Source organism: Rutidosis leptorrhynchoides, chromosome 2 (assembly GCF_046630445.1).
Source record: "Rutidosis leptorrhynchoides isolate AG116_Rl617_1_P2 chromosome 2, CSIRO_AGI_Rlap_v1, whole genome shotgun sequence".
NCBI classification, from domain to species: Eukaryota; Viridiplantae; Streptophyta; class Magnoliopsida; order Asterales; family Asteraceae; genus Rutidosis; species Rutidosis leptorrhynchoides.
This window is the reverse complement of record NC_092334.1, coordinates 634,621,609-634,693,697: the sequence shown is the minus strand read 5'-3', so window position 1 is coordinate 634,693,697 and position 72,089 is coordinate 634,621,609. Positions and strand designations below refer to the sequence as shown.

At 34.9% G+C, this 72,089-nt stretch overlaps 3 protein-coding genes across 3 annotated transcripts; all 3 read left to right on the top strand.

Annotated features, from left to right (window-relative positions):
• Positions 1 to 4,457: 4,457 nt before the first annotated feature.
• LOC139890107 (uncharacterized) lies at positions 4,458 to 5,420 on the top strand. The gene is made up of 2 exons (XM_071873009.1): positions 4,458 to 4,873; positions 5,015 to 5,420. The coding sequence occupies exons 1-2, from the start codon at positions 4,458 to 4,460 to the stop codon at positions 5,418 to 5,420; spliced, it is 822 nt and encodes a 273-aa protein (XP_071729110.1).
• A 447-nt stretch (positions 5,421 to 5,867) lies between these two features.
• LOC139890106 (uncharacterized) lies at positions 5,868 to 7,734 on the top strand. The gene is made up of 2 exons (XM_071873008.1): positions 5,868 to 6,622; positions 7,062 to 7,734. The coding sequence occupies exons 1-2, from the start codon at positions 5,868 to 5,870 to the stop codon at positions 7,732 to 7,734; spliced, it is 1,428 nt and encodes a 475-aa protein (XP_071729109.1).
• A 39,579-nt stretch (positions 7,735 to 47,313) lies between these two features.
• On the top strand, positions 47,314 to 53,834 carry LOC139890105 (uncharacterized). Its single transcript, XM_071873007.1, has 3 exons — positions 47,314 to 48,433; positions 48,547 to 49,101; positions 53,824 to 53,834. Exons 1-3 carry the CDS (start codon positions 47,314 to 47,316, stop codon positions 53,832 to 53,834), a joined length of 1,686 nt encoding a protein of 561 aa, XP_071729108.1.
• Positions 53,835 to 72,089: the final 18,255 nt, after the last annotated feature.

Below are 72,089 nucleotides of genomic sequence, written 5' to 3'. Positions count from 1 at the left end.
TAAAGATAACCCTATAGCAAGTAAGGTGTTTTTAATATACTACGAATAGATATACAACAAGTAAGATAAGTGACAGGTAAAGTAAAGGGTTGAATGTAATATTTAGGACTGTAGGGAGACTACCTATAGAGTTCTACTTCCTAGAATGAGCACTAGACCTTAATCAAGAGGAGGTCATTTAATTGATTTGTCACTAAGAGACTAGGCTTTGAAGATTCTGGTGCGTACAGCATATCCTACTCCCAACGCTAATTTAAAAGATTGAAGCGACCTATCTTGGATGGAGTCCTAGGTTCATGAACAGAGTGATATACCTAAGAAAGGTTCTGACTTTTCTTAATCCTAGTTGGTATTACTGCTATACGAAATTAAACCTCTAAATCGTGGGTAATATTAACAACAGCCACGTGGGTAATTGGAAAGGGTGGTCCGTAAATTAAATCTCTAAACCGTCAAGGTTTCAGCATAACAACAGCATAAGTTACAGATAAATATTAACATACAGGGCAATTATAACGGATAGACAAATGCATACATTAATTTAAGATAACCAAATATATCATTAAATTAAGGAAAGTGTTCACCATATACAAATGACTTGGACCGTTACAAATGCTTGACAGCTCCGACTCTAGACAGCTTCTTAGTACAATTTTCGGTGTTCGCCTCCGGGTACTTAATTTCCCGCTCGGAGGTGAGAAGGCGTCGAAAGACTATTCTCGAACTAGACTAGAAAACTAACTAAATTTGAGAGTGAAATTGAAGAGTGGAGAGTGGAGTGTGTTTTCAAATGGACACAAATGAACCTTATTTATACTAGAACTTGGCCTGGCAGGCTGTCATAATCATGGCTGGCCGTCTAATTTGTGGTGATCCGTTTAATTAGCCCATGTAATCGGTTGTTGGGCCGTCTAAATTGGAGGTGACCCGTTTAATTAGCCTGTATGATAGACAGGCCGTTTTCAATAAGGCTGGTCATCCACATACAGTGGCAGGCCGTCTAATTTGTGCTTTGGCAGGCCGTTTTTCTTGGGGTTTTCCAGGTTTCTGCTGTTTTCGCTCTAGTTCCTTCGTTTTAAGCCCGTTTTCGTTGATTCATCTTGCGTTGTCTTCATAATCACTTGATCTATCAAACAAGACAAATAAATGCTCAATTTTCTAGAAAAAGTTAATTAACTCGTGCTTTTAGGTCTGAATATCGGGAGTAAAAATGTGACTTTTTGGCCGATATCAAATATCCCACACTTAGACATTACTTGTCCTCAAGCAATCTATTGAACTTTCAAACTCTTGGGTGTTCCGTTCTACATGATCAAGTGTTATTGCTTATTGTGACGCAAGGATAGAAACGTAATCTGATGACTTTTACTACTAAAGAACCCGTTCTGCAAGCATGAGAGAAGGTTACATGACTATAGCTGCCTCACTCCGGTCACTCAATTCACTAAGTGTATCGGGTTTTCTAAGTTCTAAATTTGAAATATAATGCTCAACAGCCTGTCATGCAGCAATCTTCGTCATAGGCTTGATCACGACTCAAATCCTCTCAGTATTAAGTAGAAATTGTACCCTATGATAATTTGTGAATAACTTTGGAGGGGTGAGGGAATGAAAGGGTTGGAGGTTTATTTGGATAGACAGGAGTTCATTTTATTCTTTTTGGTTGAAGCATGATCAGGTAGTCTTATTTCGGAGTTTCTTTTGAGCATTTCTTCTTGACTGCTTTTCTCGGAGCTTCTTTTTATAGATTATGCTCCCTTTCTCAGAATCTTGAATGAGACTTTGTTCTTCTTTTTGAGTTTTATCTTTCTTCTATTTTGACAATCATTTCTGCTTTCATCCTAGAGATTCTTCTTTGATAGCAGTTTCTTTTAGATTTTTGCTAAGATGCTCGTGATTTTCATGTTTTTTTTTCTCCTATCCGATCAATCTTTGATTTTCCCTTTATTTTGAGATGGGGTGAGGTGAACATGGATGAAGGTGAATATTTATTTGGTTTTTGAGTGAATATTTGGGGTGAAAGGAATGGAAATGGAAATGGAGGTTTTGAGAAGTTTTTATTTCACGAAAAATCAAGGTTTTTAAACGCTTTCTGCTTATGCTTAATCGGATATGTAGATCGAGAGCAAATTCTGATTCAGAGTTGCTGACATTGACACGCTCAACGGAAGTATCATGAAGCACTAAGAATGAGTGATGTGGCCTTATTTGGGTGCCTCGCATAATTATAATGGGTTAAATATGCTATGTCATGCAATGCCCTTTTGAATAGGTTTTATTTTTGTATAAATGTTTGATTTTGTTTAAACCTTTTGTTTGATTTAGCAAAAACATTGACTTTCGAGAGTAATAGCCCTAAGCGTTTTTGGTTCATAAGATATAAATTTTTGAAAAATTTAGCGTTTTGCGGCACTTGAGGACTAACAAGAATCGTATGTACAATACTGCTATCCCACAATTAAAAGTAACATTGTCCTCAATGTTAAGGATACGGAGTATTCCACACTTTAATTTTTATTAATTTATTTGTTCCCTTTTAAGTTTTAATGTTGGTGGGATGAAAATTCCACACTTAGAATTTAAAGTAGTGCAGTTTGTTACTAAAAATCTAATGCGCAGCGAGAAACGTAGTACTCCCCTTTTTGTCACAAGGTGCGTATATGGATGTGCCGCTTTAAGGTATCTTCTAATTAGGTACTCGGCATCATCTCTTTGCGAAGATCGTCCTTGCTTCTAGGCTTCCAAGTCATTTGTCTCGATGCAACCGTTAGTTGTACGGTTTTTATTCAACTTATTATATAATATATTAAACATGCATAAACAGGAAATAAAGTGCATCAGTGTAATAGGCCCTCACCGGGCATACAAACCAAAATATAAATGTATGATATGGCAGATAATATAATAATGTATCATGATAATCAAAAGGCTATGAGATCACTCATCCTGAGGGTGCGTCATCACGGGTCCGGGGAATGTTATATATAACGGTAGTGCATGGCTTTCTGAGAATAGTCTGGGATGACTGAGCCTCGCTAGTGCCAAACTGCTGCTCAGTCTGATGGCTGTCAATGGTGAACCGGTCTGCAATATCTCCAGTAGGCATCCGGGAGGATGATGGGACATGAGCACTGAACTGTCTTGAACTAGGGATTCAATCTCTAGCTTTGATGAACTAAAAAGACAATTTAAATCGAAGTTCAGTCAACAAAAATGCCATAAGAAAAATCATGTGGCTGCCCACAGCAGCAGACAAAAAGATGGCGAAGAAACTAGAGTGTTTCTCGAGAGATACATTGACGAAACTCAACAGATCCCCGGGCTGCCAGAAACTCAAAGGATCTCAGGACTCTTGTATGGGTGTAAAGCACAGGCCCTGGTGGAGCACCTCACTCAAGATCTACCTGACAGCTATGAAGCTTTGATCGATAAAGCTTACGTTTGGTTGGACATGAAGGAAACTGCAGGAACCTTCGCATATGACGATCAACCAACGGTTAAATGAAGAGAAAGAGTAAGTCATCAGGAAGAAAAACATGGAAGGAGGAATGACAAAGGAAGATATGCTCCTTACCAAAGAGAATCTCATGCTGGGATCTTGGGAACACTCATTAAAACGCCCAAAGAGATCCTTTCCACGGAAAAGGCAGCTCAAGGATTTAAACCTCCACCAAAGTTGTTAAATAAAGGGAAACAAAAAGACACGAGCAAATTTTGTGACTTTCATAACGATTATGGGCATGAGACCGATGAATGCATTCAGCTAAGAATAGCAATCGAAGAAGCCATACGATCTGGAAAGTTATCCCATTTGGTCAAGGGGATATGAAACCCGAAAACACCTAAGGTCGCAGAACCCATTATAGAAGATAAGAAGCCGAACCTGGGCAAGGCAATCTTAGCTGTTGACAGCTGCTTCGCTGTAGAATCACAAAGATGCTACAAGAGGGAGAGACCTCACCAAGTCGTCGAATGGGAGGAGATATCCTTCCCCGCATTAGATACCATTACCCCATCAGACTTACCCGTCACTATCAATGGGTTAATCTTCAACAGAGAAGTGCATAGGGTCTATCTCGACAGCAGAAGCTCTTGTGACATAATATATGAGCATTGCTTTGAACAACTTAGCCCCGGAATCAAAGCTCATTTGATGCCACCAAGGGTTCCATTAGTAGGTTTCTCTAGAGAAAGGTGCTGGACTATTGGAGAGATTGACCTCAATTTCACCATTGGCTCCCCACCAATGACAAGAACGGAGACACTAGACTTCGTTGTATCATCCTAAAATAATATTCTTTTGGAAGAATTGCAATGATGAAAATGGGAATCATCGTATCAACGGTACATCAACTGGTTAAATTCCACATGGTCGAAAGGATAGCAACTTTAATTTCAACATACGACTGAAGAAAAGTAGCCATGGTGATCAGAGATATAATAGATAGTCCTGGAGAATGTATACTTGCAAACAAAGAGTTATCTCAGGAGGAGAAGGTATCGATCAATCCACTGTTCCCCGAGCAGCAAATCACCGTTGGGAAAAACAATTGTCTCCGGAATTAAAAACCAAGCTCCGAAAGCTCCTTCAAGCCAACTTAGATATCTTCGCCTGGGAATATGGAGATATAACGGGGATACCAAGGGTTCTCAACATCCAAGGGAAGGACATAGTCACAGAGCATCGGTTCAATGGATACAAGCACCTAGAGCCAATTCACCAAAAGAAAAGGAATTTAGCCTCGAACAGAGACGAAGCGTCCTGCAAAGAAGTAGATGAGTTGTTCAAGGCGGGAATTATTCGGGAAGCAAAATATCCCACAAGGGTAGCGAATCCTATCACGGTAAAGAAATCGGACGGAGGATGGCGAAAGTGTGTTGCTTCACCAACATCAACAAAGCTTGTCCGAAGGATTGTTACCCACTTCCGGAGATTGATTGGAAAGTTGAATCTCTAAATGGGTACAAGATGAAGTGTTTCTTATATGCTTACAAAGGGTATCACCAAATTCAGATGGCCGAGGAAGATGAAAAGAAGACATCTCTACACCAGTAAGGGAATTTTCTGCTATCGAAAAATGCCCTTTGGTTTGAAAAACGTTGGAGCCACATACCAAAGGCTCGTAGACAAGGCCTTCCACAAACAGTTTGGGAGAAACCTAGAAGCATACGTTGATGATATGGTAATTAAAAGTGTCAAAAAAACCAATCTTTTAGCAGATATCCAAGAAACATTGGATACCCTACGAGCTATCAACATGAAACTGAATCCTAAGAAATGTTCCTTTGGTGTGGAAGAGGAAAAGTTCCTCGGATATTACATCACGAAAAAGGGGATTCAAGCAAATCCGGAGAAGGTCGACAAAATCAAGGAACTCAAAGCTCCAACGACATTGAAAGAAATTCAAAGCTTGAATTGAAAGTTGGCATCGCTCAGTCGCTTCTTGTCAAAAGGAGCAGAAAGGCAGTTACCCTTTTTCAAAATTCTGAAGGAGTGCTTGGTAAAGAAAAAGATCACATGGACAGCAAAGGCCGATCAAGCTTTCAACAAAATGAAGGCACATATCTCCAGCCTCCCAACTCTCACCTCTCCTGTACGGGGGAAGACTTTGTATGTATACCTAGCATCTTCCAAAGCATCAGCTCTGTGTTGGTAGCAGAAAGAACGAGTAGTCAGAATCCAATATACTTCGTCAATAGAACATTACAGGGGGGCCGAAATCAACTATCCGGAGCTCGAAAAGCTCACACTAGCACTAGTGCACACAACCCCCAAACTCCGAAGATATTTCCAAGCACATCTGATCATCATTTTGACGGATAAACAAATCAAGCAAGTGCTCATGAAACCCGAGATATCAGGGAGAATGGCTAAGTGGGCTATCGAGCTAGGGGAACATGAAATCGAGTTCCAAGTAAGACACTCAATCAAGGGGCAGGTGTTGGCTGACTTCATAGCTGAAACAACAGGCGAAGAAACAGAAACAACTTCGATTCAGGTTATTACTCCAACAACTGAACTAGAAGAGTGGAAGTTATTCACCGACGGAGCTTCTTGCTCCGAAGGATCAGGGGTCGGCCTTCTGTTGGTAAGTCCCAAAGGGAAAGAATACACCTACGCATTACGTTTCGAATTCAACACTACCAACAACGAAGCAGAATACGAAGCATTGCTTGCAGGATTAAGACTCGCCAGAGAAATGAACATTAGTTACCTAAAGGCCTACGTCGACTCATACCTCGTTGCCAATCAAGTATCTGGAACCTTCGAAGCAAGACATCCAACAATACAGCTGTATTTATCAAGGGTAAAAGAACTAGCAGAACAGTTTAAAAGCTACGTGATCGGACACGTGAGAAGAAGCCAAAACAAGAAAGCTGATGCTTTGAGTAAACTTGCTTCCATAACCTTCGAACACCTCGCCAAGGAAGTCCTGGTGGAAACTTTGGGACAAAGTTCAATCGAAGAAAAAGAAGTGAATGACCTCATCCCAGATGAAGACAACACATGGATGAAACCATTGAAAGAATATCTGAGATCTGGTTTCCTACCTACAGACAAAAAAGAAGCAAGGAAGATCAGAATCAAAGCACCCTGTTATAAACTGCTGAACGATAGGCTGTATAGGAAGTCTTTTCTAACACCTTGGCTACGATGTGTAGGACCAAGCCAAGCTTTTATCATCATCCAAGAAATGCACGAAGGGGTATGCGGTGTTCATGCTGGACCTAGATCCATTGTGGCCAAGATAATGAGGCTGGGATATTATTGGCCAACTTTGCACCAAGATACAGTCGTCGCTCTCCATGCTTGTGAATCTTGCCAAATACATGCAAACATCCCCAAGCAGCCCAAGCAAGATCTAATTTCAGTACTCTTGGCGTGGCCCTTTGCCAAATGGGGAATAGATATTGTCGGACCACTAACCGCAACCCCCCGGAGGAGTTTTGTTCCTAGTGGTCGCACTAAATTACTTCACCAAATGGGTTGAAGCAAAACCGCTGAAGAAAACCACAGGAAAAGATATCGAAAAATTTGTCTAGGAACACATAATCTGCAGATTTGGAATTCCTCAGGAAATTGTTTCAGATAACAGAAAGCAGTTTACAGGAGGAATCTACCCAGGTTTCTGCAAAAGGATGAAAATTAAGCAAACCTTCACTTCAGTCTATCATCCCCAAGGAAATGGACAGGTTGAAGTAACCAACAAAGAAATAATAAAGGGGATTGAAAAGCGATTGGGAAAAAGTCATGAAGGATGGGTAGAAGAATTACCTTTGGTGCTATGGGCTCACAGGACTACTTCGAAGAAAAGTAACGGAGAAACACCGTACAGTTTGGTGTATGGTATGAAAGTTGTGCTTCCTGCAGAAATCCAAGTATTAAGCAGCCGAACAGCCACAGAGAACAACGAAGGAAATCTTCACTTATATTGGGATCTGGCAGAAGAAAGAAGAGAAGCAGCCCTAATCCGAGAAGCTTCGTACAAGAAGTCCATAGAAAGGTACTACAACAAAAGAGTCAAACGATCAACGTTCAAATTTGGAGATCATGTCCTCGGGCTCAATAGTACTAGCAAAGTCGAGTACGAAGGGAAATTGGGAAGGTCCCTATATCGTATCTCAAGCTTTCAGAAACGGGTCATACAAGCTGGAAACCATCTCGGGCAAAGAAATTCCAAGGACATGCAACGGAGCAAACCTCCGAAGATTCTATTTTTAAGTCTTTTTTAAATTAAACTATATGTAGCGGATATATGTAATGGGTAGTCGAAGTTCATACACTTCCTACCATAGAATATCAATGAAATCCACTACTTATTTTGATAAACCATGTGTAATCACCACCCTAAAAGGGAAAATATTTGGTACCTTACGAAAACTACAGCTATAAGTTCTTCTAACAAGAACATGCCAAGATCATAAGTAAATATATGTATTGGGACACCAAAATATAAAATATATTTACAAAAATCCCTATTAAGGGGACACAAATAATATGTATTCGCTAGGATACATAACCAACTGTGAAATGGGTCCTTTACGAAGAAAAAGGACACCATAATTCAAAATTGTATTCATGAAATGCACAACAACAATATGTATTCGCTAGGATACATAACCAACTATAAAATGGGTCCTTTACGAAGAAAAAGGACACCATAATACAAAATTGCATTCATGAAATGCACAACTACAATATGTATTCGCTAGGATACATAACCAACTGTAAGATGGGTCCTTTACGAAGAAAAAGGACACCATAATACAAAATTTCATTCATGAAATGCACAACTACAATATGTATCGCTAGGATACATAACCAACTGTAAAATGGGTCCTTTATGAAGAAAAAGGACACCATAATACAAAATGGCATTCATGAAATGTACAACTATAATATGTGTTCGCTATGATACATAACCAACTGTAAAATTAGTCCTTTATGAAGAAAAAGGACACCATAATACAAAATGGCATTCATGAAATGCATAACTATAATATGTATTTGATAGGATACACGACCAATTTTAAAATGGATCCTGATATCGGCTAAAAAGTCACGTTTTCACCCCGGTATTAAAGGCTAAAAACAAGAAAGATTCGAACTTTGTCGGCAAAATGCCCACTTCACCCCGTTAGAATTGAAGAACAAGTAAACACGAAGACGGTGCAAAGACAAGAAATCAAGTTACGATCTAGGAATTTCAGCTGACCAGGCAAGCCAAACGGCCTGCCAAACGGCTTGCCTGGCTCACAAATGGCCTGCCAAACAGCTCGCCTGGCTCAAAAACGACCTACCAAATGGGTCAGACAAACGACCCTTGCAAACGGCTTGGCTTGGCAAACGGCCTGCCAGACGTTTGCAAGGAAAATTTAGGCTTATTTAAAGGGTCTTTGTCATTCATTCTAACACACATTTCAATTCACTTCTTTCTCTCTCTTATACAATATTAGTTATACTTTCAAGGTCTTCGACTCCGTGCAGGAAACCTAGTACCCGGAGAAGAACGCCGAAGATTGTATTAGGAGCGGTCTGGAGTCTTGAAGTTGTCACTTTTGTATTCGGAACTCATTTAATCTACTGGTACTTCTATCCTTTATCTTTATATAATGTCTTCTATCATTATGTTCTGTGATATTGTTGCCATGATTAGCGAGTAGTTATCTTTAGTGTATGCTATGATGTAAGCAGTTATAATGCCGTAATAATGTTATGGTTTGTGTATGTTGTTGAAATGCTTTCCGATTATGCTTTAAACTCAATCGCTTTTCCAACTAGTAGAACGTAGTTATTGGCTCTGTTATTGGGAAATCGTGAACCCCAATTCAGAGTACACTATCTGTGTCACCCCTTGGTAAGAGAAGTCTATCGAATACAATGTAAGATCGAATAAGGCACACCGGTTGTAGTAAGTCTATCAAGCTTTGGATTCCGACTGAGGACTCTTTCGTAGTGAAACATCTGACTAGACCCTTAGTATATTGTTAGTCCCAGACCATGCTAGTGTAGTCACCAAGCATATAAACTTCGTACGTGCATGCTGAAGCACAGTGATTATTGTAAGTTGTACCTCTGCTAAGTAAGGCCATGGAACCCTATCAGTGTTTATTAGTACACTGCATCATAACGCGGTCTCAAGCATTGCACCCCGCTTGAGGGATTCTTAGTTAATTAAGGAACTGTTTATTTAGACACATAAAGGATTGGACTGAAATGTCCCGTTCATATTGATTATAAACGTTCCATATTAATTGATTTCGTTGCGAGGTTTTGACCTCTATATGAGACGTTTTTCAAAGACTGCATTCATTTTTTAAAACAACCATAACCTTTATTTTATCAATAAAGGTTTCAAAAGCATTACGTAGATTATCAAATAATGATAATCTAAAATATACTGTTTACACACGACCATTATATAATGGTTTACAATAGAAATATATTACATCGACATATGTTTCTTGAATGCAGTTTTTACATAATATCATACAAACATGGACTCCAAATCTTGTCCTTATTTTAGTATGCAACAGCGGAAGCTCTTAATATACACCTGAGAATAAAAATGCTTTAAACGTCAACAAAAATGTTGGTGAGTTATAGGTTTAACCTATATATATCAAATCGTAACAATAGACCACAAGATTTCATATTTCAATATACATCCCATACATAGAGATAAAAATCATTCATATGGTGAACACCTGGTAACCGACATTAACAAGATGCATATATAAGAATATCCCATCATTCTGGGACACCCTTCGGATATGATATAAATTTCAAAGTACTAAAGCATCCGGTACTTTGGATGGGGTTTGTTAGGCCCAATAGATCTATCTTTAGGATTCGCGTCAATTAGGGTGTCTGTTCCCTAATTCTTAGATTACCAGACTTAATAAAAAGAGGCATATTCGATTTCGATAATTCAACCATAGAATGTAATTTTTGATTACTTGTGTCTATATCGTAAAACATTTATAAAAGCAGCGCATGTATTCTCAGTCCCAAAAATATATATAAAAAGGGAGTAATGAAAACTCACTTTCACATATTTTTTTACTTCGTCAGGAAGTAAGACTTGGCCACTGGTCGATTCACGAACCTATAACAAATATGTACATATATATCAAAGTATGTTCAAAATATATTTACAACACTTTTAATACATTTTGATGTTTTAAGTTTATTAAGTCAGATGTCCTCGTTAGTAACCTACAACTAGTTGTCCACAGTTAGATGTACAGAAATAAATCGATAAATATTATCTTGAATCAATCCACGACCCAGTGTATACGTATCTCAGTATTGATCACAACTCAAACTATATATATTTTGGAATCAACCTCAACCCTGTATAGCTAACTCCAACATTCACATATAGAGTGTCTATGGTTGTTCCGAAATATATATAGATGTTTCGACATGATAGGTCGAAACATTGTATACGTGTCTATAGTATCTCAAGATTACATAATATACAATACAAGTTGATTAAGTTATGGTTGGAATAGATTTGTTACCAATTTTCACGTAGCTAAAATGAGAAAAATTATCCAATCTTGTTTTACCCATAACTTCTTCATTTTAAATCCGTTTTGAGTGAATCAAATTGCTATGGTTTCATATTGAACTCTTTTTTATGAATCTAAACAGAAAAAGTATAAGTTTATAGTCGGAAAAATAAGTTACAAGTCATTTTTGTAAAGGTAGTCATTTCAGTCGAAAGAACGACGTCTAGATGACCATTTTAGAAAACATACTTCCACTTTGAGTTTAACCATAATTTTTGGATATAGTTTCATGTTCATAATAAAAATCATTTTCCTAGAATAACAACTTTTAAATCAAATTTTATCATAGTTTTTAATTAACTAACCCAAAACAGCCCGCGGTGTTACTACGACGGCGTAAATCCGGTTTTACGGTGTTTTTCGTGTTTCCAGGTTTTAAATCATTAAGTTAGCATATCATATAGATATAGAACATGTGTTTAGTTGACTTTAAAAGTCAAGTTAGAAGGATTAACTTTTATTTGCGAACAAGTTTAGAATTAACTAAACTATGTTCTAGTGATTACAAGTTTAAACCTTCGAATAAGATAGCTTTATATGTATGAATCGAATGATGTTATGAACATCATTACTACCTCAAGTTCCTTGGATAAACCTACTGGAAATGAGAAAAATAGATCTAGCTTCAAAGGATCCTTGGATGGCTTGAAAGTTCTTGAAGCAGAATCATGACACGAAAACAATTTCAAGTAAGATTTCCACTCGAAATAAGATTGTTATAGTTATAGAAATTGAATTAAAGTTTGAATATGATTATTACCTTGTATTAGAAAGATAACCTACTGTAAGTTACAAAGGTTTCTTGATCTTGGATGATTACTTGGAATGGATTTAGAAACTTGGAAGTAAACTTGCAATCTTGGAAGTATTCTTGATTTTATGAAACTAGAACTTTTGGAATTTATGAAGAACACTTAGAACTTGAAGATAGAACTTGAGAGAGATCAATTAGATGAAGAAAATTGAAGAATGAAAGTGTTTGTAGGTGTTTTTGGTCGTTGGTGTATGGATTAGATATAAAGGATATGTAATTTTGTTTTCATGTAAATAAGTCATGAATGATTACTCATATTTTTGTAATTTTATGAGATATTTCATGCTAGTTGCCAAATGATGGTTCCCACATGTGTTAGGTGACTCACATGGGCTGCTAAGAGCTGATCATTGGAGTGTATATACCAATAGTACATACATCTAAAAGCTGTGTATTATACGAGTACGAATACGGGTGCATACGAGTAGAATTGTTGATGAAACTGAACGAGGATGTAATTGTAAGCATTTTTGTTAAGTAGAAGTATTTTGATAAGTGTCTTGAAGTCTTTCAAAAGTGTATGAATACATATTAAAACACTACATGTATATACATTTTAACTGAGTCGTTAAGTCATCGTTAGTCGTTACATGTAAGTGTTGTTTTGAAACCTTTAGGTTAACGATCTTGTTGAATGTTGTTAACCCATTATTTATTATAACAAATGAGATGTTAAATTGTTATATTATCATGATATTATGATATATAATATATCTTAGTATGATATATATATACAGTTAAATGTCGTTACAACGATAATCGTTACATATATGTCTCGTTTCGAAATCATTAAGTTAGTAGTCTTATTTTTACATATGTATTTCATTGTTAATACACTTAATAATATATTTACTTATCATTTAACATAATTAACCAAGTGTATCAATATCTTAATATGATTCATATGTACCTAGTAAGACGTTGTTATAACGATAATCGTTATATATATCGTTTTTGAGTTTCTTAAATTAATAGACTCATTTTTATGTATATAACTCATTGTTAAAATACCTAATGAGATACATACTTATAATAAAATCATGTTAACTATATATAAAACCATATATATGTCATCGTATAGTTTTTACAAGTTTTAACGTTCGTGAATCACCGGTCAACTTGGGTGGTCAATTGTCTATATGAAACCTATTTCAATTAATCAAGTCTTAACAAGTTTGATTGCTTAACATGTTGGAAACACTTAATCATGTAAATAACAATTTCATTTAATATATATATAAACATGGAAAAGTTCGGGTCACTACATGGACAGTTAGGATAACTGAACGTGTTCATGGAAGTCAGCTTGACTTGGCCATGGTGTTCTTTATGGTTGAACTCTTTTTATGGGCCTAACTATCTGTTAAAACCAATCATTAACGAAAGCATTGAAACACAACACGTCTCTTGGATATGGTAAACCATGTATTCTATTATGCTTAAGAAAGTTTAGACCTTTGTGGAATGTTAATACGTCACCCAACCGAGTCACTCAATTGGATGAGCCGTCTGAACGTGTATGCCTTTAGTCAGACTGCACGGGCGTCGAGGGTAAGGGTCGTTGCTGTCTATTCAAAATCTTCAAGCCTAGAGCATTACCAGTGACATGTCTTACTACAGGGGCGTTTAGGGCCAGTGTAATGAATACAAGGCCTCTGCCTATTCATGAGCCAGCATTCCATAATCTCGGCAGAATACTGATGAAATCATAGTATGCACTTACTTTAACCTTATCTTAATTACACATTTTATCGCATTTACTTTATCTGTTTTATAAATTAGAAAATCCCAAAATTAAGTATCACTACTCCTTCATAACTATCTTAGGCTTAAATATAGGTTCGATTCTACTGATATCTCAAAAATACGACTCTAGGTCATACTTTACTTACTCATACTAAGGAGTAGTACGATTTAGGCCCCACTAAATATAAATTTAAAATAGTACCCCCCCTCTTGGTGGTTGATTCTGACGTGTTGCGACCTAACGACACCGCACAAATAAAACCGTCCGTTTCGGCCATATCAAGAGGGAATCTAGTTTTTGGCTCCACTACCGGGGAACTGGTATCAGACAATACTGCTCTCTATCAAACTTATTCACAAGCATTTAGTGGTGTCTAAGAAAGACAATTATACACGGACTTCGTTGTTGGATTTTCCGAACAGTCTCCAATTATATTGGGACCAAAAGGATCCTGCCTCTCCGTAGTCGGCCTGGCCACTTGGTTTGTTGAATAGTTCGTGCGGAGCTCTGTTATCAAAATACCAGGGAATCAGTAGCCAGAACCAAAAACATATTCAACCTTAGGATAGTTAGTTAAATTAGATTACTTTAAACTATACTACTTTAGATTAGACTACCTTAGATTAAGACTACCTTAGATTAGCTTAGATTATCTTAGACTACTTTAGAAATATAGTTTATCTGCTTAAAATTAAAAACAAAAAGGCATACCCAGTGTATGACCCAAACCCGATCTAGACCAGGGCCGTTGTTATTCGTACCTGATCCAGACGCAATAATCTCTAAAGCACGCAAGGAAGCACGAATCAGAAATCGAATGGCGTTACGCGTTACTTTAGCAAAAAATACCAAACCCTCAATTGAAGGTCGAGGAGGACCGATCATATTTCCAGAGATTCAAGGACACTCGTTCGAGTTAAAACATCACATCATCCAGCTCATCCAGAATAGCTGTCAGTTTCATGGATTACCGAATGACGATCCTAATTCTCACCTTGATAAATTCATATCTCTTTCGAACTCTTACAAACAGCCAGGGATAGGACAAGATATAGTCCAGCTATACTTGTTTCCCTATTCTCTCACTCATCATGCTCAAACCTGGTTCGAAGGACTCGAAAAAGATTCCATCACGTCATGGACGGAGATGGCTACTAAATTCCTAACCAAATATTTCCTCCTTCAAAACAAACCAAACTAAAGAATGACATCATTAACTTCAAACAAAGTTAAGATGAATCTCTTTACACTGCATGGGAGTAATTCAAAACCCTGCTGAAGAAATGTCCTAATCACCAGCTAGAACGGTCAGCCCAAATCTGTACCTTCTACAATGGTCATACGGTAAATCATAGGACAACGATCGATGCAGCAGCTCAAGGGAATCTGATGAACCAAACCACAGACGAAGCATGGGAGTTGCTCGATATCACACCCCCAAAATGGGACCGGGGGTAAATGTGACCAATTATATCATAACACAGCTGTATAAATGAGAACGAATCTATATGAGAGGTTTTAAATAAACCTTTATTAATAAAATAGCGGAAGCGTATTAAATGTTTACATCATTAAATGAACATGAATAAATGTTTATGAAATATAATAAAATATACGATGTGGACTCCATGCAAGCATCAAATCTATCATCACATAGTGGAAATCATCTAGCTCATTCATCACCTGAGACAAAACATGCTTAAAGTGTCAACCAAAAAGGTTGAGTGAAATTTACAGGTTTATAAATAATATCCAAAGTTTTAGACCACAAGGTTTCGTTTAAAGCTGATCAATATAGATATATCAATCTAAAAGAGTTAATGCAATTTGTAATATCGCTACTAAACAAAATTTACCCTGTGACACCTTGTACTATCAATGTCGTGGAATCATTATTATGTAACCAAAGACCAACGGTCAAATGGTTAGAGACGTTACTCTCAATAGGCCTACTCACAATAATTAAGTTTGCATTTATACATAGTAATTAACGATATTACGGTAGGGATTTAGTATGAATCAAAGCAAGACAGCATAGTTAACAGTTGAGTACTTGTGTCTAAGCGTAAAACAGTTTAAAAGCAAGCATGCGTCTCACCCCAAAGTTGTAAAACAGTTATGAAATAGTAAAAATTGGGCTATGAAGTTCACCTTAGTAGCAAGTAAGTTATTCCACGCAAGGAAGTATGAACGGTGTATGTAATCAGGGATCTCAACCTAGAGATATAACGTTTGATTTGTTAATGTCTAACAGACATAAAGTTTGTTTATTAATGTAGCAGCTATATTAACAGTGACGGTTTTCAAGAAAAGTTCCTATTTCTCAAAAGTTTCTAATTTCGAAAACCTACTATTTATGGAAAGCTTCCACTTATAGTATGTTTCTAGTTTAGGAAGTTCGGGTTATAATCCTTCACAAAGAGTTGTACAACTTTGCCCAAACCTCGTTGCTATCAAGTAAGTCACTCTGATGATCTGTTGTTGCCGGGCGCCCAGGACTCTTGACCAGAATCTAAGTCTTGGCATTTGAGATCCACAAGCGGTTCCCATAAGGCAACAAGGGCCACCCTAGGCCATAAGTAGCGATGAGGTTCGTATAAAGTGCACGTTATCTTTTAATTATAACCTTCACGTTATAGGTGTATACACACAACGAATTATTAATGTACTTAATAATTATATATGTGATAATATAACCTAAGTATTATTTAATATTTAGTTATTATATCTTAGTATATCTTATATATATTAAATATAATTACCTTTAAATAAATACCTAAATTACTTCAAAATAATAGTGTTTTATTAATCAAACATTATCCAAAAATGTCTAAATAATTAATTAAATAGCTAAAAATTATATACATAATTTTTATAGTCTTAGTTAATCATATAGATCAGTAGAAAAATTTAAGAAAACGTTTTTATTATATTTTTGTATTTATTTTTGTTTTTACCCTTAATTTATTCATAAAACAATTTTAATTCTACATAATTATTAAATTTACCTAAACAATTATTTTTATAATTTTTATAAGATTATATCAGTCTAATAACCTGTAGAAAAATATTTAAATTTTTTTATTATTTTATATTTATTCTTAATTTACCTTCGAATTACATAATAATTACCAATTTCACCTAAGTAATTATTTTTATAATTTTTACTGATCTATATAAGTTTTATAAACTCAGAAAAAATTATATATTTTTTATTTTTGGTTAAAAATATTTATTACGAATTTTACATTGTTTTTACATTTAAATAGTATATAATTCGTATTTAATTATAAATAATATTCCATAATTTATCAAAATTATTTTTATACATCATAATACTTATAATACTAATTATAACATATAAACATAATTTATATATATAAATTTTGAATTTATAAAGAATATACAAAAAAAAGCAATTCTATATAAATAAAAAATATATAGAAAATACCTCAAGTAGTTTTCCAAGTTTTTGAGAGAGTTTTTTCAAATATTTGATACAAGTTTTTATGAAATGGAAGTGGGTATTTATAAAAAAAAATGGTTGGTGAAAAGAAAAAAATATAAATAAAATAAAGGTGCCAATTTTGATATAAAAAAAAAAAAACATGTTAAAAATGTTTTTAATATGTTTTTGTCTTTGAAAATATTTAGTCAAAATTCATGGGCTCATTATTTAATTTATAAAAAAAAAATCTTATTTCTCTTTTTTTATATAAGCCTAAAATATAAATAATGATTAAAATAATTTATCATTTAATTAATAATTATGTTACATATAGTTATATATATAATACGCATTAATATTAATATTATCTAAAGTTATTTTATATAATTAGTATAAACTTTAGTGAACAAAACGTGTCGACTAAAAATAAATATTTGATCAACGTCGAATTTAATTATATATATTACGTACGGATAACAACCCTAAGGGAAAATTAATCAATTCAAGTATGGAAATGTGAGGGTTGTTATAGTACCTCCCCGTTAAAGAAAACTTTGTCCTGAAGTTTCAAGTAGACTTCTCGGATGCATCGGTGGTTGAGAAGAGATGGGGAGATTTCCGTTTCATTTGGTCTTCACGTTTCCACGTATACTCGGGGCCACGTCGTGAATTCCAACGGATCTTTACAATGGGAATGTTGCTTTGTTTCAAGGGTTTAATCTCACGATCCATAACTTCTATAGGTTCTTCGATGAAGTGCATTTTATCATCAATGCGAATACCACCACTCCTAACTCTAAGTAACGTGTGGTATAGTTCTTCTCATGTTTCTTCAGTTGTCTAGATGCGTAAGCAATAACATTGTTATGTTGCATCAAAACACATCCGAAACCTTGATTCGAGGGATCACAATAGATTATGACATCGTCGGTGCCATCTGGTAATGATAGTATCGGGGTTGTGGTCAATTTATCCTTTAGAACCTTAAATGCAGATTCATATTCTTCGGACCACTCAAACTGCTTCCCCTTGTGAGTTAATTTGGTTAGAGGTTTGACTAGAATTAAAAAGTCTTTGATAAACCTTCGGTGGTAAACAGCAAGTCCCGAAAATTGGCGAATATGCTTTCTTGTGCCAAAAAGATATTAAATCATACAATTGATGTTTACGAGGGTGTTTTGCTTTAGCCGTGAAATATCGGAAGAAAAATCTTCTCAGACGAGCTTTGTGGAATCTTTATCCGTGATGCCAGTGTAAGAACAGTTAGGATTGATACCAATCTGAAATACAGTTTGAGGTTGAATTCCCACATAGTGCCTCCCTTAAGAATAGGTGTGACCATTGTGCGTATCTCAGACACTGATTTCACAGCCCGCATTTATGCCACAGTCAACCCTAAAAAGAATAGTTGATGAGCGCAAGAGGTATGTTTTGTTGTTGCACAAAGGATAGGAGGAACTGTGATCCAATCATAGTATAAAGTAATAAAAATTTTCTGGTAGAAAAATGCGTCAAACAAATTTTGAAAAAGTTTGAGTCGTTTTAATGTTACAGTAATAATGGAACGAAGTTCTTAGTAAAACTTGTACTATTTTAAGTAAAACAATTTTGAGCTAGTTAAACCACCCATAAAAGAATTTGATTTATAGGAAAAAGATATTTACTAATCAAAAATAAGTAAAGGTAATTTTATTTACTTTATTATATAAATATATACAGATTTATAAAATTTGCACGAGTGGCAGGAAATAAATTTATTTATTAAATTTTCAAGAGGATCGCACAGTAAAATAGTGTGTATAAAATTTTGATAAATAGAATATTCATATTTTGGGTGGTTACGAGTTGGAGAAAGATCGGGAAAAATCGAGTGAAGGACCTTGAAAATTTCAGGTGATATTTGAGCAACAATGTTACGAGGTAATGAAAACTATTGAATTTAAATGTGGTCGATGACTATTATTAAGGCATAAGTTCTTGGAATTCAAAATGTTCATGTGTGAAGTTGTTGCTGATAAGTGAGATATGAATGGTAGAGTATGAGAACGTGAAGTTAATCCTCTGTTGACTTTGAAATGCCAACTGGTCATGACAAGTATTGGAGTTGGAAGACTGACAGTACGTGCCCTTATTATATATACGCATGGATTGCTTGATTTCGACGGTCACAAAGATTTCATAATAACTTGAGCATGAATAATCCGATGTTCGCATAGACAAGTACGAAGACACGCTAATGCAGTGGCTTTCAACTATGTGATGATTATCAATTTATCAAGTTCTCGCTAAATATGTGATTATTGCTGGGATGGTATGGCTTTCCCCAATGAGTAAGGGCGATGTAAGGACGTGGTGTCACTTGTCTATTATTATAACCAATAATATATAATCATTTAATGATACAACTAACATGCTTTTAACACCGAGGCGAAATCGTAAGATTTTTCAGAAAAATGGTTAACGATTCAGAGGTCGCGACTTATTGTTTAGGTACAACAAATCACGCGATGTTTGACCTTAAGTAACGTAATGATAATCATATCAATGCTACCTTTGATCATATGGAGTGCGTGAGGGATCACGTGCTTTTCAATATGGTGATGGAAATATATACTTCAGCCTTGACTGGCCCAAGTGTGGATACGCTAGAGTATGATGGAATTTTTTTTTAATTGCTATGGTAGTTTTCAGAGGTGATTAGGGTGAGTTTAGCTCAAGCCGCTGCCCGCGAGAAAATTGAAAAACTTCACGTGGTGTATCTAACCCTAGATTTTGAATTGACAGTGATCGATTATTATTTGGGTATGACATTATTACTCGCATGGTGCCAAGTAATGAGCACGAAAAGTTTTTTCTTCGCTACAGTAATCAAAAGATACTTGTTGGAAGGTCCTATTCTTCATGAGATTATGCTCGTGAGATATTGGTCGTCTTGGCACATAGAACGTAATAGTGAATGTGGTGTTAAATGAAATCCTTGCGAGTGGTTGTCGCTTATCTTCTACGGGTTTCCTAATGGGTTTACCAGGAGTGTAATTACAGATAACAAGAGGTATGCTTCGAAGAAATTTCGGGGGTGTCACTTCAGGTCACTTAAGAAAATGTATCCTTCCTTCTAGCGAGGATATGATGGTAATTTAGCTTGATAATTAAGCATCAAAGATAGAGAGATTGGTTGTTTAATAAAGAAAGAATGCAAAGTTTTACAACCTTTATGGTATATGAGGTATTGTTAATCTAATAATGAGTATGAGATAGTTAGTTTGGTTGAAATGAGCTCTTCGTATACCTATAAATCAGATGATGATTACCCTTCATGTAATAACATTGAGATTTTTGAATGAATGGCTTGGGAGTTTTTGTTCGATTCACTCTCTAATCCATATGTCATGATATTGGAATTTCTATATGAATTACCGTAATATAATTACGTTGGCCAGACGTCATTATATTTCACTAATTCACATTTCCACTTCAATATCACCCCATAAGGTCAGGATACATGATCAAACTTTGACGTTGGAATGTTGAGTTATGAGTGACATCCCTCGGTTTGCATGAGTCAAAGAATACTTTATATTACAATGGCGAGTCAGATAATTAAGATATGTATGGATATGATAACAATCACATAATAACTTATCCTTTAGAGTTGGGATCATGCAATATCATGAGGTTTTGGCTTGACATCCTTAGGAAAGGATACAAAATATCAGAAGAGGTAAAAGCAGGAAGTAAGATGAAATGACAGTATAAAGATTAAGGAAAAGCGCTTAAAACTAAGGCGGGAAAGGTTATAGTCCTAAAGATTGCTAAGGGACCCTAGCTAGCACATAAGGCACACATAATATGCAATCCTGGTTCTCTATCACAACTCTGCTCTGATACCAATCTGTCACACCCCCAAAATGGGACCGGGGGTAAATGTGACCAATTATATCATAACACAGCGCTATAAATGAGAACGACTCTATATGAGACATTTTAAATAAACCTTTATTAATAAAATAGTGAAAGCGTATTAAATATTTACATCATTAAATGAACATGAATAAATGTTTATGAAATATAATAAAATATACGATGTGGACTCCATGCAAGCATCAAATCTATCATCACATAGTGGCAATCATCTAGCTCATTCATCACCTGAGACAAAACATACTTAAATTGTCAACCAAAAAGGTTGAGTGAAATTTACAGGTTTATAAATAATATCCAAAGTTTTAGACCACAAAGTTTGGTTTAAAGCTGATCAATATAGATATATCAATCTAAAAGAGTTGCTGCAATTTGTAATATCGCTACTAAACAAAATTTACCCTGTGACACCTTGTACTGTCAGTGTCGTGGAATCATTATTATGTAACCAAAGACCAACGATCGAATGGTTAGAGACGTTACTCTCAATAGGCCTACTCACAATAATTAAGTTTGCATTTATACGTAGCAATTAACGATATTACGGTAGGGATTTAGCATGAATCAAAGCAAGACAGCATAGTTAACAGTTGAGTACTTGTGTCTAAGCGTAAATCAGTTTAAAAGCAAGCATGTGTCTCACCTCAAAGTTGAAAAACATTTATGAAATAGTAAAAACGGGGCTATGAAGTTCACCTTAGTAGCAAGTAAGTTATTCCACGCAAGGAAGTATGAACAGTCTATGTAATCGGGGATCTCAACCTAGAGATATAACGTTTGATTTATTAATGTCTAACAGACATAAAGTTTGTTTATTAATATAGCAACTATATTAACAGTGACGATTTTCGAGAAAAGTTCATATTTCTCAAAATTTTCTAATTTCGGAAACCTACTTTTTATGGAAAGCTTCCACTTATAGTATGTTTCTAGTTTAGGAAGTTCGGGTTATAATCCTTCACAAAGAGTTGTACAACTTTGCCCAAAACCTCGTTGATATCAAGTAAGTCACTCTGATGATCTGTTGTTGTCGGACGCGCAGGATTCTTGACCAGAATCTAAGTCTTGGCATTCGAGATCCACAAGCAGTTCCCATAAGGCAACAAGGACCACCCTAGGCCATAAGTAGCGGTGAGGTTTGTATAAAGTGCATGTTATCTTTTAATTATAACCTTCACGTTATATGTGTATACACACAACGAATTATTAATGTACTTAATAATTATATATGTGATAATATAACCTAAGTATTATTTAATATTTAGTTATAATACCTTAGTATGTCTTATATATATTAAATATAATTACCTTTAAATAAATACCTAAATTACTTCAAAATAATAGTGTTTTATTAATCAAACATTATCCAAAAATGTCTAAATAATTAATTAAATATCTAAAAATTATATACATAATTTTTATAGTCTTAGTTAATCATATAGATCAGTAAAAAAATTTAAGAAAATGTTTTTATTATATTTTTGTATTTATTTTTGTTTTTACCCTTAATTTATTCACAAAATAATTTTAATTCTACATAATTATTAAATATACCTAAACAATTATTTTTATAATTTTTATAAGATTATATCAGTCTAATAACCTGTAGAAAAATATTTAAAATGTAACACCCGCATTTTGGGCCTTGATGAAATGACCATTGTACCCTTGGGGTATGGTGTAATTAGTGATTTTAATAATTATATGTTTATAATTATTTGGTTGTTTAGTTGAGACCAGTTTGTGACAAGGGTCACAGAACAGGTTCGTTTGTTGAATTTGGACTCCGTTAGGGCCGCCTAACGAAGTACGAAAGATATTAGATAACTGATAAATACCCTTGTGTTATGGGGTATGGGTTTTAACCCATTTATAAGCCTGCTTCCAGACTTTTCTTGCATTTTCCCCAAATTAGAAATTATACACCGTACCTAACATTTATCACTCTCAAACCCTAATCTAATTCAAGTGTGGAATTGGATCAAGAAGCTTTAAGGATTGAATTGTTACTTCTTAGTGATCATCTATCCAGGTTTGTATGATTGAATCATTGTTTGATTTCTTAAGAATTGGATTTTTGTGTTCTTGAATAAAAAGTGAGTTTTGATGCTTGAATCTTCATGAAATGTGTTTGTTATGCTTAATTGATGTTAGATATATGTTATATAGTTGTTATATGATGTTTTTGAAGTGGTTTCATGATCAGATTGAGCAAAAATCATGTTTTGGGGTCAAAAAACGCGAAAACAGCGAGCTGTAGGTGTTCATCAGCACCCACACTTTTGACAGATCAACCGTACATGTGACCACACTTTTGATGGGTCAACTGCGCATGTGAGGGCTCACTCGCATGAGTGAGGCCTCAGTCACACGTGTGACACCTGGTCAGATTTTGTGGAAACTTGTTTTGGTCATAACTTTCAAACCGTAGCTCCGTTTTTGATGAATCAAGTATTGTTGGAATCGTAATGAAAATTCCTTTTCAATGGTAACCTTTTAAGAAACTATATCAAACTTTATTTTGGTCAGAAAAAGGGGTTTTAGGGTTTATGCCTTGTTTTGCACGCTTTTGAGTGTCGTTATGGGTTGAAGTTATGATGTAGACTTATCATATAGTGATTACATGTTTGTTGGTGTTGATTTAGTGTATGTATTGATGTTTGATGTTGTGATTTTGGGTTGAAACCCATATAAATAGTTGTTGCTGCTGTTCTTCATCACTCGCACGAGTGAGCCTTCACTCGTACGGTTGAGGTAGTCAACCGTGTGGTGAACCGTGTGAGTGAGTGGTGATGGGAACTTATGTTTTGATTATGATGATACGTACAGTTGAGATGTGACTCATACGAGTCACTGGTCACTCGTGTAGTGAACCGTACGAATCAGGTGAGTCATTGTTGGATGTCTGGTCATAGACCAAACGTACGAGTGAGTTGTCAACCGCACGGTTGAGTGTTCTCAAATGTACGTGTGATGGTGTTACTCATACAGTTGACAGACCAGTTGTAAAGTGATTAAGTGTTGGTTTTTGTATTGTTGTGTTATTGTCTTGTTGTCGGGTTGTTATCAAGACATGATTACTGACTGTGTTATGTCTATTCTCAGATGATAAGGACAAAGAGAAGGCTCAGTAAGATTAGAATTCTGAGTGCCTTCTGTTGCTGGTAATCGGTGAGTGGGATTATCTCCGGGTGTAGTATAGAGTAGCAAGTTGTGCTACTATGTTATACTGTTTTAGTTGTTATGCTTAGTACATATGTTGTAATAATGATCATTGTAGAGTTGCCATGCTAGTCGTAGGGACAGTTGTTCGTAGTGGTAGTTGCTTAACAGTTGTGTGCACAAATTGTAGTTGCCTGTTGGAACCTATTATTGTTAGGTTCAGCTCAGGGAGGTCAACCTTGTTGTGGTTGGGTCCAGTTGGCTACTGTTTGTTGAGTATAGTGCTGAATGACGCATCACCTGCGTGTGGATTTACTATACTGGGGATTCAGTAGTAAGGACTTTCAGTAGACGCTAGACTGATCAGCTAGTGGTCGTGTGCTCGTACAAGCCGCCCTCTTTAGTTGGAGCATAGTTGCCAGTTGATAGTTGCCAGTTGTTAGTTGTCGGTTGCGTGTCATTGATTGTTGTAGTTGCTGTAGTTGTACAAGTTGGTACTGTATGCTAGATCTGTTAGATGATTCCATTCACTTAGCCTTGTGCTAACCCCCCTCACTTCCTCCCTTGCAGGTTTTGGATCTTAGTGCTGGTAGGGACGGGAGTCGCGTTGAAGATATGTTTGACAAGACGAACTCTGATGTCTTAACTTTTATAAATATGTAACTAGTCGTTTAATGTAACACTGGTGGTTTGTAATGAAGTAATTAACTAAGGGTATTTATGTAAATTAAGTCTTTCGCTGTGATTTAAAAAAAATCTAGGGTGTTACATAAAAATATTTTTATTATTTTATATTTATTCTTATTTTACCTTTGAATTACATAATAATAGAGTTTAATTACATAATAATTACCAATTCCACCCAATTAATTATTTTTATAATTTTTGCAGATCTATATAAGTTTTATAAACTCAGAAAAAAATTATATATTTTTTATTTTTGGTTAAAAATATTTATTACGAATTTTACATTGTTTTTACATTTAAATAGTACATAATTCGTATTTAATTATAAATAATATTCCATAATTTATCAAAATTATTTTTATACATCATAATACTTATAATACTAATTATAACATATAAACATAATTTATATATATAAATTTTGAATTTATAAAGAATATACAAAAAAAAGCAATTCTATATAAATAAAAAATATATAGAAAATACCTCAAGTAGTTTTCCAAGTTTTTGAGACAGTTTTTTCAAATATTTGACACAAGTTTTTATGAAATGGAAATGGGTATTTATAACAAAAAAAAAGGTTGGTGAAAAGAAAAAAATATAAATAAAATAAAGGTGCTAATTTTGAAAAAAAAAAGAAAACATGTTAAAAATGTTTTTAATATGTTTTTGTCTTTGAAAATATTTAGTCAAAATTCATGGGCTCATTATTTAATTTATAAAAAAAATCTTATTTCTCTTTTTTTTTATAAGGTAAAAATATTATAAATAATGATTAAAATAACTTATCATTTAATTAATAATTATGTTACATATAGTTATATATATAATACGCATTAATATTAATATTATCTAAAGTTATTTTATATAATTAGTATAAACTTTAGTGAACAAAACGTGTCGACTAAAAATAAATATTTGATCAACGTCGAATTTAATCATATATATTACGTACGGATAACAACCCTAAGGGCAAATTAATCAATTCAAGTATGGAAATGTGAGGGTTGTTATACTCGAGAACATGACAATGCATCATCATGATTGGAACAGGGGTGAAACAACTTCATTATCTGCCCCACTCTCTGCACTTAACAATCAAACGGAGGCCATCAAATCCCTCACGGATAAGACAGAATCTCTCGCTACACAACTCGGAGAATTGAAGACGCAGCTGCAGCAGGTCAACCAAGCTCAGGCTTATGTTAATTGTACCAACTCGCAACCCACTGAAGAATATCAAGTTGAGTACGAAAACCCTGACGGTTCAGTCTGTTACGTTCAATACCCAGCTAGTCCACCGAATCCCGGATTCAATCAATAACCTAGATTTAATCAATTTTAACGAAGCAACCAGCCTTTTCGCTATCGTTACCCACCGTATCCAGCACAACAATCTCAATTGACCTACAATCAACCACTTCCACTCACTGGTCCACCAGTCGAGGAAAATTCCCCTACCACCCAGATTACAAAAGCAACTAACCCCCACTCTCGGAGCTGATGATCAGTTGACTCAGTTCATTCAAGGACAACAACAGCTAAATCAGAGAACTGCCGCCATACAAGATCAGACGGAGATACTAATGAGAAATCAATTGGCTCTGCTCAAAAGTCTGGAGACGCAGCTCGGACAGTTATCACAACGCCTTGAAATCCGGCCATAGGGAAGGTTACCAAGTAATACTATCCAAAATCCCCACACAGAGGAAGCTAAGCAAATGGATTCCGTAATCCCAGAAGAAGAACCACGGAGAAGGTCAGCTAGGCTCAAGAACAAATCGACATATACTCAGAAGCTGACCCCTGAAACTCCAGTTCGTGTACCCTATCCTGGAAGGCTACAGGAGGAACCATCCAAGCTTGATTCCTTCAAACTTGATGGAAGATTCCTGGACACCATGTCCAAAGTTCCCAACCAGAAGAGGTACATCCAAAGGCTTCTCTCTACAAAGGAGAGGATACTAGATTCTAAAAAAATTCCACTGAGTAAAGAATGCTCTGCATTACTTAGAAACTTTCTACCACCAAAGCTAGGAGATACGGGCCGATTCGTTTTCCCATGTTCAATCTACCAATCTGGAACCATTCATGCACTAGCAGATTGAGGAGCAAGTATTAACTTAATCCCCTACTCTCTCTACAAGAGATTAGAGTTAGGAGACTTGTCACCAACTAAAGTGACAATCCAACTTGCCGATCACACAATTCGATATCCTAAGGGTATAGTTGAGAACGTCTTGGTGAAAGTTGACAAATTCTTGTATCCTACGGATTTCGTAGTAATGGATATTAAGGAAGACCTGCACACACCAGTAGTATTAGGAAGACCTTTCATGAATACGGCTAGGACTGTCATTGATGTGTACAATCAAACCTTGATCTTGCGATCACATGGGGAGAGCGTTACCTTCAAAATTGACCGACCAACTGATCTTTCTGGACAGGCAGAGGTGTTTGCTATTTCCACCAGACGGATCACTTCCGATGATGAGTCGTCACCACCAGCCAATGATATCGAGATGGGTGTCGAATCACAGTCTGTAGACGACCCAGAAATGGAAGAAGAAGATCCCAGCGAAGAAATAGAGGAAGAGGAGGAATCTGAAGAGGAAGAGGAAATGGATGACGTAAAAGAAACTGCGATAGTACCCTCTCTAAGCATTAAGCATCACGAAGAATTAATGATGCTTGAGATGGAAGATCACAGTTTAATCCTTCGTTTCAAGAATAAGACTGACAAGGCTGAGGTTAAGGATATAGAAATTGACCCTGCAAGTATCAAAGTGGAGAATCAGAATACTGAAGAACCCGTTCATCAGATGCATCCTTAGAAGAACACTATACCGATGATGACGAGGAAGAGCAACATGAAGACATTCTGAATAACTCACACTCTCCAACCGAACCAGATCAAAGTGAGCCGGACTCTTCTTCAGATCGGATTCCGGTCATATCTACACACGCAGACATGATAACCTCATCAATGATACCGATGAATTTGAAGATATTCTCGAAGCCATCCGTAAATCAACAATTGATTCCACGCTACGCTTAACGGAACGAATTATGACTATCCGAGAAGAATACAATCTTTATCTCCAAAGAGAAGACAATGATGTCGAAATCCTAGAAGAACGCATTCAAGACTTTATCAATACTCTTCACGATCATATTTACCGAGAAAAAAGGCAACGAGAGCATAATTCAGTGGTACGCACTATTCTTGAGACAAGATTCTGTCGAGATTAGAAGATCATTTACTCTAAGGTTTATAACGCCTTAGCCAGATCTGCACTTCCGTTCTCAGCAAACCAGCGAGCACTACTGACTCTCATCTGGAAGCACATGGATCTTTCCACCGGACGCCCAACTTATCACTCTGATTTGCAAATGATCGAGGATATTCACAGGTCTTTCGCTCTCTTGGAAAGAGATAATTTCGAAAGCACACCAGACAGGCTAGTGATTTACATAACAATTGATCACCATGCTGATCTGATAATCAAAGAGTTACGAGACGCAATTACATAGGAAGTAAGCCACAACAATCTGTTCTCTCATCTTAAACCAGATCGAGTCAACATTGCCACTTATGTTATGAAGCAGATATCACGTATCTTCCATGAATCCACAGATCCAAGTTTCACATTCAAAGCTGGATATCGGGAGATATACTCAAAGACGGTGACATTAATGCTCGGGTCAGGATTGCTGCTCACTTATTTTCAGCTTCGTCTTTTAACAAATCTATGCAAAGCTACAGACTCTTATTGTGGAGATCACCATTCCGAAGACTTCGAGATTCTAAAGATACAGTTTCTAACATTGTTTGAAGACCTCCGAAATGAGCATCTCATCATAGAAACAATAACCACAAGCACCGCTTCTATTATTGACATTCATGGGTCAGCCAGCAGAGCTGTGGATCATATTCTCATCGGACTTCAAGACTTATCACGAGCCGAAACTGCGAACTACTTATCTTTCAGAAGATCTTCAAGAGAAATACCGGATCTTCTACCACTATTGGTCCGACACTTTCTCAAGATTTACCCACCAAGACTCATATTCCCTCGAGAAGACCAAGATTACAACCATCATCGAGGAATGTTTGCTTTTTAAGGCATCACTACGGTCGAGCCAACGACCTTAAACAAAAGCGCTTCTCGGGAGGCAACCCATGCAATAAAGTAGAGTAGAAGAATAAAGGATGACAAATGAGCTGATCAATAAAAGACGCAAGGATTGAAAGTCAGCCACATCTGCTAGGGGTATTTCTTTCTTCCCGCTACTAGCTCAAAATTTAAACTATGCCACATCCTAGCTTATCACTAAGTGTGGGATTACAACCCAATTAAGCACTAGACAAATACTCCCAATTCTTCAACTAAAACTCCTAAGTGTGGGATACACTAGGAACATTGAGGACAATGTTCGTCTAAGTGTGGGATGTTGGTATAATCTTTTTATGCTGTATTAAAATAGCCCATTACAAAGATTGCAAGTTCTTAAGCCAAATTTTAAAATTTTTAACAAAAGAAAGCCTTTTCGAGAAAGTATTTTTGAAAACCTGAAACGTTTGTAAATAAAAGTAAGGCTTAAGTAGGGTGGAAATCTTGTTAGGTTGAACCAAATCTCTAATAGAGCATTGCATGACTAAGGCATTATCGACCTAAATTGATTATAGTGAGGCACCCCAAATAAGACCAGCATTCACCTTTAATGCTTCACTGTTTTCCGTTGAGAGTGCCGATGTCTGTGCTCAGAATCAGAACTTGCTCTAGATCTACATTTCCAAAGTAGCGAAACGTGATTCGGTTATAATCAAAAGAGCTAGCCATTTGTCAAAAATAAGCCTTTCGCACCTCCACTACTCCACCACCACATCCACATCATCTTTACTATTACTCAAAAAATCCAGAAAATAAGATTCCCTCCGAAAACCCGATGTTATATGAAATGTCCCGTTCTTATTGATTAAAAATGTTCCATATTAATTGATTTCGTTGCGAGGTTTTGACCTCTATATGAGACGTTTTTCAAAGACTGCATTCATTTTTAAACAATCCATAACCTTTATTTCATCAATAAAGGTTTAAAAAGCTTTACGTAGATTATCAAATAATGATAATCTAAAATATCCTGTTTACACACGACCATTACATAATGGTTTACAATACAAATATGTTACAACAAAATAAGTTTCTTGAATGCAGTTTTTACACAATATCATACAAGCATGGACTCCAAATCTTGTCCTTATTTAAGTATGCGACAGCGGAAGCTCTTAATAATCACCTGAGAATAAACATGCTTAAAACGTCAACAAAAATGTTGGTGAGTTATAGGTTTAACCTATATATATCAAATCGTAACAATAGACCACAAGATTTCATATTTCAATACACATCCCATACATAGAGATAAAAATCATTCATATGGTGAACACCTGGTAACCGACAATAACAAGATGCATATATAAGAATAGCCCCATCATTCCGGGACACCCTTCGGATATGATATAAATTTCGAAGTACTAAAGCATCCGGTACTTTGGATGGGGTTTGTTAGGCCCAATAGATCTATCTTTAGGATTCGCGTCAATTAGGGTGTCTGTTCCCTAATTCTTAGATTACCAGACTTAATAAAAAGGGGCATATTCGATTTTGATAATTCAACCATAGAATGTAGTTTCACGTACTTGTGTCTATTTTGTAAATCATTTATAAAACCTGCATGTATTCTCATCCCAAAAATATTAGATTTTAAAAGTGGGACTATAACTCACTTTCACAGATTTTTACTTCGTCGGGAAGTAAGACTTGGCCACTGGTTGATTCACGAACCTATAACAATATATACATATATATCAAAGTATGTTCAAAATATATTTACAACACTTTTAATATATTTTGATGTTTTAAGTTTATTAAGTCAGCTGTCCTCGTTAGTAACCTACAACTAGTTGTCCACAGTTAGATGTACAGAAATAAATTGATAAATATTATCTTGAATCAATCCACGACCCAGTGTATACGTATCTCAGTATTGATCACAACTCAAACTATATATATTTTGGAATCAACCTCAACCCTGTATAGCTAACTCCAACATTCACATATAGAGTGTCTATGGTTGTTCCGAAATATATATAGATGTGTCGACATGATAGGTCGAAACATTGTATACGTGTCTATGGTATCTCAAGATTACATAATATATAATACAAGTTGATTAAGTTATGGTTGGAATAGATTTGTTACCAATTTTCACGTAGCTAAAATGAGAAAAATTATCCAATCTTGTTTTACCCATAACTTCTTCATTTTAAATCCGTTTTGAGTGAATCAAATTGCTATGGTTTCATATTGAACTCTATTTTATGAATCTAAACAAAAAAAGTATAGGTTTCTAGTAGGAAAAATAAGTTACAAGTCGTTTTTGTAAAGGTAGTCATTTCAGTCGAAAGAACGACGTCTAGATGACCATTTTAGAAAACATACTTCCACTTTGAGTTTAACCATAATTTTTGGATATAGTTTCATGTTCATAATAAAAATCATTTTCTCAGAATAACAACTTTTAAATCAAAGTTTATCATAGTTTTTAATTAACTAACCCAAAACAGCCCGCGGTGTTACTACGACGGCGTAAATCCGGTTTTACGGTGTTTTTCGTGTTTCCAGGTTTTAAATCATTAAGTTAGCATATCATATAGATATAGAACATGTGTTTAGTTGATTTTAAAAGTCAAGTTAGAAGGATTAACTTTTGTTTGCGAACAAGTTTAGAATTAACTAAACTATGTTCTAGTGATTACAAGTTTAAACCTTCGAATAAGATAGCTTTATATGTATGAATCGAATGATGTTATGAACATCATTACTACCTTAAGTTCCTTGGATGAACCTACTGGAAAAGAGAAAAATGGATCTAGCTTCAATGGATCCTTGGATGGCTCAAAGTTCTTGAAGCAAAATCATGACATGAAAACAAGTTCAAGTAAGATCATCACTTGAAATAAGATTGTTATAGTTATAGAAATTGAACCAAAGTTTGAATATGATTATTACCTTGTATTAGAATGATAACCTACTGTAAGAAACAAAGATTTCTTGAGGTTGGATGATCACCTTACAAGATTGGAAGTGAGCTACCAAACTTGAAAGTATTCTTGATTTTATGAAACTAGAACTTTTGGAATTTATGAAGAACACTTAGAACTTGAAGATAGAACTTGAGAGAGTTCAATTAGATGAAGAAAATTGAAGAATGAAAGTGTTTGTAGGTGTTTTTGGTCGTTGGTGTATGGATTAGATATAAAGGATATGTAATTTTGTTTTCATGTAAATAAGTCATGAATGATTACTCATATTTTTGTAATCTTATGAGATATTTCATGCTAGTTGCCAAATGATGGTTCCCACATGTATTAGGTGACTCACATGGGCTGCTAAGAGCTGATCATTGGAGTGTATATACCAATAGTACATACATCTAAAAGCTGTGTATTGTACGAGTACGAATACGGGTGCATACGAGTAGAATTGTTGATGAAACTGAACGAGAATGTAATTGTAAGCATTTTTGTTAAGTAGAAGTATTTTGATAAGTGTATTGAAGTCTTTCAAAAGTGTATAAATACATATTAAAACACTACATGTATATACATTTTAACTGAGTCGTTAAGTCATCGTTAGTCGTTACATGTAAGTGTTGTTTTGAAACCTTTAGGTTAACGATCTTGTTAAATGTTGTTAACCCAATGTTTATAATATCAAAAGAGATTTTAAATTATTATATTATCATGATATTATGATGTACGAATATCTCTTAATATGATATATATACATTAAATGTCGTTACAACGATAAACGTTACATATATGTCTCGTTTCAAAATCATTAAGTTAGTAGTCTTGTTTTTACATATGTAGTTCATTGTTAATATAATTAATGATATGTTTACTTATCATAATATCATGTTAACTATATATATAACCAAATATATGTCATCATATAGTTTTTTTACAAGTTTTAACGTTCGTGAATCACCGGTCAACTTGGGTGGTCAATTGTCTATATGAAACCTATTTCAATTAATCAAGTCTTAACAAGTTTGATTGCTTAACATGTTGGAAACATTTAATCATGTAAACATCAATCTCAATTAATATATATAAACATGTAAAAGTTCGGGTCACTACAGTACCTACCCGTTAAATAAATTTCGTCCCGAAATTTTAAGCTGTTGAAGGTGTTGACGAATCTTCTAGAAATAGATGCGGGTATTTCTTCTTCATCTGATCTTCATGCTCCCAGGTGAACTCGGGTCCTCTACGAGCATTCCATCGAACCTTAACAATTGGTATCTTGTTTTGCTTAAGTCTTTTAACCTCACGATCCATTATTTCGACGGGTTCTTCGATGAATTGGAGTTTTTCGTTGATTTGGATTTCATCTAACGGAATAGTGAGATCTTCTTTAGCAAAACATTTCTTCAAATTTGAGACGTGGAAAGTGTTATGTACAGCCACGAGTTGTTGAGGTAACTCAAGTCGGTAAGCTACTGGTCCGACACGATCAATAATCTTGAATGGTCCAATATACCTTGGATTTAATTTCCCTCGTTTACCAAATCGAACAACGCCTTTCCAAGGTGAAACTTTAAGCATGACCATCTCTCCAATTTCAAATTCTATATCTTTTCTTTTAATATCAGCGTAGCTCTTTTGTCGACTTTGGGCGGTTTTCAACCGTTGTTGAATTTGGATGATCTTCTCGGTAGTTTCTTGTATAATCTCCGGACCCGTAATCTGTCTATCCCCCACCTCACTCCAACAAATCGGAGACCTGCACTTTCTACCATAAAGTGCTTCAAACGGCGCCATCTCAATGCTTGAATGGTAGCTGTTGTTGTAGGAAAATTCTGCTAACGGTAGATGTCGATCCCAACTGTTTCCGAAATCAATAACACATGCTCGTAGCATGTCTTCAAGCGTTTGTATCGTCCTTTCGCTCTGCCCATCAGTTTGTGGATGATAGGCAGTACTCATGTCTAGACGAGTTCCTAATGCTTGCTGTAATGTCTGCCAGAATCTTGAAATAAATCTGCCATCCCTATCAGAGATAATAGAGATTGGTATTCCATGTCTGGAGACGACTTCCTTCAAATACAGTCGTGCTAACTTCTCCATCTTGTCATCTTCTCTTATTGGTAGGAAGTGTGCTGATTTGGTGAGACGATCAACTATTACCCAAATAGTATCAAAACCACTTGCAGTCCTTGGCAATTTAGTGATGAAATCCATGGTAATGTTTTCCCATTTCCATTCCGGGATTTCGGGTTGTTGAAGTAGACCTGATGGTTTCTAATGCTCAGCTTTGACCTTAGAACACGTCAAACATTCTCCTACGTATTTAGCAACATCGGCTTTCATACCCGGCCACCAAAAATGTTTCTTGAGATCCTTGTACATCTTCCCTGTTCCAGGATGTATTGAGTATCTGGTTTTATGAGCTTCTCTAAGTACCATTTCTCTCATATCTCCAAATTTTGGTACCCAAATCCTTTCAGCCCTATACCGGGTTCCGTCTTCCCGAATATTAAGATGCTTCTCCGATCCTTTGGGTATTTCATCCTTTAAATTTCCCTCTTTTAAAACTCCTTGTTGCGCCTCCTTTATTTGAGTAGTAATGTTATTATGAATCATTATATTCATAGATTTTACTCGAATGGGTTCTCTATCCTTCCTGCTCAAGGCATCGGCTACCACATTTGCCTTCCCCGGGTGGTAACGAATCTCAAAATCGTAATCATTCAATAATTCAATCCACCTACGCTGCCTCATATTCAGTTGTTTCTGATTAAATATGTGTTGAAGACTTTTGTGGTCGGTATATATAATACTTTTGACCCCATATAAGTAGTGCCTCCAAGTCTTTAATGCAAAAACAACCGCGCCTAATTCCAAATCATGCGTCGTATAATTTTGTTCGTGAATCTTCAATTGTCTAGACGCATAAGCAATCACCTTCGTTCGTTGCATTAATACACAACCGAGACCTTGCTTTGATGCGTCACAATAAATCACAAAATCATCATTCCCTTCAGGCAATGACAATATAGGTGCCGTAGTTAGCTTTTTCTTCAATAACTGAAACGCTTTCTCTTGTTCATCATTCCATTCAAATTTCTTCCCTTTATGCGTTAATGCAGTCAAGGGTTTTGCTATTCTGGAAAAGTCTTGGATGAACCTTCTGTAGTAACCAGCTAGTCCTAAAAACTGGCGTATGTGTTTCGGAGTTTTCGGGGTTTCCCACTTTTCAACAGTTTCTATCTTTGCCGGATCCACCTTAATACCTTCTTTGTTCACTATGTGACCGAGGAATTGAACTTCTTCCAACCAAAATGCACACTTTGAAAACTTAGCGTACAATTCTTCCTTCCTCAATACTTCTAACACCTTTCTCAAATGTTCACCGTGTTCTTGGTCATTCTTTGAGTAAATAAGTATGTCATCAATGAAAACAATGACAAACTTGTCAAGGTATGGTCCACACACTCGGTTCATAAGGTCCATGAACACAGCTGGTGCATTAGTTAAACCAAACGGCATGACCATAAACTCGTAATGACCGTAACGTGTTCTGAAAGCAGTCTTTGGAATATCATCTTCTTTCACCCGCATTTGATGATACCCGGAACGTAAGTCAATCTTTGAATAAACAGACGAGCCTTGTAGTTGATCAAATAAGTCGTCGATTCTCGGTAGTGGGTAGCGGTTCTTGATGGTAAGTTTGTTCAACTCTCGGTAGTCGATACACAACCTGAATGTACCATCTTTCTTCTTGACAAACAAAACAGGAGCTCCCCACGGTGATGTGCTTGGTCGAATGAAACCACGCTCTAAAAGTTCTTGTAATTGGCTTTGCAGTTCTTTCATCTCGCTGGGTGCGAGTCTGTAAGGAGCACGAGCTATTGGTGCAGCTCCTGGTACAAGATCTATTTGAAATTCAACGGATCGATGTGGGGGTAATCCCGGTAATTCTTTCGGAAATACATCGGGAAATTCTTTTGCAATGGGAACATCATTGATGCTCTTTTCTTCAGTTTGTACTTTCTCGACGTGTGCTAGAACAGCATAGCAACCTTTTCTTATTAGTTTTTGTGCCTTCAAATTACTAATAAGATGTAGCTTCGTGTTGCCCTTTTCTCCGTACACCATTAAGGGTTTTCCTTTTTCTCGTATAATGCGAATTGCATTTTTGTAACAAACGATCTCCGCTTTCACTTCTTTCAACTAGTCCATACCGATTATCACATCAAAACTCCCTAACTCTACTGGTATCAAATCAATCTTAAATGTTTCGCTAACCAGTTTAATTTCTCGATTCCGACATATATTATCTGCTGAAATTAATTTACCATTTGCTAATTCGAGTAAAAATTTACTATCCAAAGGCGTCAATGGACAACTTAATTTAGCACAAAAATCTCTACTCATATAGCTTCTATCCGCACCCAAATCAAATAAAACGTAAGCAGATTTATTGTCAATAAGAAACGTACCCGTAACAAGCTCCGGGTCTTCCTGTGCCTCTACCGCATTAATATTGAAAACTCTTCCACGGCCTTGTCCATTCGTGTTCTCCTGGTTCGGGAAATTTCTAATAATGTGGCCTGGTTTTCCACATTTATAACAAACTACATTGGCATAACTTGCTCCGACACTACTTGCTCCGCCATTACTCGTTCTGACACCATTTGTTCCTTTCGTTCTATTAACCCCTGGTCCGTAGACCTCACACTTCGCCGCGCTATGACCATTTCTTTTACACTTGTTGCAAAATTTGGTGCAGAACCCCGAGTGATTCTTTTCACACCTTTGGCATAGTTGCTTCTGATTGTTGTTGTTGTTGCGGTTATTATTGTTGTTGGGATGATTGTTGTAGTTGCTGTTGTTGTTGTTGTTGTTGTTGTTGTTGAGCCGTTTGTTGTAGTTGCGATTGATGTTGCGATTGTTGGGATAATTGTTGCGATTATTGTTGTAATTGCTGTTGTTGTTGTATTGGTGATTCTTATCACCGTTTTCCTCCCACTTTCTTTTGACTTGCTTTACATTGGCCTCTTCAGCAGTCTGTTCTTTAATTCTTTCTTCAATCTGGTTCACTAGTTTGTGAGCCATTCTACATGCCTGTTGTATGGAGGCGGGCTCGTGTGAACTTATATCTTCTTGGATTCTTTCCGGTAATCCTTTCACAAACGCGTCGATCTTCTCTTCCTCATCTTCGAATGCTCCCGGACACAATAGGCACAATTCTGTGAATCGTCTTTCGTACGTGGTAATATCAAATCCTTGGGTTCGTAACCCTCTAAGTTCTGTCTTGAGCTTATTGACCTCGGTTCTGGGACGGTACTTCTCGTTCATCAAGTGCTTGAATGCTGACCACGGTAGTGCGTACGCATCATCTTGTCCCACTTGCTCTAGATAGGTATTCCACCATGTTAACGCAGAACCTGTGAAGGTATGCGTAGCGTACTTCACTTTGTCCTCTTCAGTACACTTACTTATGGCAAACACCGATTCAACCTTCTCGGTCCACCGTTTCAATCCGATCGGTCCTTCGGTTCCATCAAATTCCAAAGGTTTGCAGGCAGTGAATTCTTTGTAGGTGCATCCTACACGATTTCCTGTACTGCTAGATCCAAGGTTATTGTTGGTATGTAGCGCAGCCTGTACTGCGGCTATGTTTGAAGCTAGAAAAGTACGGAATTCCTCTTCATTCATATTCACGGTGTGTCGAGTAGTCGGTGCCATTTCCTTCAAAATAGTTAAATGGAACAAGTTAATCATACAGAATATTAAGAGTAGTTAATAGTATTTTGTAGCATAATATGAACTCATTTATAAAAGCTTTTTCTTCATATTAGCGTTTTATAAGTTTAAATTCGGGTAGTACCTACCCGTTAAGTTCATACTTAGTAGCTAATATACAATTCAACTACTACAATTCTATATGAAAAACTGATTATAATAATATTTCGCGTTCAAACTTTTATACAATATTTTACAAACTTACAATACCGCTTATTTTACATAAAGCATGAAATATAGCACACAATAACTTTGATACAAGATAGTTGTGAAGACAATTCTAGCTAGTACACAAGTCATCCAGCAAAGGCAATAAAGACACGTAATTCATACGTCCAGAAACAAGTCATGCATTCTGGTTTTACTAGGACTACTTCCCATCCTTGGTCTTGTGCAACATAACCGTTATGGCCGTTGATAAGACAGCGTGTTGTAACGTCATCAAAGGGACGAGGGTTACGTAATGTCCAACAGTCCCGTAATAATCTAAAAACCTCATTTCTTACCCCAATTACCGACTCCGTCACTTGTGGAAACGTTTTGTTTAATAGTTGTAGCCCGATGTTCTTGTTCTCACTTTGGTGAGAAGCGAACATTACTAATCCGTAAGCATAACATGCTTCTTTATGTTGCATGTTAGCCGCTTTTTCTAAATCACGAAGTCCAATATTCAGATATATTGAGTCAAAATAATTTCTTAACCCGTTGCGTAAAATAGCATTTGGGTTCCCCGCAATATATGCGTCAAAGTAAACACATCGTAACTTATGGGTTTCCCAATGTGATATCCCCCATCTTTCAAACGAAAGTCTCTTATAAACCAAGACATTCTTGGAACGTTCTTCGAATGTCTTACAAACTGATCTCGCCTTAAATAGTTGTGCCGAAGAATTCTGGCCGACTCTAGACAAGATTTCATCAATCATGTCTCCGGGTAGGTCTCTTAAAATATTGGGTTGTCTATCCATTTTGTGTTTTTAAACTGTAAAATAGACAAGAGTTAGATTCATAAAAAAAATACTTATTAATACAAGCAATTTTTACATATATCATAAAGCATAAGAACACTATATTCCATATATTACACCACACGAATACAACTATCTTATTCCGACTCGCTCGTTTCTTCTTCTTCGGTTTTGGTTCGTTTTGCCAAGTTTCTAGGGATATATGATGTTCCCCTAATACGAGCCGTCGTTGTCCACATTGGTTTAGAAAAACCTGGTGGTTTAGAGGTTCCCGGGTCATTGTTACAACTTAAGGACTTCGGGGGTTGACGATACATATAAAGTTCATCGGGGTTGGAATTAGATTTCTCTATTTTTATGCCCTTTCCCTTATTATTTTCTTTTGCCTTTTTAAATTCAGTTGGGGTAATTTCTATAACATCATCGGAATTCTCGTCGGAATCCGATTCATCGGAGAATTGGTAATCCTCCCAATATTTTGCTTCCTTGGCGGAAACACCATTGACCATAATTAACTTTGGTCGGTTGGTTGAGGATTTTCTTTTACTTAACCATTTTATTATTTCCCCCACCGGTTCTATTTCTTCATCCGGTTCCGATTCTTCTTCCGGTTCCGATTCTTCTTCCGGTTCCGACTCTTCTTCCGGTTCCTCTTCGGGAACTTGTGAATCAGTCCACAAATCATTTCAATTTACATTTGACTCTTCATTATTATTAGGTGAGTCAATGGGACTTGTTCTAGAGGTAGACATCTATCACATAATATCAAACACGTTAAGAGATTAATATATCACATAATATTCATATGTTAAAAATATATAGTTTCCAACAAAAATGTTAAGCAATCATTTTTAAAGAAAACACGGTCGAAGTCCAGACTCACTAATGCATCCTAACAAACTCGATAAGACACACTAATGCAAATTTTCTGGTTCTCTAAGACCAACGCTCGGATACCAACTGAAATGTCCCGTTCTTATTGATTAAAAACGTTCCATATTAATTGATTTCGTTGCGAGGTTTTGACCTCTATATGAGACGTTTTTCAAAGACTGCATTCATTTTTAAACAATCCATAACCTTTATTTCATCAATAAAGGTTTAAAAAGCTTTACGTAGATTATCAAATAATGATAATCTAAAATATCCTGTTTACACACGACCATTACATAATGGTTTACAATACAAATATGTTACAACAAAATAAGTTTCTTGAATGCAGTTTTTACACAATATCATACAAGCATGGACTCCAAATCTTGTCCTTATTTAAGTATGCGACAGCGGAAGCTCTTAATAATCACCTGAGAATAAACATGCTTAAAACGTCAACAAAAATGTTGGTGAGTTATAGGTTTAACCTATATATATCAAATCGTAACAATAGACCACAAGATTTCATATTTCAATACACATCCCATACATAGAGATAAAAATCATTCATATGGTGAACACCTGGTAACCGACAATAACAAGATGCATATATAAGAATAGCCCCATCATTCCGGGACACCCTTCGGATATGATATAAATTTCGAAGTACTAAAGCATCCGGTACTTTGGATGGGGTTTGTTAGGCCCAATAGATCTATCTTTAGGATTCGCGTCAATTAGGGTGTCTGTTCCCTAATTCTTAGATTACCAGACTTAATAAAAAGGGGCATATTCGATTTTGATAATTCAACCATAGAATGTAGTTTCACGTACTTGTGTCTATTTTGTAAATCATTTATAAAACCTGCATGTATTCTCATCCCAAAAATATTAGATTTTAAAAGTGGGACTATAACTCACTTTCACAGATTTTTACTTCGTCGGGAAGTAAGACTTGGCCACTGGTTGATTCACGAACCTATAACAATATATACATATATATCAAAGTATGTTCAAAATATATTTACAACACTTTTAATATATTTTGATGTTTTAAGTTTATTAAGTCAGCTGTCCTCGTTAGTAACCTACAACTAGTTGTCCACAGTTAGATGTACAGAAATAAATTGATAAATATTATCTTGAATCAATCCACGACCCAGTGTATACGTATCTCAGTATTGATCACAACTCAAACTATATATATTTTGGAATCAACCTCAACCCTGTATAGCTAACTCCAACATTCACATATAGAGTGTCTATGGTTGTTCCGAAATATATATAGATGTGTCGACATGATAGGTCGAAACATTGTATACGTGTCTATGGTATCTCAAGATTACATAATATATAATACAAGTTGATTAAGTTATGGTTGGAATAGATTTGTTACCAATTTTCACGTAGCTAAAATGAGAAAAATTATCCAATCTTGTTTTACCCATAACTTCTTCATTTTAAATCCGTTTTGAGTGAATCAAATTGCTATGGTTTCATATTGAACTCTATTTTATGAATCTAAACAAAAAAAGTATAGGTTTCTAGTCGGAAAAATAAGTTACAAGTCGTTTTTGTAAAGGTAGTCATTTCAGTCGAAAGAACGACGTCTAGATGACCATTTTAGAAAACATACTTCCACTTTGAGTTTAACCATAATTTTTGGATATAGTTTCATGTTCATAATAAAAATCATTTTCTCAGAATAACAACTTTTAAATCAAAGTTTATCATAGTTTTTAATTAACTAACCCAAAACAGCCCGCGGTGTTACTACGACGGCGTAAATCCGGTTTTACGGTGTTTTTCGTGTTTCCAGGTTTTAAATCATTAAGTTAGCATATCATATAGATATAGAACATGTGTTTAGTTGATTTTAAAAGTCAAGTTAGAAGGATTAACTTTTGTTTGCGAACAAGTTTAGAATTAACTAAACTATGTTCTAGTGATTACAAGTTTAAACCTTCGAATAAGATAGCTTTATATGTATGAATCGAATGATGTTATGAACATCATTACTACCTTAAGTTCCTTGGATGAACCTACTGGAAAAGAGAAAAATGGATCTAGCTTCAATGGATCCTTGGATGGCTCAAAGTTCTTGAAGCAAAATCATGACACGAAAACAAGTTCAAGTAAGATCATCACTTGAAATAAGATTGTTATAGTTATAGAAATTGAACCAAAGTTTGAATATGATTATTACCTTGTATTAGAATGATAACCTACTGTAAGAAACAAAGATTTCTTGAGGTTGGATGATCACCTTACAAGATTGGAAGTGAGCTAGCAAACTTGAAAGTATTCTTGATTTTATGAAACTAGAACTTTTGGAATTTATGAAGAACACTTAGAACTTGAAGATAGAACTTGAGTGAGTTCAATTAGATGAAGAAAATTGAAGAATGAAAGTGTTTGTAGGTGTTTTTGGTCGTTGGTGTATGGATTAGATATAAAGGATATGTAATTTTGTTTTCATGTAAATAAGTCATGAATGATTACTCATATTTTTGTAATCTTATGAGATATTTCATGCTAGTTGCCAAATGATGGTTCCCACATGTATTACGTGACTCACATGGGCTGCTAAGAGCTGATCATTGGAGTGTATATACCAATAGTACATACATCTAAAAGCTGTGTATTGTACGAGTACGAATACGGGTGCATACGAGTAGAATTGTTGATGAAACTGAACGAGAATGTAATTGTAAGAATTTTTGTTAAGTAGAAGTATTTCGATAAGTGTATTGAAGTCTTTCAAAAGTGTATAAATACATATTAAAACACTACATGTATATACATTTTAACTGAGTCGTTAAGTCATCGTTAGTCGTTACATGTAAGTGTTGTTTTGAAACCTTTAGGTTAACGATCTTGTTAAATGTTGTTAACCCAATGTTTATAATATCAAAAGAGATTTTAAATTATTATATTATCATGATATTATGATGTACGAATATCTCTTAATATGATATATATACATTAAATGTCGTTACAACGATAAACGTTACATATATGTCTCGTTTCAAAATCATTAAGTTAGTAGTCTTGTTTTTACATATGTAGTTCATTGTTAATATAATTAATGATATGTTTACTTATCATAATATCATGTTAACTATATATATAACCATATATATGTCATCATATAGTTTTTTTTACAAGTTTTAACGTTCGTGAATCACCGGTCAACTTGGGTGGTCAATTGTCTATATGAAACCTATTTCAATTAATCAAGTCTTAACAAGTTTGATTGCTTAACATGTTGGAAACATTTAATCATGTAAACATCAATCTCAATTAATATATATAAACATGTAAAAGTTCGGGTCACTACATTATAAACCTCTCAAGTGTCATGGCAAAGGTCTTGAAAAAGTTTACCAGCAAAAAGTTTCTCGAGATGAAATCTATAAAAAAAATTATTAAGAGAAACGCCGAAGAAGAACTTGACCGAAAATGATTATCCAATGAAGAAAAGTTCAAAAGTGCTTCTCGAACATTTCAGCACTCCTATCTATCCGAATAAAAGTCTGCATAAAGACTACATTACTGTCATGACCCTAATTTTTCCGTTATTTTTTTTCAATTAAATATTTAACTTTCGTTGACTGATAGCTTTGCCATGTCATTTCTATATGATTTATTACATTCTAAATAATTTAAATAATATTCCAATATTATTTATTGAATGAAAATGTGTGATACTGTGTTAGTATGTTCCTACATATAACGTTTATTTTCGATGAATCGTCTTGGTTTCCAAACCAGCGATTATATATTCGTGATTCCAAATCCGAATTATTTTAATACAATATTCCAATGTCGTATGAGTTAGTAAAATATTCCTATGTTTTATTTCATGAATTATTATTCTTCTCGCATTTCATAAATTGCGTAACGTTATTTTCTCGTTTCTCTTTCTGTATAATCTTTCGGACAAATTTTTGCATATTATAAGTTTAAAGTTACTCTTAGGATCAAACTCCCTTATCACAATATTGGTCACCACCTTAAATAACGAAATCATTTCAAGTAGAATATATTATAATTATTCCAAATTAAATTACATAAGTTTAAAGAGACTGAAAACAGAACATATGTATTTCAACTCTACCATCACATATTCTAGTTACTACTATTGCTTTAGTATATTAATACTTATCTTAAATTAAGCTTGGAATTTAAAATAAAAGGATAGGAAAGAATGTTGACAACTTCCAGCTTGTCGGCCATTTTGTTAATATATGTATCTCCTTTTACTTTACAACTCACAAAAGAGAACTTGAATACCAAATCCACTAAACAACCAATTTTTTTTATATCTCATTTCACGAGTCATGAGTAGTAGTGTAAAATATTTATATTATATTGGTAATTAACTCTTGTAAACTTAGGTGGTCCTCTCAAAAATGCTTCACCAACAATTTAGTGAGACTTTATCTTTGTAAAACGTATTACTACTGTATAGGAAACATCCTTACAATTTAAGAGATTTCAATTAGTTAATTTCAAAAAGAAGGTAACATACATAAATTACAAATAAATGTGAATTGAGTGATTCTAATTATATCAACACAATTTTCGTGATACGTATACAACCGTGATTATTTATATCCTATTATATAAACATAAACATAAAATATAAATTGTGATTTATATTAAACTACTTTGAACAAAATAATTGAGAATATAAAGTCAAATTATGTATGAAGTTGTTTAAAAGTAAATTAAATAAAATAAAATAAAGTGATGTAGTCAAATAAGTTAAGCTCATCTAGTACAACTGGAATTCCATTTCTTTTGTAACTACTCATGGGAATATGAACACATCATGTGGTTGATTTATTTAACAATCCAAAAGCTATCAAAATTTATCCCAAACTCCAAGACTTAGTTGAGTGGTTGCACCTAATTCTACAATTACTTTATTTGGAAATGGGTACAAGTTCTATATATATAAACCACCATGTACACCCTAACCGAACACATATCAACAAGTTCTTCACCTCCTTATAACGTGATTTATCGGTTACAACGAGTTACATATATATACTATACTTCATATCCACCTTATTCAGTCTTAAGTAATATTGAATTCACTATCACAAACCAATAACTAAAAAGACGTAAAATCTACGTATAAAGAATCGGTGGCAAGGAAGGTTAAACACGAACGAGGAGCTTTAAATATCATCGGCCACAATTTGCTTTCGCTTTGAAGGTATACTCTATTCTAATTTTATTATTAATATTAATATTAATAAGTAAAAATATTAAATTAATATCAACAATAATTAATCACCTATCATATAATTTTAAGCTAATCTTCAAATCGAAACGACTCTTAACTAACTATTATTGCGCTATCGTCAATTGTATTACAAAGTTTTGAGATTTAAAGTAATACTCCACCTTATGAGAAAATTCTTGTTAGTATCTTAAAGTTTACATAAAACTTAAGATTTTAAATTAGGAAGATGTTGTACGACGAAATCAAAAAGTATGAGTTCTAAACCAAAGTTCAAATGATCACATATAATCCAAAATATTGCTCCGTTCTATTTGTCTTTGTAGGACACATATAGAGAAATAAAATGATTATATTAAAATAATGTTACAAAGATAGTATTACATTTACAAGTTAATCTTAATAATATTGTTTACGTTTTTGTTGTGTCTCTACATAAACATAGAAAATGGCTTGATATTTTATAAATTAAGTTTTTATTCCCTAAAGCATAATAAGTTTTACCAATTAAATTTGGAGTTTTTAAATAGTTCATATATAAATAAATTAGATGGGAATGAACGAATAAAAACAAAAATTATATTTTTGAGTTCTCTGTTGGTTCATCCGTATACAAAGGATGAATGATTTTTATGATTTTACAACAACAGTCCCTGAAATATGTAAAGTTTTACAAAGGTAATAAATAAAATAAAATAATTAATTCCATAACTAAAATGAATCGAAGTTGATATATACTCTGTACATCAAAATTTAAGAAGGTAGATGATGATATTACTTCAAGTTACGAAGTTAGTCCCTGGTCTATGATTAAAGTTACAAATATGAGTAAATAATTTTCGCAATTACAATTTACCTCCTTATATACTAAAGTTACTTTAAACAAGTCCTTACTTAACTAGTTATAATAGTTACTTGCAAGTTTTTGAAAAAGTACATGTTCAGTCCCTGAACCATCCATTAAATTACAAAATACAAATACGATATTTTTGTTGGTCTAACCTCAAATATGTAGATGCAAATTACGCTTTTAGTCCCTTAATCATTTAGTAGCTTAAAAAATTAGAAATTAAATATATAAAGAAAGCCTAATTCGTATCTATTAAAATATAGTAACTGGTTTGTAAAATTAATAATTGAATAGAGCAACTAATTCACGAGATTTACAAATTCAAATGTTTGATTTATTAAAAATTATATTTTTAGCTCCTAGAGTATAAATAGTGTTAAAATACTAAAGTAAAAGAATTTCATAATCACTGTTTACTTCCCAAATACAACTTTTAAAGAATAGAACTAGACTATACAAATATATATAGAATATGAAAATACTTTATAAAGGTGTTGTATGACCACTGACCAACCTTATTACTCTAGGTTAAACGCTTCGGAACATTCTTACAGATCTTTGGTTTAAGTTATCTACTGTGCTATCTAAGGTGAGTTATAGTCCCACCTTTTTCTACTATTTTAAATCTTTTGGGATGAGAATACATGCTTTTTGTTTTACCTATTAGACACAAGTGGCAAATCATGGTAAATTATTCTTTGTGAGTTGAAACACAAATATTCCCTAATTTGGTAACTTTTAATTACTGGTTCTTGCTGGTAAACGCGAATCCTATGGATAGATCTATCGGGCCTGGCCGCCCCATTCTGTGCTAGTCGCGCTAGTTTTTAACGGAATGTTTAGTACTTCGTTAGAAGATACACATGTTTCTGTGTATATTATATATTGCAAGGGTAAATAAAATGAGACAAGTTAAGTTACCAAGTGCTCACAGAAGATGTAATAATATTTTTAAGACGTTTCTCAACATTAAATCTTGTGGTCTAATTTTATACTGTTGTTATACTAAACCTATAATTCACTCAACATTTTTGTTGACTTTTACTCGCATGTTTTATTCTCAGGTGATGATTGATTATTTACTTCCACTGGCTAGAGAGTCTGCATATTGTGTCGCAGATTTTTGTTTAAACATGTATAATATTGCATTCTGTTTTCATACATTCGGTTATTATGGTTGTTGGTTGACGTTTGAGCCAACATTTATTTCCTTTGGTTGTCTTTAAAACTTTTAAAATGTTGGATTTCCTTTTTGGGTAATCCATTTAAGTAAATGAATGCAATGGTTGTTTAAAATATTCATATAGAGTTTTCGATCAAGGTTATGGGACCGAGTAAACGTTGGTCGTCATGGATTATTATGACGGGGCGTTTCATTTGGTATCAGAGCTTTGGTTGTAGGGAACTAGGTGGTCGTAATGTGGTCAACCCTGGGTCAATAGGGTGCATTAGAGTCTAGTCTACAGCCTGACCTTTTTATGATTATAGCATTATTATGCGTTAAATGAACATTATCTGATTTATTATAAGTTACATTTTAATGTTATTTCTACTATATATATGCATGTGATTTACGTAACTAACCGTGATTTCTTCTTATCTTATCTTTCTTTATTCTCGTGCTAAGATCATGCCTCCTCGTGAATCTACCGAAGCTCGCTTTCAGCGATTGTTAGTAGAGGGTATCGCTGCTGCCACTGCTGCTATGGCCACAACTCTTCAGAATAATATCAACAACAATGGAAATAATGGGAATGGAAATGGGAACCATGATGGTTGTTCTCACAAGACCTTCATGGGGAGTAAACCTCAAGAGTTTTGTGGTACTGAAGGACCAATTGGTCTTTCACGTTGGTTTGAGAAGTTGGAATCTATATTCCGAGCTAGCAGGGTCCGAGAAGAGGATAAGGTGAACTTCGCCAGTTGCACTTTGAAAAATAGTGCATTGACCTGGTGGAATAATCATGTTAGTGCTATTGGGAATGGTGTGGCATATGGCCTTAGTTGGGAAGCTTTCAAGCAAAGAATGATCACCCGCTACTGTCCAAGAGGTGAACTTAAGAAACTAGAGACTGAGCTGAAAAATCTAAAAATGAAGGGAAATGATATTGATGCTTATGACCAGCGGTTCTTTGAGTTGACTCTTTTGTGTCCAAATGTTTTTCCTACCGAAGACCTCAAGATCGAGGCTTATATTGAAGGATTGTCTGACTTGATTGAAGTTGGGGTTGAATCCAGTGAACCTCAAACTATTGAAGCTGCCATAGCTATGGCACACAAGCTGAACGACAAGATTTTGCGTAAGGCAAAGAAGATTTCATCTGGAGAAACTGGCAATGAGGTTGCTAAGAAAGATGAGAGCGGGAAGCGGAAATGGGAAAGTAACCGCAACTTAAATCACAATCAGCACAAGAAGCATAATAACTCGGGTTCTAAGCAGGGTAATCAGCGTCAAAGGTGCCCAAGATGCTACAAGAACCATACTGGGTTCTGTACAGCTGTGTGTTCCAAGTGCAACAAACAGGGACACATAGCTCAAGATTGTAAGAGCTCTATTTCTAATACTGCTGCAAAGGAACCTATTAATGGGAAGGATAAAGTTGTTACACCGAGGGTTTGTTATGGGTGCGGAAAACCAGGACATTTTATCGATTCGTGCCCGGATAAGAAGAAAAATGGTGGTAACGCGCGTGGTAGAGCGTTCAACATTAATGTCAAAGATGCGGAAGAGGATCCTGAGTTGGTTACTGGTACGTTTTCAGTCAATAATTTACTGCTTCATGTTCTATTTGATTCTGGTGCGGATTCATGTTTGTGTCTAGCAAACTAAGTCCTAAAATCATCACTCCATTATCGACCTTAGACGGAAAGTATACTGTAGAGGTAGCTAATGGTAAATTACTTAAGGCTGAAAAAGTGTATCGTAATTGTAGTATAACTTTGGGTGATAGAAGTTTTGATTTAGACTTGATACCTATTGAGTTAGGAAGTTTTGATGTAATCATTGGTATGGATTGGCTATCCAAGAATCGAGCTGAGATCGTTTGCTATGAGAAGGCTATTCGTATTCTTCAAGTAGATGGAGAACCGTTAATGATCTATGGTGATAGGAAGTGCAAGCAGTTGAACCTCATTAGCTGTTTGAAAGTTCAGAAGTATCTCAGGAAAGGGTGTCATGCTATTCTTGCTCACGTAAGAAAACCCGATCCAAAAGAAAGACAGTTGAGTGACGTAGCAATCGTCCGTGACTTTCCCGAAGTGTTTCCTGAAGATTTACCCGGACTTCCACTGCACCGAGCGGTCGAGTTTCAAATTGATCTAGCACCGGGTGCTGCTCCTGTAGCCCGTGCGCCTTATAGACTTGCTCCATCCGAACTCCAAGAACTTGCAAGTCAACTTCAAGATTTATTAGAGAAAGGTTTCATTCGTCCCAGCTCTTCCCCGTGGGGAGCTCCTGTTCTGTTCGTCAAAAAGAAAGATGGTTCGTTTCGTTTGTGTATTGATTATCGTGAATTGAACAAGCTTACTATTAAAAACCGTTACCCTCTTCCTAGAATTGATGATCTGTTCGATCAGCTTCAAGGTTCGTCTGTTTATTCTAAGATCGATCTTCGTTCCGGTTATCATCAACTGCGTGTTAAAGAATCTGATATTCCGAAAACTGCTTTTCGCACCCGTTATGGTCACTAAGAATTCCTTGTTATGCCGTTCGGATTGACAAATGCACCTGCTGTGTTCATGGACCTCATGAACCGTGTGTGTAGACCCTATCTGGATAAATTTGTTATTGTTTTCATCGACGACATTCTTATTTATTCCAAGAGTGATGAAGAACACGAAGAACATTTGAAGTTGGTACTTGATTTGTTGAGGAAAGAAAAGTTGTAAGCTAAATTCTCTAAGTGTGATTTCTGGTTAAGAGAAGTTCAATTCCTTGGACATGTTGTTAGTAAACATGGAATACAAGTTGATCCTGCCAAGATTGAGGCAATTGAGAAGTGGGAAATTCCGAAGACTCCTACACAGATTCGTCAGTTTCTAGGGTTGGCAGGCTACTATAGAAGATTCATTCAAGATTTCTCTCGTATAGCGAAACCTCTAACTGCTTTAACGCACAAGGGGAAGAAGTATGAGTGGAAGGGTGAACAGGAGAATGCTTTTCAGATTTTGAAGAAGAAGTTGACTACCGCTCCGATATTGTCACTACCGGAGGGTAATGATGACTTTGTTGTTTATTGTGATGCGTCGCGACAGGGCTTTGGTTGTGTTTTGATGCAACGAAAGAAAGTTATTGCGTACGCGTCACGTCAGTTGAAGATTCACGAGCAGAACTACACAACTCATGATTTAGAGTTGGGGGCCGTTGTTTTTGCGCTTAAGATTTGGAGACATTATTTGTATGGGGTTAAGAGTACAGTGTACACAGATCACAAAAGTCTTCAACATATCCTCGATCAGAAACATTTGAACATGAGACAACGAAGGTGGATTGAGACGTTAAACGATTATAATTGCGAGCTCTTATATCATCCGGGTAAAGCCAATGTTGTTGCCGATGCGTTAAGTCGTAAAGAGAGGGCTGAACCTCGCAGGATTAGGGCCTTGAATATGACAATCCGAACTAACCTCGCTAGGCAGATTCTTGAGGCACAACAAGAAGCCTTAAAGGAGGAGAATTTCGTGAAGGATAATATAAAAAGCGTGGCTAAGAAGTTTGAGGTACGAGCTGATGGTACTAGGTACTTTGCGGGACGTCTTTGGGTTCCAAAATTTGGAGGTCTCCGACAACTTGTGTTAGATGAGGCTCATAAGACTAGGTACTCTATTCATCCTGGTTCAGGAAAGATGTACCAGGATCTTAAGGAGCTGTATTGGTGGCATAATTTAAAAGGTGATGTGGCCAAGTATGTGGCTAAGTGTTTGACCTGTGCTAAGGTCAAAGCTGAACATCAAAAGCCGTCTGGACTTTTGGTGCAACCTGAAATTCCCGAGTGGAAGTGGGAAGGTATTACTATGGATTTTATTACAAAGTTACCAAGAGTTTCGGGTGGCTATGATGCCATTTGGGTAATTGTAGATCGACTTACTAAGTCGGCTCACTTTTTGCCGATTAGGGAAACAGATTCGATGGAGAAACTCACTAGTTTGTATTTGAAGGAGATTGTTTGTAGGCATGGTGTTCCTGTATCCATTATCTCCGACCGAGACAGTCGATTTGTATCAAGGTTTTGGCGATCTTTACAGGAAGCCTTGGGTACTAGATTGGATATGAGCACCGCTTATCATCCTCAAACGGATGGTCAAAGTGAAAGGACCATTCAAACGTTAGAAGATATGTTGCGGGCGTGTGTTATTGAATTTGGAAATGGGTGGGATAAATATTTGCCGCTGGCTGAGTTTTCTTATAACAACAGTTATCATGCAAGTATTAAAGCCGCACCGTTTGAAGCTTTGTATGGTAGGAAGTGTAGGTCTCCTATTTGTTGGAATGAGGTTGGGGATGCTCAACTCACAGGTCCAGAAATTATTCACGAGACTACTGAGAAGATTGTGCAGATTAAAGAAAGATTGAGAACCGCTAGAAGTTGGCAAAAGAGTTATGCCGATAAGGGAAGGAAAGATGTTGAATTTCAAGTTGGTGATCGTGTTATGTTAAAGGTTTCGCCTTGGAAGGGTGTGATCCGTTTTGGTAAAAGGGGAAAGTGGAGTCCTCGTTTCGTGGGACCATTTGAGATCATTGAAAGAGTTGGACCAGTGGCTTATCGCTTGAGATTGCCACAAGAGCTCAGTGCTGTTCACGATGTTTTCCATATATCGAATTTAAAGAAGTGTTTGGCCGAGGCCGATCAGACTATTCCTCTGGAGGAACTTCAAGTTGATAAGCAATTGCATTTTATTGAGGAGCCTATTGAAATCATGGACCGAGAGGTTAAGACTCTTAAACAGAGCAGAATTCCTATTGTCCGAGTTAGATGGAACGCTAGACGCGGACCCGAGTTCACTTGGGAACGTGAAGATCAGATGAAGCAGAAATACCCGCATTTGTTCCCAAATGACGAGTCAACCCCTACACCTGCTTAAATTTCGGGACGAAATTTCTTTAACAGGCAGGTACTGTCATGACCCTAATTTTTCCGTTATTTTTTTTCTATTAAATATTTAACTTTCGTTAACTGATAGCTTTGCCATGTCATTTCTATATGATTTATTACATTCTAAATAATTTAAATAATATTCCAATATTATTTATTGAATGAAAATGTGTGATACTGTGTTAGTATGTTCCTACATATAACGTTTATTTTCGATGAATCGTCTTGGTTTCCAAACCAGCGATTATATATTCGTGATTCCAAATCCGAATTATTTTAATACAATATTCCAATGTCGTATGAGTTAGTAAAATATTCCTATGTTTTATTTCATGAATTATTATTCTTCTCGCATTTCATAAATCGCGTAACGTTATTTTCTCGTTTCTCTTTCTGTATAATCTTTCGGACAAATTTTTGCATATTATAAGTTTAAAGTTACTCTTAGGATCAAACTCCCTTATCACAATATTGGTCACCACCTTAAATAACGAAATCATTTCAAGTAGAATATATTATAATTATTCCAAATTAAATTACATAAGTTTAAAGAGACTGAAAACAGAACATATGTATTTCAACTCTACCATCACATATTCTAGTTACTACTATTGCTTTAGTATATTAATACTTATCTTAAATTAAGCTTGGAATTTAAAATAAAAGGATAGGAAAGAATGTTGACAACTTCCAGCTTGTCGGCCATTTTGTTAATATATGTATCTCCTTTTACTTTACAACTCACAAAAGAGAACTTGAATACCAAATCCACTAAACAACCAATTTTTTTTTATATCTCATTTCACGAGTCATGAGTAGTAGTGTAAAATATTTATATTATATTGGTAATTAACTCTTGTAAACTTAGGTGGTCCTCTCAAAAATGCTTCACCAACAATTTAGTGAGACTTTATCTTTGTAAAACGTATTACTACTGTATAGGAAACATCCTTACAATTTAAGAGATTTCAATTGGTTAATTTCAAAAAGAAGGTAACATACATAAATTACAAATAAATGTGAATTGAGTGATTCTAATTATATCAACACAATTTTCGTGATACGTATACAACCGTGATTATTTATATCCTATTATATAAACATAAACATAAAATATAAATTGTGATTTATATTAAACTACTTTGAACAAAATAATTGAGAATATAAAGTCAAATTATGTATGAAGTTGTTTAAAAGTAAATTAAATAAAATAAAATAAAGTGATGTAGTCAAATAAGTTAAGCTCAACTAGTACAACTGGAATTCCATTTCTTTTGTAACTACTCATGGGAATATGAACACATCATGTGGTTGATTTATTTAACAATCCAAAAGCTATCAAAATTTATCCCAAACTCCAAGACTTAGTTGAGTGGTTGCACCTAATTCTACAATTACTTTATTTGGAAATGGGTACAAGTTCTATATATATAAACCACCATGTACACCCTAACCGAACACATATCAACAAGTTCTTCACCTCCTTATAACGTGATTTATCGGTTACAACGAGTTACATATATATACTATACTTCATATCCACCTTATTCAGTCTTAAGTAATATTGAATTCACTATCACAAACCAATAACTAAAAAGACGTAAAATCTACGTATAAAGAACCGGTGGCAAGGAAGGTTAAACACGAACGAGGAGCTTTAAATATCATCGGCCACAATTTGCTTTCGCTTTGAAGGTATACTCTATTCTAATTTTATTATTAATATTAATATTAATAAGTAAAAATATTAAATTAATATCAACAATAATTAATCACCTATCATATAATTTTAAGCTAATCTTCAAATCGAAACGACTCTTAACTAACTATTATTGCGCTATCGTCAATTGTATTACAAAGTTTTGAGATTTAAAGTAATACTCCACCTTATGAGAAAATTCTTGTTAGTATCTTAAAGTTTACATAAAACTTAAGATTTTAAATTAGGAAGATGTTGTACGACGAAATCAAAAAGTATGAGTTCTAAAACAAAGTTCAAATGATCACATATAATCCAAAATATTGCTCTGTTCTATTTGTCTTTGTAGGACACATATAGAGAAATAAAATGATTATATTAAAATAATGTTACAAAGATAGTATTACATTTACAAGTTAATCTTAATAATATTGTTTACGTTTTTGTTGTGTCTCTACATAAACATAGAAAATGGCTTGATATTTTATAAATTAAGTTTTTATTCCCTAAAGCATAATAAGTTTTACCAATTAAATTTGGAGTTTTTAAATATTTCATATATAAATAAATTAGATGGGAATGAACGAATAAAAACAAAAATTATATTTTTGAGTTCTCTGTTGGTTCATCCGTATACAAAGGATGAATGATTTTTATGATTTTACAACAACAGACCCTGAAATATGTAAAGTTTTACAAAGGTAATAAATAAAATAAAATAATTAATTCCATAACTAAAATGAATCGAAGTTGATATATACTCTGTACGTCAAAATTTAAGAAGGTAGATGATGATATTACTTCAAGTTACGAAGTTAGTCCCTGGTCTATGATTAAAGTTACAAATATGAGTAAATAATTTTCGCAATTACAATTTACCTCCTTATATACTAAAGTTACTTTAAACAAGTCCTTACTTAACTAGTTATAATATTTACTTGCAAGTTTTTGAAAAAGTACATGTTCAGTCCCTGAACCATCCATTAAATTACAAAATACAAATACGATATTTTTGTTGGTCTAACCTCAAATATGTAGATGCAAATTACGATTTTAGTCCCTTAATCATTTAGTAGCTTACAAAATTAGAAATTAAATATATAAAGAAAGCCTAATTCGTATCTATTAAAATATAGTAACTGGTTTGTAAAATTAATAATTGAATAGAGCAACTAATTCACGAGATTTACAAATTCAAATGTTTGATTTATTAAAAATTATATTTTTAGCTCCTAGAGTATAAATAGTGTTAAAATACTAAAGTAAAAGAATTTCATAATCACTGTTTACTTCCCAAATACAACTTTTAAAGAATAGAACTAGACTATACAAATATATATAGAATATGAAAATACTTTATAAAGGTGTTGTATGACCACTGACCAACCTTATTACTCTAGGTTAAACGCTTCGGAACATTCTTACAGATCTTTGGTTTAAGTTATCTACTGTGCTATCTAAGGTGAGTTATAGTCCCACTTTTTTCTACTATTTTAAATCTTTTGGGATGAGAATACATGCTTTTTGTTTTACCTATTAGACACAAGTGGCAAATCATGGTAAATTATTCATTGTGAGTTGAAACACAAATATTCCCTAATTTGGTAACTTTTAATTACTGGTTCTTGCTGGTAAACGCGAATCCTATGGATAGATCTATCGGGCCTGGCCGCCCCATTCTGTGCTAGTCGCGCTAGTTTTTAACGGAATGTTTAGTACTTCGTTAGAAGATACACATGTTTCTGTGTATATTATATATTGCAAGGGTAAATAAAATGAGACAAGTTAAGTTACCAAGTGCTCACGGAAGATGTAATAATATTTTTAAGACGTTTCTCAACATTAAATCTTGTGGTCTAATTTTATACTGTTGTTATACTAAACCTATAATTCACTCAACATTTTTGTTGACTTTTACTCGCATGTTTTATTCTCAGGTGATGATTGATTATTTGCTTCCACTGGCTAGAGAGTCTGCATATTGTGTCGCAGATTTTTGTTTAAACATGTATAATATTGCATTCTGTTTTCATACATTCGGTTATTATGGTTGTTGGTTGACGTTTGAGCCAACATTTATTTCCTTTGGTTGTCTTTAAAACTTTTAAAATGTTGGATTTCCTTTTTGGGTAATCCATTTAAATAAATGAATGCAATGGTTGTTTAAAATATTCATATAGAGTTTTCGATCAAGGTTATGGGACCGAGTAAACGTTGGTCGTCATGGATTATTATGACGGGGCGTTTCAATTACCATTTTCTCACCCCTCAAAAACAACTTCACTACCACTCCAAAATTCCTTTCCATCATCGACAAATGACCTAGAAGCTAAGATTACTACCGTTCTCACATTAGCAGTAAGGATTTGAGTCTTTATCAAGCCTATCACGATGGGTGCAGCATGACTGGCTGTGAGTGATATATATATATATATATATATATATATATATATATATATATATATATATATATATATATATATATATATATATATATATATATATATATATATATATATGTATATATATATATGTATACATATATATATATACATATATATATATATATACACACACATATATATATATATATATATATACATATATATATATATATATATATATATATATATATATATATAGAAATCTGTAGGGAACCCTAAACACTTGTGTGATTTGAGTGACCCGTGAAAGCTAGCCTACGTCATGTAACCTCCTCGCATGCTTGCAGAGATAGTTTCAATCATAACATAGATGACTCACCTTATCTTTTCGCTCTTATAATAAAAAACAAACCGCTTAAGCTATTAGAAAAGAAACTCCGAAAAGATTTCTTAAGGTAAAATGAGAGTTTTCTTGGGGACAAGCAAAGTCTAAGTGTGGGATATTTGATATCAGCTAAAAAGTCACGTTTTCACCCCGGTATTAAAGGCCAAAAACAAGAAAGATTCGAACTTTGTCGGTAAAATACCCACTTCGTCTGTTAGAATTGAAGAACAAGTAAACACGAAGATGGTGCAAAGAGAATCAAGAGAATCGGAGCTAAAATGAAGATTCTAGAGCTAAAACAGTGAAAGACGAGAAATCAAGTTACGATCCAGGAATTTCAGCTGACCAGGAAAGCTAAACGACCTGCCAAACGGCTTGCCCTACTCACAAACGGCCTGCCAAATGGCTTGCCTAGCTCAAAAATGGCCTGCCAAACGGGTCAGACAAACGGCCCTTGCAAACGGCTTGGCTTGGCAAACGGCCCCTGCAAACGGCCTGCCAAACGGCCTGCCAGCTGTTTGCAGGGAAAATTTGGGCTTATTTAAAGGGTCTTTGTCATTCATTCCAACACACACTTCAATTCACTTCTTTCTCTCTCTTGTACAATATTAGTCATACTTTCAAGGTCTTCGACTCCGTGCGGGAAACCTAGTACCCTGAGAAGAACGTCGAAGATTGTATTAGGAGCGGTCTTGAGTCTTGAACTTGTCACTTTTGTATTCGAAACTCGTTTATTCTACTGGTACTTCTATCCTTTATCTTTATATAATGTTTTCTATCATTATGTTCTGTGATATTGTTGCCATGATTAGCGAGTAGTTATCTTTAGTGTATGCTATGATGTAAGCAGTTATAATACCAAAATAACGTTATGGTTTGTGTATGTTGTTGAAATGCTTTTCGATTATGTTTTAAACTCAATCTCTTTTTCAACTAATAGAACGTATGATGATGTAGCGTGAGGGTATGAAATAGTATTATTTTTAATACAAAATACTACAAAATATGACACAAGTTTTATTAATTTACGGATGGGATATACCTAAACCTTGCTACAACACTATAGGCAGTGTACCTAATCGTAGAGTAGTGTAGTTTTTAGTAAGTCCGGTTCGTTCCACAGGGAGCTGGTGATACTTACTATATTTTTAACTATATTTATACAAAATATATATAATTATATAAGTAGTAATATTATTATAAAAGGGGGGTTTTATCGTTTAATGACCGGTTTGTCGATTCTATATTTTAAGCGTAAAGATAAATGACGATAATTAAAGTGCGTAAAATAATGACAATAAATAAAATGACAGTAAATAAAATTGCGAGTAATAAAATGACAGTAAATAAAGATACGATGAGAAATATAATAAAAGAATTATGCTTATTTAAACTTCCGTAATCATGATGTTTGACGTGTTGATTTTAATTTATTACCATGGGTTAATTTTCCTTTGTCCTGGTTTATTTGATACGTCTATCTGGTTTTTGTCCATAATAGTCCATCGGTCATAAAAATAAAGTGCGAGTATCCTCGTCAAATTACCCTTATACCCGAAGTCAAATATTCCAACTGATTAAGGATTTAAACTGTGACGCAGTTATCACTTCTGTCAACAATTACACCAGTTATCACTGTATGTAATCCACCCCTGTTTTAATTAGTTTATGAATATTAATTCATCCACTTGATCAGAATGAATAATCAATTACCCAACCCAATTGATTAATTAAATGATTATAACAGATTCCATATGAACATCACTAAATAGGACAACCATAATTATTATTAATTATTAGGTTAATTAATTTGAAGATAGGTTCGACAGACTCCAATGAGTTGTCACTCAATTAGACAATACCCCCCATCTATTAATAGTCAATAGTTCAATTTCCACAAGTGTCGGTCTTTTGCCCAAACCTTAATTATGGTCCAAAGTTCAATAACCCCTTCTTAATATTTTAGCCCAACATCACGATTACTTCGGCTCAAATAAGCATAATAATAACTTAGTTACGATACATTAATGTAAAAAGGTTGAACATAACTTACAATGATTAAAAATAGCGTAGCGTTACACGGACAGAATTTCGACTTACACACTCAAACGATCTCTATCATAAATCTTATTATTATCATAATTTAAAATTAAAATTAAGATTATTGTTATATCTTATTAAGTTAACATTATGATAGAGATATAGAATATAGATATTGATAATTGATATTGATAAATAAGAAAAAGATAGAAAAAGGTGTGTTTTTACATTACGATTACAAAGCCTTTTATAGGCGAATTTAGAAATTGAATTTTCACTTATGACCCCTGAACTATGCTCAATTAACAACTTTTTATTATTTAATATTATTCTTATTATGAATTATTTAAATATTATATTTTATTCTTGTGCATAGTTGACTCGTAATTTTTACACCGTTGCGTCGAGCGTTGAGAGTTGACTCTGGTCCCGGTTCCGGATTTTCGAACGTCCTTGCGTACAATTTTATATTTTGTACTTTGCGTTTTGTAACTTGTACTCTTGTCATTTTTAGACGTTCCTCATCAATAATTTGAACCTTTTTTATTGTATCTTGTACTTTTGAGCTTTTTGGACCTTTGTGTCTTCAATTCGTCGTTTTCGCCTTTTGTCTTCGCACTTATTTAAAATAAACGAATATTACTTGAAAATGGAACAATTGCAACTAAAATCTTGTCTTTCTTGGGGGATTTTGCTATGAAATATATGTTCCTTTTTAGCCTTATCAATATCCCCACACTTGAGCGTTGCTTGTCCTCAAGCAATACAGTCTTGAAATAATATAATATATCACACGAATCACTTCTTTATTCTTCACACTTTGTACATCAGTGATTTTGATAGAGCGGTATAAACAATGATAGTAACGATATGGTTAAAGGTGGGTGTGTCATCCACAGTTGCCTTGGGTTTAGGACAACGACACTTGCAATCAAATAGCCGATTTACTTTCGGTTTCCAAAGCAAAGTGCACATTTGAAAGGCGGTTTACAGTCCCACATGACTATAAAAATTTAGATCCTTTAAGGAAATTGGATCTTTATGAAAACATTTGATCTTTTAAAAATTCAAGCTAGATTTTACCCTAGACAAGTTTTCTGATTTGATCCATCATCGGTGTTGCAAAATATATTTGTGGATCAATATTTTGGCTAAAACTTTTAGGTTCGTGTAATCCACTGCTATCCCGGTATCGGAAAGTACACATCCAGTTTACTTGTTCCGTATATTATCTTTCGGTAAACTACCGTCCGGTTGTAAAGGAAAGCGATGAACAAGAAACTGTTAAGGCAATGTCCCGTGACATGCAGATGATTATGGTCTTTTAACGTGTCGGATGCTAGAACTATCCTTGGTAGGAGCGATAGTAAAGATCATCCTATGATTTTTCGGTCTGGCACAAGGTCCTGTCTCCGACCATGCTATGCAACCACCGTTCTTACGGTTGACACCCGATTTGGTTCAGGTGACCTAATGAATTCCAGGTGAATTCCTAGGATTTTACGTTCAATGGTAATGAACGCATTGAAAATGGGTTTTCAGAAAACAAATCGGTTTGTATTTTTGATCAAAATATTTTCTCGTTCAAGCTCGAGTTTAGATATCATTGAATTCCATGAGTTTGAATTCTCAATCTTTAAGGTCAATCTCAAGGATTGAGTAATATCAGTCTTAAAAGCTGATTTTTAATCTTTAAGGAGATTATCCTTTCTGGAGATCTGATTCATTAGTCTTATCAAGCTAATTTGCACGGTGCCTCCCCATTGTACGAGATAAATCCTTCTCATGGTTAGGATAAATCTGACCACTTGGCGACCCTGTTTGATGCTGAGGTCCGTGGATTTCCTGCTGATTTTAGAGATGACTTTTCTAGATTTTTCGTCAACCTACAGCTGGTCTGGATGACAACTTCTTGACCTAAATCAAGAAGCGCGTGTCTTTTTCGGAAGACTTTACTTCCTTTTAATGATGGAATTGATTCATCGTGTAGATCCATCTTTCTTTCAAATATATTACAGTAAACCGGGTAAAACTGATTAGTATCATCCAAAACAAAAGTACCTGCAATAATCTTGTACAAAGATATGTGATAGATAATTTTTAATTGAATAACTTGGTACATTCTCCCCACACTTAGTTTCTTTCTTTGCCTTTTTATTCTCCTTTATTCCATTTTAAATGAATTCAAGCATTTTAGGTTGTTTCTCAATTTATGTCCTTTCCGAGGTAACGATAATTTCGGCATTAACACCTAGTTTTATCGTTCATAAATATGTATAAACATGATTTTGAATTCATTTAGTTAAAAAATTTTAAAATTTTCATAATATTTAGAAAATAAGCCAAGTATAAACCCGAGAGAATTTATAACCCTTCCCCACACTTGAGATCATGCAATGCCCTCATTTGCATGAAATCAGACTATAATTATTAATTCATGAGGGTGATTAGTGTAGAAAAGTGATTAAAAATACCCAGTTTGTAATTACAAAGCTCGTCGAATGATAGATGGCGCGCCTCATCGTTCATTCCTTCATTTATTATATCACATTTGTTGTTTTGCATCTTGTCGTCAAAATCAGTACCTTTTGCTGAACTTAATGTTAGTCTTTGAAAGTGCGTTGTTTTACCCTGTTGTTTACATGATAAAATACGAACATATATACATATTTTTAAAGTTGGGTATATTACCCCACGTTCAAAAATTTATAAAATCAAATATATTTTTTTTGGCATACTTTAAATCAATAAAATTAAAAATAATGATGAAAAAATTTTTCGCCCCGCCCTCGGGTAAAGTAATTTCGGCTCAAAGGCCTAGTCTTCAACTCACGACGAATTTTAGAAATCATTTTTTTTCAACTTAATGAAATAAAGTAAATTTTTGTTTTTAAATTCACACAAAACTTAAAAAGAAAACATATTAATTTCATATAAAACCTAAAAAACAAAAAAAATTCAGAATGGGAGGAGAAAACTAGTTCTTTAGTGTCTGCTAGCGGAAAAGACCAATCGAATTCCATTCTCGGAACTACACGAGAACAGAACAACTAACTCCAAACAACATTTTCTTTTTAGAATATTTGAATCTCCTCACACTTAGGTAGATGTGGTGTCGAAATTGTGATTAACTTCATCGTCAATTTCTCTTGGACCATAATCAACTTGCATATCTGTGACTTTTGCTTTAAGCCAGTGACCAGCTTTTTCCGTAATATCCACAAATTCAACTAGCTTCGCCTTTTCTTTAGGCGACAGATTGGATACTAACCGGTTATATAACCTAAAGTTTCCCTTACTTTTAGCATCAATAACCCGTTTAAAAAGTTTCTTCATTGAACTGTTAATAACGGGGTTATTTAATTTCGTATCAACTATGGGGTTCTTTATTATCAAGTCATCATTAGGTGTTACTTCATTTTCCCCACACTTAGTCGTTCTATTATTGTTAAGCATTACCGTTGGAGTTGGTAAAACAACATGGTTCTTACCAATCGTTTTTGTCGGTTCAACGGTTTTGGTTTGTGGATATTTAGACTTTCGAATCATAAAGGTGATCGATTTCTCATCATTACTAAGTGTCATTCTACCCTTTCTTACATCAAATAACGCCCCGGTGGACGCTAAGAATGGTCGACCTAAAATTAGAGGAACGTTTGAGTCCTCTTCTATGTCAATGACAATGAATTCGACTAGAAAGGTTAAATTACCTACTTGAACGGGTAGGTTGTCAGCAATTCCAACTGGGTGCTTAATGGTTTGATCAAGGAGTCGAACACTCATATCCGTTGGAGTTAACTCACCTACACCTAATCTCTTATATAATGAAAGAGGCATAACACTCACACTTGAACCTAAATCTGCTAGTGCATCATACATGACACAGTCACTAAGTAGACAAGGAACAATAAATTCACCCGGATCACCTACCCTAGGTGGAGGATTTGGTGGAACTGTCTTCACCGGGTTTACTTCTACTGTTTTTGTTTCTTGCACTTTTTTATTCTTCTTCTTCTTCTTTCCAGAGGTATCACAAACTTTATTACCTATTACTTGCTCATACTCAACTCCTTTTCTTGGAAATGGGATGGGTGGTCTGTATGGTGCCACCACTGACTTTACATACTCGGGTGGTGGTGGTGGTGTAACTTCTTCATTGTTACTTACATCTAAAACTTTCCCATCTTCTGGTATTGGTTTTTCAGAATTTGTTGATATCATGTTAACATTTTCATTCCGAGGATTTACTTCATTATTACTCGGTAGCTTTCCTTGTTCCCTTTCACTCATCAATCTAACAAGAGTACCTACTTGTTTTTCTAGATTCAAAATGGAAGCTTGTTGAGTTCTAAATGACTGCTCAAACCTCTCATTCGTTTGGGTTTGAGTTTCAATAAATTGTGTTTGAGATTCAACTAGCTTAAATACCACTTCTTCCAGATTTGACTTCTTCTCGTCGGTTTGTTGTGGTGGTTTATACAAGCCAGGTCTTTGTTGATTGAAAGTGTTGTTTTGAGTTGGTTGGTTATTCGGACCTTGTTGGTTATACGAGTTATTGTCGGGTCCTTTTGGATTGTAAAGAATGTTTTGATTTCGATTGAAGTTTGGCCTTGGCGGTTGATAATTATTCTGATAACTATTTTCCAGCCTTTGGTTCATGTAGACAACATTCTCACGTTGTTCCATCGTTTGTTCAATGTGACAGTCTTTCATTAAGTGTGGTCCACCGCATTGCTCACAACTGATTCGTATTGCGTGAATATCTTTATTCATCTTTTCCATTCGTCTTTCGAAAGCATCTATTTTTGCGGAAACGGAATCAAAGTCATGGCTAGAATCGGCTCTAGCCGCTTTAGATGAACGAAAAATATCTTTTTCTTGATGCCACTCATGAGAGTGGGAGGCTGTGTTATCAATAATTTTGTAAGCTTCAGTTGCGGTTTTCTTCATAATGGAACCACCAGCTGTTATGTCGATGTCTTTTCGTGTAGCAACGTTGACACCTTGGTAGAATATTTGTACTATTTGATAAGTGTCTAAACAGTGTTGAGGACATCCTCTCAACAACTTTCCAAATGTTGTCCACGCCTCATATAGAGTTTCATTTGGCTTTTGCGCGAACGTAACCATTTCTCCTTGAAGTCTCACGGCTTTGGATGCCGGAAAGAATTGTTTAAGAAATTTTTCAACTAAAACATCCCATGTGTCAATCGCCCCTTCAGGTAACGATTCTAACCAATCTTTGGCTTCTCCCTTTAAAGTCCAGGGAAACAACATGAGATAGATCTGCTCATCTTCCACTTCTCGGATTTTGAATAGTGTACAAATTCTTTTAAACGTACGAAGGTGTTCGTTAGGATCTTCATTCGGTGCACCACTGAATTGGCATTGGTTAGTTACCATGTGTAGAATTTGTCCTTTGATTTCATAATCTGGCGCATTAACTTCTGGCTTAATAATGGCGTGACCTTGGCCCGTGCGTGTGGCTCTCATTCGATCTTCCATACTTAGAGGTTCCGTTACTTCCATAATTGAATTTGTTGAATACGAATCACTAGAGGATTCTGATTTAATGGTTTGTGGCTCAGGAGGAATAATTAGTGGTTCAGGATCTTGGAATTGTCCTTGAATATGCTCCGGGTTCTTAATTGTGAAGTCGGGTTCAAAAGATGGATTATCGGAAATTTGAGTTGGAGTTCTTGTTCGACTAGATGACGATTCTAAAGAAAAATCAACGGCGACAATATTTGCTAGATGTCTTGATCGAGTTACAGGTGGTGAACGTATGAAAGGTGGTGAACGTTTTGCTCGGTGCATTCACAGAATATCCTATTAGTTATAAAAATAAGAAAAACTTATATAAGTTGTCCAATCAATAGACTTTTCTGATTTTGCCCACGTTTCGAATAGCCAAAAGATGCAGCAGAGGGGCAGGATTCGTTTGGTCTCAATATAATTGAGTACTGTTTGGCTCCAATAACCCGGTCCACGTACAAATCCAACTATTACTACGAACCAGAAAATTTTGATGTCTATCAATTTAACCACTTAAAATAAATTTTCGTAATTTTAAGAAATTTAGAGAAGAAGTAGAAAAAAATCTAAGTCCTAAAAACTAGAATGGCGAGAAATAAGAAAGAAAAAGATTGCGCGTCGAAAAAGGTCGAAAAATAAAAAAGTCGAAAAATAGGCGTCGAAAAATAAAAATAAGAAAGTAGTGCGAAATACGGCGTCGTAAAATTCTAAAGCACCTAAAACTTAATCTAAGGAATAAGCACTTAAGGGATTTTACGGCAAAGCCTAAAAATTCTAGAAGTAAAAATAACTATGGCAAAACTAAACTTAATACTAAATGTTGCGACTATAGTCTAAAAATCTAAAGGTAATAAAACTAAAAAAAAACAATTTTTTTTTTATAGACAAAATCTTAAAAAATATATATTTTTTTTTTAATAATTTTTTTTTTTTTTTTACGTTTTTTTTTACGTTTTTTTTTTTTACGTTTTTGTTTTTTTTTTTACGTTTTTTTTTTTTTTTTTAAGTTTTTTTTTTTTTTTTACGTTTTTTTTTTTAAAAATGAATTTTTTTTTCTAAAAAAAAAAACGTTTTTTTTTACAATTTTTTTTTTTTTTTTATAAAAAAATGATTTTTTTTTACAAATTAATACTTTTTTTATAATTATTATTTTTTTTTCAAAACTTTTTTTTTAATTCATTTACTATTCATGAATAGTAAATGAAAAGAAATTAATTAATTTACTATTCACATAAAAGCGACATGATAGAAATTATTAATTACAATTTACATAATATACCTCTGAAGTATTTAATAAATACGACTTTTTAAAACTTTTACGATTCAAAATATATTCTAAAATATTATTATATTATTATATTCTATTTCAATATTATTATATTATTATATTCTATTTCAATATTATTATATTATTATATTTTATTTCAATATTATTATAATTAAAAATATAGCGTTTTAGCGCTCCCCGGCAGCGGCGCCAAAAACTTGATGATGTAGCATGAGGGTACGAAATAGTATTATTTTTAATACAAAATACTACAAAATATGACACAAGTTTTATTAATTTACGGATGGGATATACCTAAACCTTGCTACAACACTATAGGCAGTGTACCTAATCGTAGAGTAGTGTAGTTTTTAGTAAGTCCGGTTCGTTCCACAGGGAGCTGGTGATGCTTACTATATTTTTAACTATATTTATACAAAATATATATAATTATATAAGTAGTAATATTATTATAAAAGGGGGGTTTTACCGTTTAATGACCGGTTTGTCGATTCTATATTTTAAGCGTAAAGATAAATGACGATAATTAAAGTGCGTAAAATAATGACAATAAATAAAATGACAGTAAATAAAATTGCGAGTAATAAAATGACAGTAAATAAAGATACGATGAGAAATATAATAAAAGAATTATGCTTATTTAAACTTCCGTAATCATGATGTTTGACGTGTTGATTTTAATTTATTACCATGGGTTAATTTTCCTTTGTCCTGGTTTATTTGATACGTCTATCTGGTTTTTGTCCATAATAGTCCATCGGTCATAAAAATAAAGTGCGAGTATCCTCGTCAAATTACCCTTATACCCGAAGTCAAATATTCCAACTGATTAAGGATTTAAACTGTGACGCAGTTATCACTTCTGTCAACAATTACACCAGTTATCACTGTATGTAATCCACCCCTGTTTTAATTAGTTTATGAATATTAATTCATCCACTTGATCAGAATGAATAATCAATTACCCAACCCAATTGATTAATTAAATGATTATAACAGATTCCATATGAACATCACTAAATAGGACAACCATAATCATTATTAATTATTAGGTTAATTAATTTGAAGATAGGTTCGACAGACTCCAATGAGTTGTCACTCAATTAGACAATACCCCCCATCTATTAATAGTCAATAGTTCAATTTCCACAAGTGTCGGTCTTTTGCCCAAACCTTAATTATGGTCCAAAGTTCAATAACCCCTTCTTAATATTTTAGCCCAACATCACGATTACTTCGGCTCAAATAAGCATAATAATAACTTAGTTACGATACATTAATGTAAAAAGGTTGAACATAACTTACAATGATTAAAAATAGCGTAGCGTTACACGGACAGAATTTCGACTTACACACTCAAACGATCTCTATCATAAATCTTATTATTATCATAATTTAAAATTAAAATTAAGATTATTGTTATATCTTATTAAGTTAACATTATGATAGAGATATAGAATATAGATATTGATAATTGATATTGATAAATAAGAAAAAGATAGAAAAAGGTGTGTTTTTACATTACGATTACAAAGCCTTTTATAGGCGAATTTAGAAATTGAATTTTCACTTATGACCCCTGAACTATGCTCAATTAACAACTTTTTATTATTTAATATTATTCTTATTATGAATTATTTAAATATTATATTTTATTCTTGTGCATAGTTGACTCGTAATTTTTACACCGTTGCGTCGAGCGTTGAGAGTTGACTCTGGTCCCGGTTCCGGATTTTCGAACGTCCTTGCGTACAATTTTATATTTTGTACTTTGCGTTTTGTAACTTGTACTCTTGTCATTTTTAGACGTTCCTCATCAATAATTTGAACCTTTTTTATTGTATCTTGTACTTTTGAGCTTTTTGGACCTTTGTGTCTTCAATTCGTCGTTTTCGCCTTTTGTCTTCGCACTTATTTAAAATAAACGAATATTACTTGAAAATGGAACAATTGCAACTAAAATCTTGTCTTTCTTGGGGGATTTTGCTATGAAATATATGTTCCTTTTTAGCCTTATCAACGTAGTTATTGACTCTGTTATTGGGAAGTGGCGAACCCCAATTCAGAGTACACTATCTGTGTCACCCCTTGGTAAGAGAAGTCTATCGGATACAACGTAAGATCGACTGAGGCACACTGGTTGTAGTAAGTCTATCAAGCTTTGGATTCCGACTGAGGACTCTTTCGTAGTGAAACATCTGACTAGACCCTTAGTACATTGTCGGTCCCAGACCATGCTAGTGTAGTCACCAAGCATATAAACTTTGTACGTGCATACTGAAGCATAGCGGTTGTTGTAAGCTGTACCTCTGTTAAGTAAGGCCATGGAACCTGGTCAGTGTTGATTAGTACACTGCACCATAACGCGGTCTCAAGCATTGCACCCCGCTCGAGGGATTCTTAGTTAATTAAGAAACTGTTTGTTTAGACACATAAAGGATTGGACCGTTAGGATAACCGAACGTGTTCATGGAAGTCAGCTTGATTTGGCCATGGTGTTCTTTATGGTTGAACTCTTTTTAAGGGCCTAATTATCTGTTAAAACCAATCATTAACGAAAGCATTGAAACACATCACGTCTCTCGGATATGGTAAACCATGTATTCTATTATGCTTAAGAAAGTTTAGACCTTTGTGGAATGTTAATACGTCACCCAACCGAGTCGCTCAATTGGATGAGCCGTCTGAATGTGTATGCCTGTAGTCAGACTGCACGGGAGTCGGGGGTAAGGGACGTTGCTGTTTATTCAGAATCTTCAAGCCTAGCGCATTACCCAGTGACATGTCTTACGACAGGGCGTTTAGGACCAGTGTAATGAATACAAGGCCTCTGCCTATTCATGAGCCAACATTCCATAATCTCGGCAAAATAACTGATGAAATCATAGTATGTACTTACTTTAGCCTTATCTGAATTACAAATTTTATCGCATTTACTTTATCTCTTTTATAAATTAGAAAATTCCAAAATTAAGTAACCACTACTCCTTCATAACTATCTTAGGCTTAAATATAGGTTTGATTCTACTGATATCTCAAATATACGACTCTATGCCATACTTCCCTTACTCATACTAAGGAGTAGTACGATTTAGGCCCCGCTAAATATAAATTTAAAACAGTTTCCCCCCTCTTGGTGGTTGATTCTGACGTGTTGAGCCCTAACGACACCGCACAAATAAAACCATCTGTTTCAGCCATATCTGATCCTTTACAAAGAAAAAGGACACCATAATACAAAATTTTATTCATAGATTGCAGAACTATTAGGTTTCTACCAAAGGAACACAAAACATATATAAGCATTGTGTAAAGGGTCCATTGCAAGTAGCATTAATAAAATGCATAGCTAGAATGCCAAGATGCAAAACATACTCACAGAGGTAGCTAGCATCAACAGGACTCTGTTAAGAAAACACAAAAAACATTTAGGATAAATGAGGAGTCTAAAATGTAAAAATATTCAGAAAAAGAGATGTCCTAAAAATCTCAAAAGGGGGTTGGAATGTTAGTCAAATCTGTGAAATATGCAACTATGCATGGAACAAACACAATGCACAATAAAACATATTAAACAAAGGCACAAGGCCATCATATAACAATGTTAAAAGCTCATAGAAGGAGCATTACAAACCATGAAATTATCCAATGGAATGAGGGCCACAAATACCAACACATTGTTCAAGAAACAGACTTCACAAACTAAACCACAAGCTGTAGATAAGCAAAAGATAGAAAAAAAAGATCAAGCTTGATTATCATTGGCAACAATCTTCATTAGTTCAATGGGCTTCGCATCAGGATGGGCAGCAACGACAGCAACATAATCGAATTGGGCATCAATAAGTTTAGAACAAGCAGCATCAACAAGGGCACTACCCTGATCGGTGTACTCAGGGAAATCCCCCAAATTAACTACCCCCTTTCCTGCTAACTCCTCCAGTAAAGTGTACCTTTCATGTTGCCTAGCTGCAAGGACTATCTCCGCAAGGTAATCGTTCAATTCCTGGCTCTTAACCAATTCCTTACAAACATGAGGGATAACTTCAGTAATAACCTTGGCATAATCAGCCCTTAGCCCATCAAACCTCTTCTGCTGACTTTCTTGTCCAGCAACCACATCCCTTAGCTTGCCATGAACAACCTCAATCTATGCGCTCAAGCTTGGAAATCGCTCCTTGTCAAGACCTTGTTGAACCTGCAACCTGCTAATCTCATCCTTTGCTGACTTAACCTCTTCCTCCCAAGAAGGATTCATTAATATCTGATGTTGAAGTTTTTTGATAAGCTCACCATTCGACGCATTAACCTGCCTCAAACCATACACCTCTGTCTCTTTAGCAACCAGGTCTTGGTTACACTTTTTGAAACGAGAGAACAAGAGGTGGTCCATCAAAGCAGAACGGTTGCTTTGGACAACATAATCCTTAGCAAACTTAAGGAGATCAGATTGAGAAGCTTCAAAATCTGGTGAAACAAGTTTCCCCACAATGCTATAACATGCAGAAGGTGATGGAATAGTCGGCAGAGGATCTACATAACATCAACGAAGCATGATAAGCAAAGTAATAAAATTAAATACAAGGCAAAGGACACAAGAGCAAAATCACACCTGAAAGGGTGTTTTCATCAGAACCCTCAGCTGGCTTAGAAGGAGTAGCGTTTTCACGATCAAACGAGAGTCTTGTTCTCTTCACAGCTGAAGATTGGATAGTCTCTTTCTTCATCTTAGTTGCTTTCTGACGCTTGGAAGCCCGGAGCTGAATCTTCTCAGAAGCAGGATAATCAGGTTGAGCATCCACATCAATAGGCTCATGTTCTGAAGCCACCTTTGCTTCACTCTGTATCTTGGGAACATTTGATGACGCAGCAACACCACGAGGTCTGCTCTCAACCTCCAGAAAACCAGAAACAGACGGAGACCCAGTATCCTTAATGATGTTAGTAGCAGCACGAGCAGCAATAGTCATTTCTTTTACACCCAATGATTTAATAGCGTTCCTCAAAGACATTTTTGCAAATCAAAAATAAACAAAACATAAGGCTCAATCTAGAGTATGCAAAAAAAAAAAAATAATAATAAAAAAAAAAAAAAAAAAAAACCTAAAACAAAAGAGTACCTACCCTTATCCCCACACATAAACACCAGATTTTCTTTTCCCTTCTCTCAAGAAGGAGACATTCCAAGCTTAAATAGCATCGAATCAGAAAATGTAGAAGCAATTATCGGATGGCGACAACTTCTACCAAAAAGAGGATCAATCTTTGCAGCCTCAGGAATAGGGTCATTGTACTCCTTGGGAATAACAGCTTTAGATGGATCAACAACGTTCGGGTAAAGGTGAGGAGAAAAGAAACTCTCCTTCATATAAACAAAATGGCTTTTCCAGCCACGAACATCAGGAACAAGGGGAGAAAAACAAACAGGGATTTCAGAAGCCTGACCCTTTTTCTTACGACATTTGGCAATAGTAACCCAATTACCAACGTCGCCAATATTGAAAAAACAGCGAAAAAGGTCTACAGCAGGTTCACCACCATAGGCTCTACACATGAACTCAAAGGCCATAATCTTCTTAGTTGCCAAAGGGTATAAAATCGAAATGTTCACCTTAAAGTGATTCAAAACGCTAAGATAAAAAGATGAAATTGGCAACCTAACGTTGCACTCAGTAAACAAACAAGTATAAATTCCCAAATACCCTTTCGGGAAATCAAGTAATTTCTTTTCAGAACCATGCAAGATGATATCATCATCAGCCATACCTAGGGTTTTTCTAAGTTGCAAACAATGATCGACACTTACAGAACTAAAAGTAGTGTGCAAACCTTGTTTCGCCATAAAAAGAAGAAGAAAAGATAGAGAAGATTACCTTGAAGATGGAGTGAGAATTTGATCGAAAAATAAAAAAAGAAAGAAGAAAGATGAGAAATTAGGGCTCACATAATAAGTATTAAAGAGGGAAGGGTCTGCCAACCGTCAAATCAAACTGCAATTCTCGAGAGATGAAACGTAAAATTACCACAGTACCCTTACTGAGCGGAGAGATAATATCTCAGCGATAAAGGGCAAAAGCGACATTCGACATGAAACAAGCAATTATGATGACTGCGACCTGTCTAATCGGATGCTTAACGAGGCTTAGAGTTTAATTTCACGAAGCAATATATAGCAAAATGCTTCGTAAATTTAAACTGGGGGGCTTGATAGTACACCCCAGGTCTCGGTGATAATCTGGATGCCCCGAAGGTATCTCACGAAGATAAGTAGCTACGAAGGTGTCACGATAACCGGGACCGAAGGGTTGGACTAGATCACACGTGTTTACATAAGTCAAAGGGATATGGAAAATATTCCATGCAAACAGTGGGCGTCGCCACCAAGGCGATTAAGGAAAGCATCTAACTTGCTTTCTTTCGTCACTGTAGCACCGTCACCCTTCTAAGGGAAAGTTTACCAACACTTCCATAATCGCCTTGGAACTTGGTCAAGCGTATTGAAGCCTGGGGTAAGCACCTCGGTCAGGCTATAAAAAGGGAAGCATGATCCTTGAATGAGACATGTTCCACTCAACCACAACACACGACACATTGAAAACACTTCAATGTCACATTCAAACCTTTGTGGCGTAAAGTGAGAAATATTCTCACTACCATCGGGAAATCGCCAACAAACTCTCTAAACATCATTCACATCATCCTAATCACTTGATAACAAAACCTGATCAAGTGAATCTTAAGCCATCTTAAGTTAGCTCGAAAAAGTGTACAAACACTGTCCATACAATTTGAAGATTAGTCTGTAATAAAAATTTTAAAACTAGTTGTGATTCCCTTTATCACCATCTCAGCCTTTATTTATATCATTTGCTCTCTTCACCAAACATACATTAAATCCTTTGGGCATAACATATATGTCATTTAAGTTTGACTTAGTTACAGTTATATAATTGTGTTTAGGGATTGTGACATTTGACATTAAA

What these genes read in the sequence shown, in the direction of transcription:
- LOC139890107 (XM_071873009.1), top strand. Translation starts at nt 4,458, where the DNA reads ATGTATACTTGCAAACAAAGAGTTATCTCAGGAGGAGAAGGTATCGAT. An exon ending in TCGGACGGAGGATGGCGAAA is followed by an intron (nt 4,874 to 5,014) that starts GTGTGTTGCTTC and finishes CACCAAATTCAG; the next exon opens with ATGGCCGAGGAAGATGAAAA.
- LOC139890106 (XM_071873008.1), top strand. Translation starts at nt 5,868, where the DNA reads ATGGCTAAGTGGGCTATCGAGCTAGGGGAACATGAAATCGAGTTCCAA. An exon ending in AAACTGCTGAACGATAGGCT is followed by an intron (nt 6,623 to 7,061) that starts GTATAGGAAGTC and finishes CATAATCTGCAG; the next exon opens with ATTTGGAATTCCTCAGGAAA.
- LOC139890105 (XM_071873007.1), top strand. Translation starts at nt 47,314, where the DNA reads ATGCCTCCTCGTGAATCTACCGAAGCTCGCTTTCAGCGATTGTTAGTA. An exon ending in GGATCCTGAGTTGGTTACTG is followed by an intron (nt 48,434 to 48,546) that starts GTACGTTTTCAG and finishes TATCGACCTTAG; the next exon opens with ACGGAAAGTATACTGTAGAG.